Here is a 60948-nt window from a genome sequence, read left to right as displayed (position 1 = left end):
TTCTGGTTCTGGTAGTTTATCCGGTGCATTCAAATGCACGTTCTTTTGCAAATAGTCTCGGAGCGCCTTCTACTGACTCAGAAGTCGCTACTTCATCAACAAGCTTGATAGCGCCAATATCCGGCCCCTCAGGGTCTAGGACGAGCCGATACGAGTCGTGGATAACATAAACATTGATCCGATCAAATTATGCTGAAATGAGAGTACCATGATCGTAGGTACTAACAGCTAATTTGGCAAATTGAATATAAAATTAAAAAAAAAAATTTATACCTTGGTTTTATTATTAAAATTTATGTTTTGTAAGATAAAAGTGGCATTAAACTTGCCAATCAAGCAATAAGAAAACTGCAATCTTGATTGATAAAATAAAAAATTCTTGGAACAAAGAAATCACCAAAAAATTCGAACCGATGCAGTTTTTATGACCTTTGAATTTATTGCAACCGGAAGTAAACGGACTGGCCAAATACTTTCTTCTTTTTTGTCTATTAAAAAAGTCGGTTCAAGTAACCGAAACTATCAAAGTCCTGCATTTTTTTGATTTTGGGATACGAAATGTAACAAAATCAATTAAAATACAAATTTTTTTTAGTTGTACACGTAGAGCTTTAATTTTAACCTTTTGGTAGCGACATATATAATATTCCATATGTATAATTTGCTTTAATAGTAAGTTTTGTAATTTTTAAATTGATCGATTTAGCTATGTAAATAAATTTGACTTATTATATACTCAAATTGGCCATGTTTGAAATGTGTTTTTGCATAAAAGACAATTTTTTTTTCATGTTCATGAATTTTCAATGTTATCGGGTCTTTAGTATATTGTCAAATTACGTCTATTGCTTTCACTTTGATTCAGCTACATTTATTTTCTTTGTAAATTAGCCATTGGTACCTCATTGATTCAAAGATGACACATCAGTGCTCAGTATTTCTGCATTTGAAGCTTCAACTTTAACTATTATTTTCTTTCCAACGCCAGATTCTGGAAGAGCATCCAATTTTACTGCTAAAACATGAAACATGAACATGGTGTCACTTCAAACGCAGAAAAAACCATCCTTCAGAATCGAGCGCTGAAGTGGCATCTTTCTGCCCGGAGCGCGACATGGCATCTTTTTGCTCTGCTCTGCGAAGCGTCATCTTTCAGAACTGGCACGTCGATATGCACTAAGATTTTTTTTACTTGTATGTGTGCGTTAGTTATCAACATATTTAATGGAATTTTATTTTTAGTAATAACAATTCTTAGTTACACTCAGTTACAATGATACTATAAAGATGAGTTTTTTTGCATTTATTATTTGATGGATAAATATTTAAGTTTTACGAGAGTTTCAGCATCGAAATGCTCAACAACATTTTTTTAGTCAGTTTTTTTTGCAAATAGTTAATTAAAACTGCTCTCTGAGTCTGAATTAGCATGTTGCTAGGCCAAAAAATGTGCCGAAAGTTGTTCAAACAATTTTTTTTTTTATTGAAATAAACAAATTATATGCTTTTCAATCCGGCAATTAAAATCGGACTATTCTGAAGAGAAAAGTTACTTGAAATTTTCCTCTGAATTTTGAAACTACGTGAAAAAAATCAACTTTGACATTAAAAAAATACATCAAATTTTAAAGTAGTCCTCATATTTAAATTGCACACAAACTACTCTCAATTCAACGTGTTTCGATATATAATAAATTAGCCATTTTATTATCTGCATAACTTGAACTGTCTCTAAAATGCTTGCATGTAGTGTTTCACATTTTGCTATTTTTAAGATACTTGACTTATGCTCGTAATATCAATTTTTGAATGCATACGCATATTATTTCCATTAATTTTCTTATATCTAGTAAAACATTTATGCACATTTAATAAATTTAGTAATAGTGGTAAGAGCGTTAGCACCAATGATTCCGACGAAATCTTGAACGATAGTATATTACTGCTCTAGGCCGCGAAAAACAGAAAAGCCCCATACGTGTAATTAGTGGCCAAGGCAAAGCCGAGGCCGATAAACTCGTGCTCTGGGGCTTTTTTTTGCCGCATAGGCCTGTATACTATTTCTCATACACATGGGCCGAAAAATCGCTCTTCCCGCTTTGCACAGCGCCAGGGATGTAGTCACTTTCGGGCCGCTGGTATGAAAAATATATCTACTTACTACAATTCAAGAGACAACGGGTGTAGATGAAATAGTTTTTATAATGATTCAAATAATAAAAATATTATGCTGTAACAACCAGGATAAATATATGTTGTAATGGATTGATGGAAGACATGAGGGTCGAGCTAAATGAACAAATCACAAATCACTTATTATGGCTCAAAGGAGCAAAGATCAAAGAATGTCACTGCTTTTTTTGTCCTACAAAAACTCAACAAATAACTGTGCACTCTGCACATGCGTTATAGTCAAATAGAAAATAATTTGACTTCGATTATTGGGAGAAAACAAAGAGATATACTACAGAGTACAAGAAGATACAAAAAATGATAGCGAGGCGGCATGTTGCGTGATACGCTTATAACGAGCTCGAACGGGAGTGAGTCAGCGTAGAAGAAGTGGAGAAAACTCGTACACCCGGGGTGTCGCCACATCCAAGCCGTCTCTCCTTGCTTCTCGCGCGCACGGCTTGCTGTACTGTCGAGAAAATCGACTGCTCGTCAACGCTCTCTTTCAAGCCAGATGCAGTTGACTCTTCATCAGTACCTACAACAAAAGAAACAAAGAAACACACTCGAAAATAATGTGTCAAATTTAAAATTAGTCTCTGGATGCATGACCTAACCGTATGTGCCACATCATGCCTGTTTCCTCTTTTATAAATTTCAAATTTTTGGGGACATTCCACGAAAATTTTTCGGCTTCATTTTTGATAATTTTTACATTCAGAGTGGAAAATATTTTTCTGGGACTCGTGCATCGATCTATTCTCTCGGTGAATTCTCCTTCCCAAGCTCTGAACTAAACGAATTTTCAGCAGCTTGTTCGAGATCGGTATATGTTAAACGTACTTCAAATAACGATCTAGTTTGGTTGTCGATAAACGCCTCAAATATAAATCTCATAGTTTGATTTATTAAAAATTTTGAGCTCGGTATTGTCCAAGTATTTCCCGTATCCCGCATCTGCAAATTTTCTAAGGTACAGTAAATTTTCAGCAATACTATTGACAGCTAATAAATTCCAGAGTACTATTTCTTTTTTATTCCCCGTAGTAAATGTAAGTTTACCCGAATTAATGTTTGCTGTAATTTCTCCGGAATTTATCTGTTTACTTCTACCATCGCCTCTTTCTGTGCCTATCATAGTGCTACTATTTTGTTTATTATTATTTGATATTTCGTTTGATACTTACTGTTTGTTGGTATTTGGGCATTGTTCCGAAGTTTGCCTAGCCACATTTTCCAAGGGTAGCAAAATGATAAGTCAAAAGCTTTGAGAGGGCTGTCAGAACGGTAGTGGCCCTTCTTTGTGCACCTGTGACGTTTAATCTCGGTTACATCAACCGGTTGAGATGAGTGAGCAGCAGGTGCATTTTTCTCTAAAAATTTCTCGGAAGTTTCCAATCCAGTCGGTTCGATCTGCAATAGTAAATTTTTCATTCTATCTAGCCGATTCGATCTGTAATAGTAAATTTTTCAAATCTTCATACACGAGGGGATTACTCGTGCTTTGTATCGCGTTGTAACTTGCTTTGAATTCTGGACTAGCATTTCTGATATTATGAAAAAATAGTTCTCCTTCATAAATGTTTAAAATTTTCTTAAAGTAGTAAGGGTCAAAGTGATTGGTAACAATGTCACGCATTGTTTGATTACACTCATCAATTTCTTCAGAATTTAAATTTTCAAACCTGCCTATTTCAATGAATTCAAATGGATTATAATCTCTAAGTTCGCTCTTGAGAAGATCTAGACAAATATCCATTTGAGTTTTTGAATTGAGAACGTAATTTCTTTTAGTGAAAATTCTATTTGTTGCATTGGGATCATAAGTATTATTTATTATACTCCGAATCGACTTTTCTAATGCATCGATCTAATGGACTCATTTGACTCGTTTGCCTCGAAATTATAGGTGAAGTTTAATACCTTATTTTTCGGAATTCTAGATGAATCCGGCTCCTCACGACGCTGTCTGTCTTCCAACAGTAAGGTGGTCAGGGTGTTGCTCAAGGCATCAAATTTTCTTTGGGTATCGTATTGTACCTTGATTAAGTCTTTTAAGGAATTGGCTACAGTTATTTGCAATTTTATCAACTCGCTTATTTGAGCACTCAGTTTCTTGATGGCATCGGCCGTCTCTAATTGGATTGCCTCTTTCCTTTCGGAAATGTCCTTCATTTCAGAGTGGCAATTGTCCTCCGACTGATTGTGCTTCGTTACTAAAGTGTGAATAAAGAGAAAGAGAAAAGAAAACAAAACGGGACTCAGTAGATATAACACACACACACACGCACACACAAATACTTCTACAGTTTAATATATGCAGTAAGAATTTTAGGTACCATAATCGGAAATTAAGCAAGGAAAATTACCTTCGGCAGTATCGTCGGCGAAGCGGACTTTTTTCTTTACCAGAGCATTACACTTCTCTGCGTTTTCGAAAGGATTAAAAAGAAAAAAAGAATATGAATATCTTTACACAGCAAAAGCATTAGCACATTGTTTGCATGTGTATAGTAGACTGGATCACTTTGACCTCGTTATTTGAATGTCACCTGGATTCCCGCAGATTCTTAAAGTATAAGTCTTTACAAGAAAACGCTGTACCTACGAAGTCCAAAAAGTGACGGGAACAGGTCTTAATAAACGTTTGAAGTTTAAAAACGTGGTTCTAAAATTTAGCAAAATCCCTCTCAAAATTGCAATCGTATCGTAAATTTCCTACTTTGCAGTTTGCTTTGAGGATAAAATCTATATGGACAATACGTTTTCTAACTTGATTTTTTTGCGAAGAATCGACGCCGTCGTTAGTTATGACCTTGGTCGGTTTTGCTAGTTTTTTTATACAAAAGCAGCTCTATCCAAAACTTTGCAACTTTCAAAATCAGAACACGGCGTTGGAAAGGTGAGACAAAAACCTATCAGATAAATGAATGTAATATTTTTCGTAAGTAATTATATGCGGTCGTTTCTTAAAAGAAACAAATAACCTCTTCGATTTTTCAATTTTTTTACGACGACTGACGATCGTAAAAGTAGTTTTTTTTGTATGCAAATAATTTTCAAGTACTTAATGATATGTATCGTTGGATTTATGATAAAAAATCCTAAATTTTGGCAGTATCAAACAATTTTCTAAACTATTTCTATTCGTTTGCGACGCCCTCGAAAATAAAATTTCCGAAATTTATGGAAAAAATGGAAAAAGTGCATTTTTTCAATGTCATCGCATTCCTAGGTCAAAACTAACGACGGGGATCAATTTCACACAAAAAATTAAGTTAGAAAACGTCTTGTCAACATAGATTTTACCCTCAGAGCAAAGTAGGAAATTTACAATATGACCGCAATATTGAGAAGGATTTTGCTACATATTAGAACCACGTTTTTAAGCTTTAAACGTCTATCAAGACCGGTTCCCGTCACTTTTTGGACTTTGTAGTTACGCTTTTTTCTCGTAAAGAGTTATACTTTAATAATCTACCGGTATCCTGGTGATATTTAAAAATCGAGGTCAAAATAAGTCGGTCTAGTGTATAGTGTGTAGCAGAGTCAAGAGGGACAACGCCGCCCCGAGCATGTACACTCCCTCCGAAACCAATCACACTGCACAGCCTTGTATTGTTACTCATGAGTGGAGTTGGCAAAATGCACATTTCGCTGTGCACCCATTTATGTACTAACCTCTTGTACTTTAATCATGTGAAAAAAATTTAATCTGTAATTGTCAAGAGTTTCAAAAAGTAATTTCTCAGCAAAGGAAATTAACTCTTCGAAGAAAAAAATTTGATTAGCATTTCAGGGACAAGAAATTATTGTGCTTGGTACACTATCACATGCAATAAATTAATATTCATTCTTTATATTTTTAATAACGGCTCGTCCGTGCCATTCTTTATTATCATTTTTCTTTATCTCGGTATAGCGCGCGTCGCAAAAGTAACGAGCTCCGTCGGATAAAGGAACTCAACGGTGCATGCGTGAACAGCGCCTAAGATTCAAATTGTCCGCACAGCAGTACGTTGCAATGTATAAGTATGCACAGCAGCACATCGTGATATATGAGTTCGACATTAGCGCGGCGCCACGAATTGCGAGACTGCACAGCAATCCATCGCGACGCGTCGTAATGCACGAATCTCAAAATGGCGGTGTAGGTCAACGAGCAAGACGGTGAAGAAGAAGGGGCACGCGCGCCGAAAGAGAAAGATGGAAAATACTTTGTTCCCCTTCGCTTGCTCTCTCGTGTAGCCTCTCCTGCCACCGTCCGTATCCATGTGTAGCGATATGTATAGTATAGCACGCCGGAAACGACTTGGCACGACACGACGACGATTTTCGCTGGGCGAGTTTTCAGACCGATGAGGTTTTTGCAAGAAAAAAAATCATGGCCGTCGTAATATACAGCAATTTTCGCGTCGTTATTGTGCACACACGTCGGCTATGCATTTACCCGCGGTCTCCGTAAAACTCTGCAATCACGAGATTTTACTCTGAATGAAAAGAAAAGGGAAAAGGTTATTGCGACTTGGAAATTTTTCTCAGTATATTTTTAGTCTGAAAAATTACTTACTCTTAGACACCTCATTCATTTGCTTTCCATCAATAGGCGTGCTGGAGTACGTGCCCGGTTGCAATGGATTGGTGGAAGACGCAAGGGTCGAGTAAAATGAACAGCTCTCTTCGCTTCTTGAGCACACAGCTTGATGTACTGTCGGGACACTCGACTGCTCGTCGACAATATAAAGATACTTAAAATTTGATTTATAATTATATTTAGATTGAGTTTATATTTTTGTGAGATAAAAAACGAAAAGCAATTATCGTAAAAAAATGTTTTTCATACCAGCGGCCCGAAAGTGACTACTTCCCGGCCGCTGCGCAAAACGGGAAGAGCTATTTTCGGGCCACGGGGTATGAAAAATAGTATACAGGCCTAAGCCGCAAAAAAAGAAAGCCCCAGAGCACGTGTTTATCGGCCTCGGCTTCGCCTCGGCCACTAATTACACGTGCCCTGGGACTTTTCTGTTTTTCGCGGCCTAGGGCAGTAATATACTATTTTTTTGCGACCAATAATTTAATGAGTTAAAAAAGATAATTAAAAAACAAAAAAAAAAAAAGAAACGAAAAACCAAGAACAAAGACAAACGAAAAAAGAAACAAGAGATCATGTGTTTCTACCATAGTAGGTTCATAGATTGACAGTGAGATTTCCGCCCGTGCCTCAATTTTTTCCAAGATATCGGAAAAAAACGGTCTTTTATAGCTGTAGAAGTTGATGCAGTCATGGATCAGTTCACGCAGCATCTGAGGTGTATCTGAATGCAATTTGGTGAGATCAAGGCTTAAGTGTCCTCGACCAACATTGCGCATAATCATTTCCACGTTAATAAAGTTGGAATGAGGCAGCTCTCCGGCCATCAGTTCGAACAGCACGGCGCCAAATGCGTAAACGTCCGACAGGAAGGTGTATGGATTTTGATCCATTCTGGCAATCTCCGGCGCCATCCACCGTTCTGTGCCGCATCGTTGGCTGTGCTGCTCTGATAAATTCTTCAGAGCTAGGCCAAAATTGCCTATTTTCACGGTAAGATTATTAAGCAGAAAAATGCTTAAACTTTTTAAATTGCAGTGAATTATTTTGTGTGAATGAATATAGGACATGCCCCTGGCAATCTGTCGTCCGATGTCGACGCGCTTTGTTATATCGAACTTAAATTTGGAATTGTACAAGTAATCATTGAGGGAAAAGTCGTACATCTCGATCACGATGGCTCTTGTAGGTTTTGTTTCCTGGCCATAGTACAGCAGTATGTTTGGGTGACGAAGCCTTTTCAAAATTTCCATTTCGTTTTGAAATGCACGTTTCTGCGCGTCGGAATCTCTGTCGTCGTTTTTTAGTGCCTTGACGGCAACGGGACCGCACCAGTAAGCTTCATGAACCTTACCAAAGCTGTTTGAGTCGATAATCTTTCCCACTCGAATCCTCCATTGATCATTTTTCACTGCTAGATACATATCACTCATGGCTTCAAGTAGTAAGTGAAAATTTTTTTCTACAGTTGCTGTTCTCCTGAAATTTCTTTTGTTGTTGACTTCTGTAAAAAACAATAAGATTGAATTGAAATATTTGTAGCAATCAGTGTTTCTATGAAAATTATACTTTATAATTTATTTTCAACGTAATTTTTGTAAACATAAGAAATGAATTATGAAATGGAAAATTCACTAAAATTTCATGAACACCAAAGTTTTTACGAAGAATCGTGGGATTTAATGGTTAATCAAAATGAAAGGAGAAATTCCAAATTTATTAATATAACTATGAAATGTCAAAGTACGATCATCATAAAGGTAATCTCTTGAGAGAGGCTAAAATTTAGTCTGACACAGTGCAAAAGTGACCGAGTATCTTTGCGACAATGACTCGCCACTGGGCCATCGCAACTTCGTGTTCTAGCGCGCGAAACTTGCAGAAAAAAGAACCAACACGCATAATGAACTGATTTGATTTTCTCATCCAATTCACGAGCACTGACTAATATAAACATCAGCTACTGCAGCCAAGCAGACGGCGGGGGGGGGGGGNGGAGGGGGGGGGGGGGGGGGGGGGGGGGCAGCAGCAATGCAAGTCTTACGTCGTAGAGATTCGAAGTGCGAACACGAAGTTGTGACGGCCCAGTGGCAAGTCATTGTCGCACAGACTCGCCGTCACTTTTGCACTGTGTCAGGCTAAATTTTAGCCTGTCTCAAGATTTTTTGTACTCCTTGAGACAAGCAATGCCTTTTTCACGATGCTGTAAAGTTATTTTTTTCAATGTAGAAGGATTTCTGAGCACAATGAAGTATACGGTAATTCTGAAAGAGGAACCTTCCAAGTGTGGTGTTATTTACGAGGTATTTTTACACAGATTTGTTTAATATATCTTCAAAACAAAAATTGTTCTTATTTTTAAATGTCTTGAAATGTTAACTTTCAGTACCAGTATGTTGTGATATGTTTAAGGTCAAATTCAAGGTCACCATCGGATTCCTCGTCGAAAAATACGTCGTATATAGGGTCTTTGATTTTTTTTAACGAATATTCTGCGATATTTCCAGGGGTTTCCATACTTTTGTCGCACCCTGTATATCAGACTTCTGATCGCTTGTGGCTTTGAACTGTTGAAACAATAACTCCTGAAAATTATTGACGACTGTGAATAAACTTTTCTACAGAACTGTATCGGCGAGTGTTTTCCAACTTTTGGGATGGATTTTAGTAACAATCATCATCATCATTTGTAAACTCTATATCTATGAGTTTTTTCATAATCACGTAAAATAGCGTTTTTTCGACTAGCTAGCATAGCAATCCCGTTCAAAGTTTCGAATTATGATTGATTATATCAAGGAAATTGTACCTCTGAGGGTTTTAACATTTCTCTCGTATATTAAAAATTGGAAAATTTTTGGAAACTCCAAAATTTTTATTTTGAACTGAGAATAGCTGCTCCTGTTTCCAATACTTTACGTTTTCAATTTTTTTTTCTTTCGCGTTTTGTGGCGAATGGTGTTTTTAGTTACCTGTCGTAACTTTCAGAGGGAACCAATTGAGCATCAGCACCAGGGTCGCGCATACTTTTCCAGAACATCAATGCTTACAAAAACACCTGAGGAAACTTTTTACTTCGACGCACTAGTGGCCTGAAGGTGGTTACCGAATTGCCGAGGTAGGGTTGCAAGCACTATATGAATGATCGAATTAATAGGTCACTCTAAAATAGTAATTTTATGATTCAAATTACGGCAAAAACGAAAAATCAAAAATAAGTATGCTTTAATATACTTGCAAAGCACTCTTTGCGACCTCTGCGAGTTCGATCACTCCAAAAGTTGGGCAATTATTTATTATGCTGAGCGAAGCGAAGTCATTTCTGCATAAACTCCCATGAATTTCCAATGGTTTTTTGTGACGTGGTACCGTGGGTAGTGCTTGATGGATCGTTTTGAAAATTTAGGGAGTTTATAAGGGGAGCTATGTGGAGATCTGAAGACGTACGGTATTTCGATCGCATAACCCCTTATTATGCAGTTTGAATGCGTTTTTTCCCGAAATTGTGAGAGTTCAGTCGAATTAGGCGGAAAATTGTTTATGATCCGTTTGGTAGCCAAAATAAAATTTAGGTCGCATTATTTTTTTAGATTTTGCATCATAATGCGCTGTTATGCAATTTACAAGCATTTTTTTCCAAATCGAGAGAATTCGACCGGAATTTTTTTATACTCCGTCTATAACGCTGCAGATTGAAATATTTAGGGTCGATTGAATTATTGTCTCCAATGAGAATAGTAATAACCGGATAAAATTATTTGATTATGTTAAATTAAATCAATGGAATTATAAATAAAATGAATGATCACCAATTTGATACAGCAGGCCCTCCGTATTCGCGGATTCAGTATACGCGAATTCTACATTCGCGGAATTTTCTGTTGATACCTTCACTCCGTATCCGCGGAAACCAAATTCGATATTCGCGGTGTTTACCTATTGTTATTTGAGTTGCTTTGGATAGAAATCGTAATTTTTCAAATATACTTTACTTTGAACCCATTGATAACTGAGATATGTAAATTTATTTTTACGATACAAAAAGCTTTGACGCAATATAGAAATCTACTACAACATTGAAAGAAAAAATTTCTATCTACTTTGAGGAAAAAATAAAATGTACGTAATAATGCATCATAGTATAAAATTTTATTACAATAAATTAATAAAGATGTAAACATGTTGAAATAAAAATAAATTTATGCCTTAAATAACGGGACACATAATCTCGCAAAACATGCTGCAACCAAAGATGCCGCTAGTAGTATACATTCCATTATCGCATGCTAATTGAAAAGTTTTATTATTCAAATATTCATTTCTATCATCGCATCGAATCCTATTAACAATTTTTCTATTTTTGATTCACATTAATAAATAAATTACGTTATACCATCAAAAACTCCATCTTTACTCTTAATACAATGAATTCGAGCTAATTTACTAAAGTAGTCATTAAATAAAACAAACGATTTATTGTAAAACGGAAAATATTTCGTGAAACTCGAAACATGGTATTAATAAGTGTGGAACTGAATAAATCTACGATTACATAGACAAAATAATAATGTATTTAAGGATGTATAAATGATACATGTCAGTTTGACCGTCGACGAACAAAAAATGAAGAAAATCAGATAACGGTAACTTACAAGGAGAGCTTTTTAGCTCCGCTAACAATTTTCCATGACCTAGTTAGAACGAGATAGTACGAGAAGACCCCCAAGCAAGTTTAGTAAAGATCTGTGACCCAAAGCTGAAAAGCTCTCCTTGTTAGTACTCAGAGGTAGTTGTTAACTCGGAGACGACGTAAACATGTACTGTTCAATCAACTCTACATTCATACACATTAAAAATTTCTTACCATATACATTCATTCATACATGAATTAACCCCATTTTAACATGCTAAGTCCAAGTCAAAAGTCATTTGTAGGTCAAACCGTATCGCTATATAAATACCAGTTAAAATATACTTCGTAAATGGTGTCACCCCATGATCAATGCAACGCCGCGTCATTCTTGATAATAGATTAAGATGCTAAATATATTAAACAGTTACATCGATAATACATAATTACAACATATAACTTGAGGGTGATACTCAAGATCGCATAACACGTGTGAAAAAACACATAAAAATAGTACATAATATTGACGAACCCTTTCATTGTACAATTTGTCAAAAATGATTCAACGATAGAATATGCCTTGATAGGCTGATGATAGTTATACGTATTCGTAAAAAACCCTTTAAATGTGAGATTTATCACAAATAATTTAAAAAATAGTTAATATTACCATTTAGGTAATGGAAAATTGTTACCTTATCGCAGGAATTTATTATGATTTCGGAAATATAAGCGAAGACAACAACTACTTTGAAACATCAAAATGGGTATTATGCCCTCTCGGTCATTAAAAATTAATACATGATCGTAGAAAACCCTTCGAATGTGAGATTTGTCACAAATTATTTAAAAGTTAGTTAATATTATCATCTAGGTAATGAAAAATTGTTACCTTATAGCAGGCATTTATTATGATTTCGGAAACATAAGTGAAGACAATAACTACTTTGAAACATCCAAATGGGTATTATGCCCGCGCGGTCATGAAAAATTAATACATGATCGTAGAAAACCCTTCGAATGTGAGATTTGTCATAAATTATTCAGAAAATGGGTATTATGCCCGCTCGGTCATGAAAAATTAATACATGATCGTAGAAAACCCTTTGAATGTGAGATTTGTCACAAATTATTGAAAAGTAAGTTAATATTACCATCTAGGTAATGGAAAATTGTTACCGAATCGCAGGAATTTATTATGATTTCGGAAATATAAGTGAAGACAACAACTACTTTGAAACATCCAAATGGGTATTATGCCCGCTCGGTCATGAAAAATTGATACATGATCGTAGAAAACCCTTTGAATGTGAGATTTGTCACAAATTATTGAAAAGTAAGTTAATATTACCATCTAGGTAATGGAAAATTGTTACCTCATAGCAGGAATTTATTATGATTTCGGAAACATAAGTGAAGACAATAACTACTTTGAAACATCCAAATGGGTATTATGCCCTCTCGGTCATGAAAAATTAATACATAATCGTAGAAAACCCTTCGAATGTGAGATTTGTCACAAATTATTCAGAAAATGGGTATTATGCCCGCTCGGTCATGAAAAATTAATACATGATCGTAGAAAACCCTTCAAATGTGAGATTTGTCACTAATTATTTAAAAGTTAGTTAATATTACCATCTAGGTAATGGAAAATTGTTACCTAATCGCAGGAATTTATTATGATTTCGGAAACATAAGTGAAGACAACAACTACTTTGAAACATCCAAATGGGTATTATGCCCGCTCGGTCATTAAAAATTAATACATGATCTTAGAAAACCCTTCGAATGTGAGATTTGTCACAAATTATTTAAAAGTTAGTTAACATTACCATCCAGGTAATGGAAAATTGTTACCTAATCGCAGGAATTTATTATGATTTCGGAAATATAAGCGAGGGCAACAACTACTTTAGAACATCAACGATTTGCAAATTAGTTGTATGATTTAAATAATTTTCTATTTTTATGATCGCCCAAAATTTTTACGCAATTTTAATTATAGGATGTCGCCATAACCAACGATGCTAGTGATAAAGATATTGGCGTGTCTGAGGAGCTTTAAACTTGTGGTTTTCACAATGTATAAATTGTTAAATTATAAATCATAGGATAAATTAGAAAAATTGTTTCACGATCGTAGAAATCCCTTCGAATATGAGATTTGTAACAAATTATTTAAAAGTTAGTTAATATTACCATCTAGGTAAAGGAAAATTGTTACCTAATCGCAGGAATTTATTATGATTTCGAAAACAAAATTTTAGTATGTTGCTATTTAAAGATATATTTTGTTTTAAGAGCCCATAATAGCAACAAAATAGGGGCATATGCCTAATGTGTACTTAGCTTATGAACTTTCTTTTTCATGTAGATGATAAATTCTATTAAAATTTTTCCTATCTCATAATTTGTTAACTAATTTTACAGATGTAATTAAAATCAGATCAAAACCAAATTGCTTCAAGATCCTTCTCACACGATTTTGAGTACAATATCTAGTTCTGTACATTTTACTGGAGGTGCTACTGAATGATTCAGTGAAGAAGATTTGCTCCAACTGTTTAAAACTAACTATTGGTCAACTCATACAATTTTATGTAAGGATTTTTAGGATGAAACAGACTGCAAATGAAGCTAATTTGCATAGTTGATATCTTTTTTAATATCAGTATCGTTTTCAACACATGTATTTATGTTTATTTTAAAGTTATTTGAAAATGCTATGTTGTCTCACCAGAATCAATAATTTGAGGCAAAGTTGCATGTTTTAGGTTACAGTGTGAAAAATCGATTTTTTTTACATTTTTTGATAACTATGGTAGAGTGAATACATTTTCAATTTATCTTATTTAAGGGGACCGACCTGTGTTAAAAGCTTAAATTCAGCTTCAGCTAAAAATAGCTATATGAATCGAAATAGTAAAAATTTTTTTTTGTGATAGTAAAATATGTTCATTCTACACCAGATTGACCAAAAACCACTTCTACCCAAGCTCTGAAATACCAATTACATCACTTTTTTCAGAAGACGAAATATTGTGTTATAAATCACTTGCCGCATGATCTTGAAAAGAGTTTTTCATCAATATTGATCTATGGGGTCTCAAAATCTTCAGAAAAGTACTCTCGTCCACCTAAGCGGAGCAGAATTTTGAAAAATTGCGTACAACTTTATATACACGTCAAAATGTGCCAATTTTTGAGAAAATTAGTATTTTATCAACACTAGAAGCCATATTAAAGCTCTTGCAAGAAAAACAAACTTTTTTTTTCAAATTCTGCTCCGCTTAAGTGGGTGAGGGTACTTTTCTGAAGATTTTGAGACCCCATAGATCAATATTGATGAAAAGCTCACGTCAGAATCGCGTGGCAAGTGAATCCTATTATAATATTTTGTATTATGAAAAAATAAGCGTAATTGGCATTTCAGAGCTTGGATAGAATTTTTTTTTTGGTCAATCAGGTGTCTAATAAACATATTTTACGATCACAAAAAAAAATTTCCACTATTTCGATTTATATAGCTATTTTTTGAATTTAAGCTTTTAACACAGGTCGGTCCCCTTAATAATGAATTTCTAATTGAATGGATATGTATGGAGGTTAGAGTTCATTTCCACATCTAGACACAATTGAGGTTATGTTTTACACTTTAATGTAAAATTTTTGCGAACGCAAACGCCATAATTGATTCGACCTAGCTTGGGTTACATAACGTAAGTTTTTATACTCAATTATAAAAAAAACTATAGGAACTACGATTCGGTAACTTATGTTTGCATTTTCCAATATTTTTATCATTTTTAAAATTATCCACCAAATTTTTTCTAATGATTTTTAATATTTTATTTTTGAAGGTTTTGACTTCTGCGCCCAGTGGCTACCTGGTTTGCTGTGACAGTCGTATAAAGGTAAATAATAAGGTAAATAATGTATGAATAATCTCGCAAAATTTTAGCTTCAGGTAAAGCCCAACATTCAAGAGGAACTTTGCCGCAAGAAGATATTCGTAATAGCGATTTGCGTAGAAATTCTATGTGTCTCCGAAATTTTCAAAATATTGATACATTGAAAATTGGGGATTTTTAGGATAAATTATAAAAATTTTTACATGATCGTAAAAAACCCTTCGAATGTGAAATTTGTCACAAATAATTTGAACAAAAAAAAGACGTCAAAAAACACTTTAACAGCGTTTATGATCGAAGCGAACCCTTCGTATACAAATTTTTGAGAATAAATTCGCATGCGAAAATGTATGAATATAATTACAGTAATACTTGCGCAATTACATCATATCACTTGTAGGTTATATTCACAAACACATAATAAATGTGAAAAAACACATAGAGACAGTACATGATAGAGACAAACCCTTTGAGTAAGTAATTTGTCACAAAATGTTCAGAAAATAGGTAATATGACCTGCTAGGTCATGAAAAATTGATACATGATCGTAGGAAACCCTTCGAATGTGAAATTTGTTTCATCATTTGGATGAAAATAAGACATCGAAAATCACTATAATAGATTTTTTGATCGAAGCAAACTCTTCAGATACAAAGTTTATAAGAACAGATTCGGATGCGAAAATATATTAAATAATTACAGGAATAGTGCATAATTGCAACACACCACTTGAAGTTTATATTCAAAAGCACATAACAAATGTGAAAAAAACACATAAACACAGTGCATGATAGTCATAAACCCTTCCGATTCGACGTTCTTAAGAATTCATTCGGTGTCAGAGTCTTATTTTATTATTAGAGGCACGATTTTGCAATCGCAAAATATTGCCATTAGGTGATGATCTTACTTTTCACGTGTATCGACCATCTAAACAAAGCTGCTTTTTATACACCACGCACATCATTGTACACTGATAGAGTCATGTGATAGATGTGAACTTGTTTGTTCGTTTCCCCGAACAGGGACCCTTGCAAGGTTCTAACATCCGGGTCAGATGTTCCTTGGTTTATTAACGAGGTCTGCTCCTCGGAATTGAATATTGCACATCTGTGCGCATTTAAAAACTAATTAACAGTCATATTTTAGGAATATATATGACTACTATAAGTATATCAGAAAGTACACCATGTGAGTTATTTTGCCGAAGAAATTTTAGAAGTAATATTCTTGCACAATTCATTTGATTATAAAATTCATCTCATATAACTACGCGCTAATTGTTGTACAAGATCAAGATATGAGGTTACATTAGATAAACACTTAAATTACTTAACGATCGCACCCTGCAGCTTAATTCCGTGTAGCCAGACGGTCTTCATACTAGATTTGTATAAGAAAACCATATTCTCTACTCTCTAGAGTGAGCGTTTATTTTCCGCCAAGAAGCCAGTATAATCTCGGACAGAGTATGCGTCTTTCGCTTGAAAACTGAAAACGGAATATAACTATCCAAATAGTTATGATTACATTATCTATACACAGTACATGAATTTTATTCTAAAAATGAGTAAAATTGTAAAATTAGTGAAAGTCTGCAAAAAATAACATTCTACGCGTAAAAAAAATTATGTGCAATATTTGTTGGACGTAGTAACGGTGAGCACATTTTATGCAAAATTTTAATTTGCCTTGTGGAAGAAGGCACATAAAAATGTAAAAAAATCGTTTTAAACGTATAAATTGATAAAGTAAATTTATTGCACAGACATCTTCACACGATCGTTTTTTATCGTTTTTATTAGTACTGAGTCCTAATAATGGAGTAAAATGAATCTCGTGTATAAAATATTTGTTGACAATTATTGGAAATGAAAATATAAGTATATTGTGCAATTAAGCTATGCACAGTTATATCGAATAACCGTAAAATTTTGAGGCTAAGGTTTCAACACTAAAATGGGATACTCGTGTATAAAAATTGATATTTTTGATTACAACAAAATAATTGTATGGCCTAGTAATCGAGCACCATTGATAAACAACTTGGTTGGTGCTGACCACACATTGACAAACCGATGCAGAAAGATTAATTTTTAAATTGGCAATAAGTAGAGTCAAAATTACACACCTTAAAGTCAAATACGTATACTTTTAGTGAAAAAGATCATTTAATTGTTAATAATTGGCTAAAAGATACATAACATTTTCAAAAAATTAATTTTTTTTCGATAGTTGATACTAATTCTTTGCGATGAGTGCTCTTTAAGCATCTAAATTCTAAGGTGGAATCTAGGGTGCTTATTGCGCAAAAGCTTGGTTGGCCATCAAATGGGGTGGGAGCCAGGATTCGATGTCCTTCCTGCAGAGAGGGCATATTTTTTTTTTTAATCGTGGGATGCAATGGACGCACATCCTGTGTTTACAGGGCCATAATTTCTGCACTTTTTCATGTTCATAGCAAACGATGCAACCTGAAAATAAGTAATTCATGTAATAATTGTCGATGAAAATCACTTTTTAATCATACAACGGCCGAATTTTTGCCATAAAAACTTACAAATCGAAAATAAAGAAGCCATTTAACGACGTAGGAGAGAATTACAATGGAACGTTAATTAAGTAATCGAAATTATAATTGGGAAAGGGGCGAGCATTTGGCCGTTAATAATAAAAATTAGCATACGTACAACGGCTAAAAAAATACCAATAAGACTATAAATTCAAGAGGCTTTAGCAATGCAAATTGGTTCAGTATTAAAACGCCGTATGCGCAAGGCTGCAAATGAGTTAGGCAGTGCACAGCGTTAGCATTGCAGATCATAGGTGAAATGTGTTGGACTCTTAATATCTTTTGAAAATGAGATTTTCTATAAACATAAATTAATTTCATTAACTTGTAAAGGGATTTGAGCTCACGGTACACGAAAAACTGCCATTTCCCCTACAATTCAATGTTAAATGGCCAAAACTTTGAATCTCGCTATTTCCCAAGCTTGCATGGAAAACTCACATTATTTTTACCAAAAATCCTATAATTTCATAAATTCTCATCGATTAAAATTTCACGAGAGTATATTTTAACCCCGAAACAAGAATTAAAACATTCTAGGCATACATAATTTCATGTTTGAGGGAGAAATTATATACTATTTAGCATGGTGTATATGATTGCATATTTTTCAACGGGTGTAGTTAAAGATTCGTTTAAAAACTATAACTACACCAGTTTATGATTTTTTTTCCTACAGAAGTCTAAAAGTAGGGAAAATATTTTACAGCAGTTTAGAAGTTGTATATTTGAATTGAAAAAAAATTCATTATTTAAGGGACAGCGAAGTAAAATTGGTCTGAATTGAACAGTTTATTGAAGATTTATCCAAATGACTCAATTGTACCGTAAGATTCACAGCGCTATATTTTGGAAGAGTAAGAAAAGCTAGCCGTATCAAATTCGAGAGTATTTCATAAGTTCAAGTTCGGGTAATCATGAGCTGCATGTTCACCGGGCTCCAATGATAATGGTAGGTGGTGCAATTTTTATGAATAATTATCATCAGTAAGCATAAGTTTATATTATCAAATTTGTACTTACGTCCTGTGATACCTCCTCTTGGACGTCTTCGCCTTTTACCTTGAGCTGCAACGTAAAAAATAAAGTGCACTCAGAATTAAAATACCCTGTAAGTTGAATGGAAAAAGCTTGTGAAATAATAAACTTGCGTGCTAACCATTGTTACGTCTTCTTTTTACTCCTCCAGCAGCTGGTGCATTTTCTGCAGATTCGGGTACGATATCATGATTCTCGTCTTCAGTCTCATCGTCAATGATGATCACGTCGTTGTCACCGCCAGTCCTAACACGATTCTCGCCTCCGAACATAGCGCCAACGATGATAACATCGTTGTCACTGTCAGCCTCATCCTGAATCGCCCTAACAATGTTCTGGCCTCTCACAACTCCAATTACCGTAACCTCATCGTCGGCTGCTTCTGCTTGATTTCTCTGTGGCAGTGGAACTATTAGTGCTCTACCTCGCATTCCCTGGCCAGGTGCAAGAGCAGGTGCAGGGTCCAGAGCAGGAGCAGGATCCAATTGATCATCGAGGACTGTAATAAGAAAGATTATAATTTCAAATGATAAGTTTTTAGAAAAATTTTTACATAAATTTTAGCCAAGTAGCTTAAAATCACACCCAAAACTAAAAGTAAATCGTGCAAGCGACAAAAGTTAACTGATCAAGTTACATCTTTCGATTGCAGAATTTTATTTTTCAAGGTTAGACGTAGTTGTAAAAAGATAAGAGCACATAAAAAGCTTATTTAGGAGCGGTTTTATTGCAATTATCAATGAGAATAATATTTGACGTAATGAAATAGTTAATATCTTTTCCATTCGATCTAGATTAACTTAAAAAAAAAGTTGTCAACGCCATTGAAAAATTTTTTTCGCAAATGATCATATTTGTTAAAATATGGGTAAAAAATAAAACATTTCAAATTGTATGCAATACGGAAAAGGTATTCCTAACGATGTCAAAACAATGAATGAATAACTCACAAATATTAGATAAACATGTTTACCTGGACCAGCATCATTATCGAGAGCCGCTACCCTACATTGAACTGGCTCCTGGACCATTGTACGCAGCCTAGAGGCACGAACACTTCTCATTTCTCCCTTCTGCAAAGTATATTGCCTTTCATTAAACATATTCGCTCAATAAAATAACAAAAAAAAGTTTATTAAATATAATCTTGTTCTCGGTGAAAATATAAAAACTATTTCAAAAATATTTTAAAAATTTATAAAAAAAAGAACAAATTTTCTTGTTTGTAAATGAACCAAAATATAATATACAGCAATCAAAGTATTATTATCTGCGTCTTTTGGATCAAGTCTAGCATTTTTTATCCAAGACAAGCTTATTACGTAGGGATATTTTTAACATACGTCATGATTCAAGGTTGCAGATGTACAACATTCGAGAAATCAAACTGATTATATTCATTTTTAATGAGCTCCGATGATCATGATAAAGAGAGTTTTAAAACATCTCATAATAGATAATTTTTCAAACTTTTTGACACATATATTAATATTAGGTCAATTGACTTTAAAAGCGTGTACTTTTATAATGACGCTTTTCCAACACTTTGAATTCGTACATATCAACGTAATAATCATTTCTAATCATAAATTCACGACCTTTGTGCAGAAAAAATGTCGAAACAAATTTTTATATGAGTTTTAAATCAGAAAACCAGATATCCATAATTTGGAACACTGGCGCAGGCATGTGTCCGGATTATTTCATTTTGTCATTTTGATTTTGGTACATACATAAGTTGTACAAGAACGATTTGAAATTTAGTACATTTTCTTATCGGAACATTTTTAATGATGAAATGATAAATTTTAAAACAGATTTGTAATTAAAAGGTAATAGATTTTTTTGAATTCTCTAAAAAATGAACATTTAAAAAATTAGTTCTGAAAACATTAATACTTAAAACAATAGTACTTGAACATCAGTGCTGAACCATTAGTACTTGAACATTAGTATTTATAGAATATATACTTTGAAAATTTAGTTTTCAATATTATCTTTTTTCATAATTTTGCTAATAGAATATATTTTTGCTTGAATACACTTAATCCCATCTTCTATCATTTCTGTTTTATTTTCTTGCTGTAGTTTAAGTTTTCTTCTAGATTTTTTTTTGATTAGCCATGGATATGTTTATTATATATTCGTAAAAAGATTCAGTAGTCATCAATCCGTTTTCCGACAATCCAATGGTCCATACCTTTCGGGAGTTTTTTACTACTGCTAGAAGTACTGATTCTTTGTAATTATATACATGATCATCGGAGGTGCTTGTACACCTCCTGCACTGTACATAAATAATACAGTAACATAGGCTTTATCTGCGTCACAAATTGAATAAACTGTACGAGCACTTTTGGCTGTGATGATGTCCTCAGCTTTTGGGCACATAGCTACAGTCATCTCATCGCGGTTGAAGACTCTACTTGGTTCCACATATTTAATGCCTTTATTTTCTAAATATTTTGTCTTTGATGAGAACCAATCTTCAATGTCTTTTCTAGCAACGCCACCTCTGGCACGATTCAATCGTTGAGCTTTTCGAATGGACAAATCTCGATTACGTCTACGAAAACAAGCAAACCAATGTCTGCCAGGTTTGTCATCAGTAAATGGAGTCTCCAGTTTTTGTGCTTTTACATAAGCAGCTACTGTGTCGAGCAGATGGGTCGAATTTACAGAAAACCCGATTTCGCCTCTGTATATGATCCACTACCTTATTTTAGCTTCTATTTCCAATGGAAAAACTGGAGCTGGAGAGTTAAAGAGAACAACAATTTATGTACATACAAATAATAACATACATTTGTGTATATAAATACATGTATAAAAAGGATATACCTCCACCAGCCTTTACAGCTAACTTGTTTGAATTGTTTTTTCTTCTTGACAATGTAGCAATTGGAATTCCTGATGCAGCCGACAGTGTTGTCAGTAAAATGTGGTCACAAGCTCTCAGATGATATTTCAGTGTTCCCTTCGTATACTTTTTCCTTTTTGGCCTTGGCTTTTTGACAGCTTTAACCACGCTTTTTCCGCGAGATGTTACTTTCGCCAGCTTTTTCTTTTTATCGTTATGTTTCTTCATAACACCCAAATTTGCTTGATTCAAAATTTAAATCCAAAACAATTAATCAAGAACAGATTTATCGTGATTATCAATGCACGTGTTTATATTATAAGGTGAAAATACAAATTAGCAAGACTCGCGGTAAATTACCGATGGTACAAGGCCGCAGATCGCAGATAGAAATATCTGCGCGTATAATAATTTCAATGAAGTACGAGTTAAATTTTCCTTTTCGTCTCTATTCTCTATTCAAAAGAAATTTTCGGACAATTAAGATGATAAGATTCACAAGTAATAACACAATAAGAGTACTTTATTGTTGACAAACACGTTTTAGGAAATTGTCCGACCGAATACGAATGTTTCTTTATGTGGTCGAGTGATTGAAATTCACGAGTACCCATAATTTGAAAGACTGTTGTGAGCGTTCCATAATACGACCCTTACATTTCAACGTGTTCATTAGACTGACAGTAAGAATAACAATTTTTTACTTTCGGCCCACCCCGGACGGAAAAGTGTTGTTTAATAAAAAAGTTATGGCTTAAAATGTATGAAATTATGATGGCCTCCCATAAGAGCGGGAGCACGTGATAATGCATCGACGTGTTGCATGTTTACCCCTTTACGATGCCTAATCTCATATTCAAAGTCTGCGATCTCACCGAGCCAACGAACGATTTGAGGTTTCTTCGTTTTCAACCAAATTTATAACTTTCCTTTATTTGAGTGGAGTTTTGGACATTTTCGACCGTCTTGAACCGCGTATAACGTGAACTTATCCGCGAATAACGAGACATCGTCGCATTTGGCAATCCGAGTATAAGGGTAAACCGCGTATACCGAAGCCGCGTATAAGGAGGTATGCCTGTACTAAAACAATTTAGACGATAATATTGACACACTGTAAGTAATGGATTTTTCTTATTATCCATAAAAAGTATCAACAAAAGCCAGTACGTTATTTCTATTTCGTGCGTAGACTTTAGTGAAATATCAATCTTTTCACTTTTAAATTTTAAACGAAGCGATTTTTTCATCACCATTCGCATTTCTAATACTTAAAAATCAATAAATCGTACTTAGCTAGAATAAGCAAATAAACTTCTTGAAAAAATTTTGCATTCGTTTGAAAACATCATAGAAAAATTCTAACTGTGAGTATAATTTAGAGTGAAAAATAGTTTTCGCGGGATGCGAAAAACTCAATCGCGATGTATACGAGGAAGCTTACGCCGCTGCTCTCTCTGCCATACTTGCCAGAGGATGCGCGAAGCGCGCTCCTCAATTTTGAACTAAATGTTTCTGAATGTTTTATGACACACTCTTACATGCTTGTTACGATTACATGATAATCCAAATGTTTTTTGACATATTTCACATCTATAAGGCTTTAATTTTTTATGCACTGCGTTGATGTGCTTCTTGACCACTTTTTTGTCTCCAAATGGCTTGTGACATATATCACATTTGTAAGGTTTCAACTTTTCATGCACTACACCGATATGTGTCTTAAGGTAACTCTTATATCCAAATGATTTGTTACATATATAACATTCATGAGGTTTCATCTTCTTATGCACCATATTGACATGAGTCCTGAGACACTTTATTCTTGCAAATGATCTGTGACATATATAACATTCATAAGGTTTAAGTTTCATATGCACTGCGTTGACATGTTCTTCAAGGTATAATTTTTGTCGGAATGTTTTGTGACATAAATCACATTCATGAATGGTCAAATTTTTACGCTTGATATCTTTATTTTTTTTAAGTTGTTCCTTTCCATAACAATTGATAAACGGATCGCTACTCTTAATTTGTCCTCCGTTATTGTCATCAAACTCTTTCCCATTGGCCTCTTTCCCATTTTTCAAAGACTTCAGCGGTCTCGGTATTTGTAAATTTATTTTCTGATGCTACATCAAACATTTCGGGGTTCAAAAATATTACCTCATGAACGCATACGATATCTTGGTCATCCATTTTGTCATTTGAAAATTATTCTTAATCTCTGAAAATTTTCACTTCGTGCCTCTCAAATTCACATATTATTTGCTCGTCAGGGGACTGTGTATTCTCTGAAAGGTCATCATAGTGATTCACCTGTAAATCAAAACGTAACATTCAGTACTTCGAAATAATTGTTGATTATAATATATTCTTACACAACCACGTCAACTCATGGTATGATTATATCCAATGGAGTTATTATGGAAATCTATAGTATAAGCGTTTGTAGTAAAGTCATTTGAAATGAAATAATTCCTTTCATCGGTTGATGATTGATGATACTCTGGCTTATCCTGTAAAAGTATGACACAAATAACAATTAATTTTTCAATTTTAATATGTGATACAAAATAGAACAGAACAGTATTTTTTATTGTCGATACAGATACATAAGGTTAGTTAAGTTTGCACGAAAAGTAGTATAAAATAGTCTTGTAAAGGGTTTTATGAGTAATTTTCAATGGTGGTTTCAGGAAATTTGCTCAAGAATAAAATTTCTCATGCTTACAAAATAAAAATTGGGTTACATTCTAAAAGGGGGAGGTATGACACAATTAACAATTAAAATTTTAAGTTTAATAAGATGAATAAATGAGATAAAATATTAGTAAAATCATATGTAATAGACTTGTATTTTTCATTGGGTGGCCTCAGGAAATTCACTCAGGAATAAAATTTTTCATGCTTACAAAGTGAAAAGTGAGTTACATTCTTAAAAAGGAGATAAAAATTATCTTTTGTAGTAAAATAAAATTATATATTAGTACTATAGAGGGCGATGGCGGGCATTTATGAAAAATAACATAAACGACGTAGCATTTACATGAATGTACATAATGAAAATGCATATGGCGGCGGCAGGCAAAGAGGTTCTCTTATCCCAATATATACATCGTAGAGATATATTATATTAAACTGATTATACTTAATGTAGAAATTTAAATAATTTGAATAATTAAAGTGAACAAAAAAAGTAACTTCAACGTCCAATAATTTTCAATAGGCTTATTTATCCAACCTATAACGTTTAAAAATTTTTAGCTTCCTCTAACTCTTCAGTTATGGCTATCCCACACTTGGGATTTAACAACTGTTGCTGCCGACTTTTGACGAATATAAATCGACAGTGTTTACGAAGACAGTAGCAAGTAAGTTCTTGTAGCAAGTAACTTTTCTTTTGCTCAAAATCATTATTTGCATGCAGAGAATTTTTACAGTGGGAATTAAAGAGGCGAAAATGAGAAAAAAATGAATAATCTTGACTGGAAAATTTGTCCTTTATTATTTTATTTGAAAAAAAGGAAAGTTAAAAATATTTTTATTAACTCGGTAGTTTTCAATTTCAAAAATAAAAGCATTCACAATAGTTACATTTTTCTAAATCTTTTACGATATGAATGTATTCAAAAAATAAATACTACTTAAAATTTTTACTAGATAAAATAGGTAAATCTATTCATAATTATGATTAGATTATTAGCATAATTAGCCAAGCAAGGTATTTTTTTCTCCTAGCCCTTGAATATGGTGCTTAATAAAAAATATTTATTATGTATGGGTTTAATTCAATATCGAATCACCAAAAATGTTTGAGCACAACACTAAAAATTACTGAAAAAAATTGATTGCTTAAACGTGTCCATGGACTACTGTAATAAGTTAATCGAAATCTCACATACACCATAGCAAAGAACTCTTTTCCATAAATAATTTTAAAAAAATAGAGCTCTCTACGACTATTTCTGCAACCTGTAAGTTGTTTCAAAAGTACCATTTGTGTACGTAAAATGCTTAGGAATTGTTGAAAATATTACTTTGCGATGGCGTATCTTAGATTTCGATCAACTAATTACTGTAGTCCATTTTTCAGTAAATTTTAGTGTTGCGCTCAAACACTACTAGTAACTCGATATTGACTTGAACTCATACATAATACATACATATGGATTTAAAGAAGACAAAATTTCCAAGAAATCGAAAAAAATTCGTCTTGGTACAATCAAAATAGACATAGATAGAAGCATTTTCACATTTGCGTGGCGACATAGACATTCAACAATATCAGACGCTATATGAACGGTTTGTCGAAAGAAAACACTAAAATACAACTTTGCCGTATGTTTAGGATGCAAAAGAAATATTTCTCTCATTCTTTACTTACTTTTTACAGCGTGACGATATAAGACATTTATTTACACAAAAGTCGTTTTAGTTCGTTTTTACGCTGTAAAAATCGGTTCATGATCCTAACGAAGTTCAGACAACCGCGCGAAAAAGTGTCAACATACCATAGTTTGAAAATATACACTTTAGACAGCTGACGAGTTGCGCACGTGCATGTGAATATTGGGTTTCAAGATCGAAAATTTTTCATGGACATTATTTAAAGAGACTGCAGCGACCTAAGGTATGCTTAGCGTCTATTAAACTAAATGAAACAGTTTATTGATGAAAAATGTAATATTATGGGTGGAGAAAAAAAACTTGTAATCTTGCGTCTCAAAGCAAAGTGAGCAGTGCTCGGTCGCTAACGCAGTACCGGAATACTGTGCGTGGACTAATTTTGTCCACTGAATTACGGAACGTCGTATGCTTATACAAGTCCCATACCGTTCGAAAAGGACAAAATTAGTACACGGACAGTGTACAAAAGGCTCTAATCTAACACACTAAGCGCGAAAATTTGACTGCGGTCGAATCTTACAATTTTGAACATCCTTCCACCTTGAGAAAATGAGAATTTTCCAACATAGATTACAAAATTAGTAAGATAGATTACACAAAGTAAACAAAGTAAACAAAGTAACAAAGTAAACAAAGTAAATTAGTAACATAGATTACACAATTTCTGTGTCTGAGTCACCTCTAAAAACATAAGATAATACATACCATTTTAGAATAAAAAATCAATCAAACAACAGAAACATCAATAAAAATTCATATTGTTCGCGGCCTTTAATCTAGCTACTGTATTCTTAAACATATTCGGCTATGATACTAACATACGTAGATAAAATCAATGCAAATGCTCAATAAGTGTTGCGTCATTGGAGATAAAAAAAATAGAATACAAGTTATAAGTAATCACCAATGCTCGCGACGCGTCAGTTCGAGGCTTCTGTAAGTAAATGTATAAATTGTCACATAAAGTACCACTACGAATTTGAGGCGTGGAAAACTGCTGCTCTGATATTTGCACTGAAATGTGTTTAACGGCTAACAGGGGGCTTAATTATTTATCATTTTTCAATTACAGTACTAGGCTATAAAAGTGAAAAAAAATGTTTTTTTTCAATAACACAAATGATAACCCTTTTCAATAGCCTATTTAAAAGTATTTTGTCAAGTTTGATACTTAGAAACAATTGAGTACAATTATAATGAGGGTATTGGTCCTCGACGCAAGCTATACGCATATCTAAGCTACCTGTCCTAGAAATCCAAGATCAAGCATTCAGCTAAAGGAGCCTATGTAGTTTCATTTTGTTCGATAGCCAATTGGCCATAGTCGCAACCAAAAGCTAGCCATAAGATGAACTGTAGCTACTCCCGTGTACAATTTTCTTGAATTTAGTATTCATTTTTTATCATTTTCCATAAATTAATTTCACTTTGTTATATGTACAAGTAGCTGCAGTTCATCTTATGGCTAGCTTTTGATTGCGACCATGGCCAATTGGCTATCGAACAAAATGAAACCAATTGGGGTACCATCGATTAATGCTTACTCTTGGATTTCTACGACAGGTAGCTTAGATATGCGTATAGATTGCGTTGAGGACCAATACCCTCATTATTATTGTACTCAATTGTTTCTAAGTATCAAACTTGACAAAATACTTTCAAATAGGCGATTGAAAAGGGTTATCATTTGTGTTATTGAAAAAAAACATTTTTTTTCACTTTTATAGCCTAGGACTGTAATTGAAAAATGATAAATAATTAAACTCCCTGTTAGCCCTTAATTAACCTGCATATTCAGGTACAAACGGTTCAAATTTTACTACTGCGTTATTTCATATTTCATTAATAATTGTAACGAGTTACCAAACAGGGGGCTATTTTATGCGTCAAAGAGAATAAAGACCAGAACGCCTTTTTAGAATAAGTTGACACTGTGTTAGTACTCTCTAATGTTCATAATTTTTAAAATATTAAGATCAAACGATTAACTTACATCATTACAAATCTGGGTCAGTTGAATTGGGTGCACAACTCTTGTCTTTGCCATAGAGAAATTGGTTAGAATCAGTATCACTAATACTGTCACGTCACGATTACTCATTGAATTTTTCGGAAGTTCTTCAAAAATTATGTTTGCCTTTTCCTCTTCGAAAACAAACGCGTTTTCAATGTACAACATAGAGATTCGTGAATCCATAGTTATGTTAGTAACTTCCATAATTATATTAGTAACAAGTCTAACTTCCTGAGTAAAAAAACTAATTTGAGTTATACTGTACTCTTTGAGACATCAAGCGGTACTTACGCCTTACAATCTGACCACCTGCCAGTTTGATTTTTCTCCAGTCCTCGCGAACATCCACTAATATTTTCTAATAGTTCGTAGGAGAGAGGCAGCTGTGTAAGAGACTATCTCCACTTCTTATATCTCTCCACGTGGACTTAAAATGTGGTTTTGAGTGTCCAATCAGTAAACGGGAAACAGAAATATCAAAGAATTTTTAGAACTGAGCATAAAGTTTCATTATATGCTGAGCAAAGCGAAGTCATTCCCTTTCGAACTCCTATGATTTTCCAATACTTTTTCTTGACGTGGTATTTTGAGTACTGCTTTATCGATCGTGTTTCAAAAATTGAGCAATTTTTATAATAACTTTACAAAAACCTCAATATGAATAATTATCAGCGCTTGTACGAAAGTCTATGTTACCAGAATACGCTTGACAAAAAGCATTATGATATAAAGCGCAAGATAATAAAGAGAGAATGGCAAGTATGGCAGGCGAGAGCAGCGTCACTCCACGCTCCTCATCATCATTATCATCATCATTCATTCATTCATTCATTATTTTCATCGCCATCATCATCATCTCATCTCATATATGTCAAGAATCGCTATTTTCAGAACCCACGAAAACAGCCTAACGTTATTATTTAAAATCTAGGAAAGATACGATAATTCTGATTTGGTAAATCGATTCCTCGTAAAAAGTGACCAACCAAATAGTGCATTCATAGTCCCCGAAAAACGCAGTATTAACTAACTACGAATGATAAAAGAAAAAATTCCCGACGAAAAAACGCTCTTACGCAAAACGCGGTCTCACGCGGTCTCACGTAGTCTCACGGCCAACTTCATATCATTGATTTAATTGATTAATAGGGCTAGGCTAAATGTATCTATGTATAGACGCTGCGCATCGATTTGATATGTATGAGTTTTATTTAAACGATAAATGTAGATTTTTCTCTCGACATCAAGATTCTCGCAATTATCCTGGGTAGCCCGGTCGGGGCATCAGGTCGAAGTTGAAACTCGAAGATGACTTTCTCTACAAAATTACTTGTTTTACACGAGAATATTACCCTAGAATGACCACTCGGAGCATCGCAGGTTGATATAAGAAATCGACAATGGCTTTCTCCAGAAAGCCGTGATTTTGCCGCGGAAATATCACCCCGAGTAACCTGCTCGGCGCACTAGGTCAAAATCCGGACTTGGCGATGACTTTCTCCAGGTAGTAACTAAGAATTTACGTCAGCGAAGAGGAGGAAGAAAAGAAAAAGATGCGTTGGAGGAAGAAAATTAAACCTTATTCTTAAATTTCTGTGTTAAGTAATAAGTTATGTTCCTTTTTTTATATATTTAAGTGTATTTACTTCGTGAGAAGTATTTACACTATCTGTTTTATTTCAAGAAATTTCTATTGCATACAAACAAATTTTTTCAAAACTTACATCGTTTTCAAGTTTAAATTATGCTCCTAAACTATTCAATTGGTAATCTTAAATCGTAAATGATAATCAATTTCTTGGCTATGATATTATTGAAATCAAATAAGTCACGTCAAGTATTGAACAAACTAACAATTTTTTGTTTCAAACCAATAGCCTACTGAAATGTTTACAATAGAATAATTCCAAACCGTGGTAATACTTTTTTCAAAAGTTTAAATAAGGGCAAGTATGACAGTCTGATTCTTTTGAGTCTAAATTTAAAATACTTTTGTATTTAAAATTTTTGAAACTCTCAATCTCAATCCACCATTTATTAATTACTTAGCTATAATAGTAATGAAATCAAACATATTAAGACAAGTACTCACGCAAAAGTAATATTTTTATTTTACTTTAATAATATTACTAAACGATAACGACAATGCAGAGTTTGTAGAGGCGTCCATCCCTACACGTTAGCCGCGTTCGGATCATCACCTCACCTCAGCAGCAGATCGATCAAGTCTCTGTTGCCGGAGCTCACGGCCAGTTGCATCGGCGTGTCGCCTTTCTCGTCCTGGACATCGACTCGCACCCTATCTCCAGCAAACTTGAACATTGTACTCGCCCACCACAGGTTGTATTTGTTATCTCCGCAGATGTAGTGCAGAGGTGTCCACCCCCATTCGTTGGGCTGATTTGGATCCGCACCTCGTTTCAGCAGCGCCGCAAACATCTTCGAGTTCTTCCAGAGCAGGGCCGTGAACAGCGGTGTCAGCCCCTCGCTATCTCGAGCGTCGATCCGCAGGGGCCGATCCTCGGCATCGCAAAAATTCAGCAACACCTTCGTCACGTGATGATTACATTTTTTCCTGGCGAGAAGGTGCAGAGGCGTACATTCATCCATGTTAGCCGCGTTCGGATCGGCGCCTACCGTCAGCAAGAGCTTGGTCAACTCTCCGTTGCCGGAATTCGCGGCCAGGTGCAACGGCGTGTCGCCTTTCTCGTCCTGGACATCGACTCGCACCCTATCTCCAGCAAACTTGAACATCGTATTCGCCCACCACTGGTCGTATTCGTTACCTCCGCAGATGTGGTGTAGAGATGTCCACCTCCTTTTGGTGGGTTGATTCGGATCGGCGCCGTGTCTTAGTAGCGCTTCAAACATCTTTCCGTTCTTATGGAGCAGGGCCGTGTACAACGGTGTCAGCCCTTCATTATCACGAGCGTCGATGCGCAGGGGCCGATCCTCGGCATCGCAAAAATTCAGCAACACCTTCGTCACGTTATGATTGCATTCTTTCCAGGCGAGAACGTGCAGAGGCGTACATCCTTCCATGTTAGCCGCGTTTGGGTCGGCGCCTCGTCTCAGTAGCAGCTCAGCTATCTCCCAATTGTTGTTCTTCAGAGCCATGTGTAGTGGTGTATCACCGTTCTTGTGTCGGGCATCTATGTGCACAACAATATTGTTGCCTTCGCACAAGTTGAAGAATAGCTCCGCCAGATCGTAAGCGTTCTCCGTCACGCCAATAACATGCATAGGAGTCGTTCCGTCTTTGCAGGACAGATTCGGATTAGCGCCTTTTTCCAGCAGAAGCTTGACTAACTGCGGCTCGTACAAGGCCTTCTCTATGACCAAGAACAGCGGTGGATCGATCGATTTCGATTGCCCGAGGTAATTCGGATCCTGGCCCAACTTGAGGAACGCCTCCATGACCTCGTACAGTCCCAACTCACAAGCCACGTGGAAATGCGTTTTTCCCGACTTTTTATCCTCGTAGTTCACGTCGAATTTGTTGTATATTCGGAACAGATCGTGGAAGACCCGTGTAGGGAAACTGTGCTGGGCCGCGTAGAGAAGCGCCGTGGCACGAAACAGTGATGGTTTTTTGTTTTCGTCGTGGCAGAGCTCGTCCTGGTAGCCACTGCGCACGACGAATTCGATGAGCGAGACTTTTTTACCGGGGACTTCTCCACTTTTGTTGAGGTTCGAATTTTGGAGCCTCAAATCCTCCGTGAGAAGAAAATCGATTTCTGTGGGCCAAAAAAAGTTCCGGAGATCCGGGAGTTCGCCCTCCCAATGTTCTATCAAACTGTATAATGCTGTTTGTAATCTGGCTATTTCTCGTAATCTGGTTGTTTTTACTAATCTACGCAGTTTTCGTGTATAGACTTGGCTATCCATTTTTCCGGAATTAGGAGCAGTAGTAGTAGTAGCAGTAGTATTGCAGATCTCTTTCGTCTGTAAAACATTTATATTTAATTATTTTACTATATTTTATAAAGATCGTAATAGTTGTTTGTGCAATAAGTACCTAAAATAAGCAGTTTAGGGTTGCTAGGAAATCATCACCAAGGCCACTTAATTATTTAATTAGATCCCTTCATGATAATTCGACTGACTACAAAGTTACAAATGAATGTTTAGCTGAAGTACTTAAACTTATTGACTCCTCAACCGAACCACTGCGTGAAAACTCTTGATAAATATCAAAAATACTTTGATAAACAAATTGCCTAAAGAGCAATTGTATTACTGTTAAAGTTGTCTTAAAAATTTCCAAAACAAAAACAGAAGAAAATCTAAAAAAAATTTTGACACTTCCAAAGTTTAGGATTGTTTCTGACAAATTGAAAGGATATACATTTTATTGTATTACTTTAAATTTATTTTCTTACAAAAAAAACGACTTTATCGATCCTCAGTATATGGCTGATTACTGTCAACTCAACCGGTCAAATTTTTTTTCTATATCTAACATGATGAACACATTGTTTGCCATGTCAGAAATTTATAGGAAAATTGATAAAACGATTGGGGCCTTCTACCCTTTTTCAGAATTCCAAAGTTGGCATTTTTCGCATTTTTCCGTATAATTTATAAAATAATCGCAAAATATTTCATTAAGCTCGAGCTCAATGTAGAGAGACTCAATAGGAAAAGCGAGACGAAGATTTTATTTTATTGGAAATTGTCAACATTTTCAGAATAAATGGGTTCCAAAGCGACATGATCACTCTGGAGGCGTCTACAATAGAAATAATCAAGAAAAAACAAAATTCGGTTCTAAAAGACTTTAAATTTTAGGTAATTTTGTACTCTTTAAGGCTATATAATTACTTTTCGGGCTAAACTTTGTCTAGTATGCGTAAAATTTGGCAAAATGAAAAACAAAAACAATTTTGGTTTAAGAGGATATAGAAGCTAATAAAATATCAAAATTTCAATCCAGCTTTTTGAAATTTCTACTGAATAATTTGCCAAAAAGCTCTATGGCGACCTAAAAACATCAAAATGAAGGTTGCCATAAAGCATTTTCGAGAGATATTCAGTAAATGTTTTAGAAAACTGGATTGAAATTTTCATATTTTGGCTGGCTTCTATATCTATTTAATACGCGATTAAAGAACTTGCACGTTTTATATTGTAGCTTAAGTAAAAATGTATTCCGTCGGGACTATATGTAACTGCCCCAAAATCTTAGATACACGTTTAAGGTTTGATACAAGACTTTTATTGTAGAGTTTGCACATACAAAATGGATATTATATTTTCGATACACTTTTAGTTATAATGTAGGTACCACGCAATTGATTCAATGATAGCTCAGTTACAAAAATATAATATACTTTATATTGGGATGGTTTCAATAATAGTTATTGATAATTAACAAGTGTCATCATTGCTACAGACCACACCCATGCACTCATTCGAGCAGAAGTACATCGTTGGGCAATACTTTTTGTTGAACAACTATGAACTTTTAATCACATTTTTGAGAGATTCAAAATCTGAGCGTCCACAGTAACGAATGGCGAATGACTGTACGTCATATAAAAGATCAGAAATTACAGAGCTTGCGCATAATTGATCGATCGCCCCTCACAAAATTGGAGGAACCACAGAGCTAACGATCCTCATTTACCGGAGGTTTTATATACCTTAACTTCATCCCCGCTTAGGTGGTTGCTGCATACATCGCGAGGTTGATATTGGTCAATAATTGACACAGGTCTAGCACGCGCGCGTAACTAACGGGCCTCATGTCGCTCTTTTTCAAAAATCGAGAAAATCGCAAAAAGAGCGCAAAATCATGCGAAACATTGTATCACATCAATAATATTCTTCTCTGATTGATACGAATTTATTATTATAGGTAAAGGATAATTTGGTTACTGTCTAAGGTATTCAGACAAGAGCTAAGAAATATTATTTTGCAAAGCCATGCGTAGCGAATCAAAAGGCGCAAAATCATGCGAAACTTTGTATCGCATCAATAATATTCTTCTCTGCTCGATATGAATTTATTATTATGGGTAAAGGATAATTTGGTTACTGTCTAAGGTATTCAGACAAGAGCTAAGAAATATTATTTTGCAAAGCCATGCATAGCGAATCAAAAGGCGCAAAATCATGCGAAACTTTGTATCGCATCAATAATATTCTTCTCTGCTTGATATGAATTTATAATTATGGGTAAAGGATAATTTGGTTACTGTCTAAGGTATTCAGACAAGAGCTAAGAAATATTATTTTGCAAAGCCATGCATAGCGAATCAAAAGGCGCAAAATCATGCGAAACTTTGTATCGCATCAATAATATTCTTCTCTGCTTGATACGAATTTATTATTATAGGTAAAGGATAATTTGGTTATTGTTTGAAGTTTTCTAACAAGAACTTGGAAATATCAATTCGTTTTTTTGTTTTTGTGCGAGTAATTTAGTACACTATCAAAGCGAGGAGTGTCGTAGCCCGCTGAAACTCTCGAAATCAGCTGACCAAGTGCCTTTTTTTCTGCTTGTGGAAGTTGATCATGTCCGCTTTTTAGTAAAATGAGATTTTATGATATAGTGAGATGAAAATTGAATAACGTGGCCGGTTTTGGCCAATTCTGCGCGACGTTGAGTCATTATTCATATTTTGACCCATCTACTCACAATAGATGTACAGAAATAGAAAATTAATTTTTGACACTTCTAATAATTGTCTTACAGCAGCTTTTCACGGTTAATTACCTATAGAGGCTCAGTATAAGTTATGAAATCTATGTTATCAATTTTTATATCTAAAGCTTTTACTTGACCATAATGGAAATTTTGCGATAGTGTCTTAACGAAATTTTTTACCAGTGATCATAGGTCAATTTCTTTTTCGTACGATTGAACAGTAAATATGTGTCTTATTCTCTCCATCCTGTAAAAGTGGTGAGGTTTTTAGAGTGAACAGTTTACAAGCGCTGTGATTGGTCGTTTAGTAGCTTGCAATTGTTTTATAGTGGCGCGCAAATACGAGTGTTGTTGAAAGTTAAGAAAGTGTAATATTAACCTATTGATGGCTTAACATTAATTTTGATTGGTTTCCTCGAGGGAAAGCTGAGGCTAAAAGTTTACCCATCGCATATTTTTACAGTTTATAACATAATCTTCTTTTTTTTATTTTTCTACTTTAAGTATTGAAAAATGTCAAAATAAGATAAGAAAGAAAAGAGCGCGCGCAGTACTACATTAATACACAATTCTCCAAATACCTGCATTTTATATTCCATATTAATTTTAATCTTATTTTGAAAGTGGATTACCTAAGAAAAATTCGGGTTCAATCGTTGAAAAAAAGTGTTATTTTTCTGTATTCATCTAAATTTATAAAACTGTATGCAAAGTTATTTATGAATATTTTTTCAATAGTTCATTATCATATATTTGATACATAGTTTCTTATACTTACGTCAATGTATAATTCTTTATATACAGTTGAGTAATAATTTTTTTCCATGTTTTAACCGTTATTTATCTTTTAATATTCTGTATTTTATAATATTCAACTCACTTTTATCGTATTGTGCACTAAACCCATACTCGTACTTGATTACATTTTCAGGAACTGAAAGTCACTATGCGTTTATTTGGAATTTTAATCAAGTCACATTTTTAAAAAAAGTAGTTCAGATAAATTTTGTAAAATAACCGATTAACTATTCATTAAGCAATTGCTTTTTCAAGAGATGATTTCCTTGTAGTGTAATCCACGTTTAGAAAAAGCATCCGTTTAAAGGGGTTTAAGCGGTTTATAAGCGTTTTGACGAGAGTGGCGCTGTGGCAGTGGCTCTTTAAAAGCGATGAATGTTTCACCTTTGGTTAGTTCATAGAAGTATATGAGATGACACTTACCAAGATGTTCATCGTAAGATCATTTTGTTGTATTCAAAAATATCAATTACACTAGTATCGCATTTTAGTATAGAAACCTTATCCACGATATTTTAGAGTTATTCAAGATTAATGTGCATAACATATGCGCACCATATATTTATATTTTTATTCTTGACAATTCATACAAGAGATTCATTTTACATCCGAAGTAGAATGCAGTGCTAAAAAAACTTTTAAAAATGATCGTGTAAAGATGTCTGGATATTATACGTACATTATCAAATTATATGGATAAAATTAATTTTTTTTGTCATTTTTGTTCACCACAAAAATAAAAATTTTGCATAAAATACGTCTACCATAGCTATGTCCACAGATAGTGACAGATTATATTGTTATATACCGATAACCTAGTATAAAGTATTGAACAATTAAAATATAATAATTAAAAATAATGAAAATTATACCGGCAAACGGACGCATGACGCTTGATATTGCGAGCGAGAAGACAGTACAGCCGAGATGTGCACTATGTTTCTCGAGGCCGGTGTTGGGCATACGTCAGCGCACATAGGCCCAATTGTCGCTTGAGTGTATGTGTGGGTGTGTGTGGCCAACATGCGCCCGAGCGTTGGATCGGACCCGCACATATATGTGTCTCGCACATGTGTACCTGCGTGTGTGTGCGAGCCGAATACAGAGAAAGAAAGATACACGCACAGTGGGGAAAACCCGTGGCCTACTTCAAAGTGATACAAAGAAAGAAACATAGTCGCACACGCGCTCGCAGGTTCCCTTTTCACCGGGAGCTTGACCCCTGGCCACGGGTCAAAAAGCGACAAAAAACATGTAGTTTATCTATTGAGGGAAAAACGTCCAAGATATGCTCTCGCCGAGAAGATGCATGAATGAGTTAGTATATTACCGGCGTAAAAATTTGGCCTCGGGGCAGATCATTCTATACCGTTGAGTAGAACAAAGACTGATCGATTTAATTTCGCAGTAAAGCGAACTTCTGTTAAATAAAACTCCGGTTTATTCTTCACATTGTACAAAGAACATTAATTAACATTACTGAGAGCAAGTGCAATTAATACTCCACGACAAGTCGAGTCTGTGCGTGCAACGAGTTATTGGTATAAATTGTAAAACTCGAGGTAGCAGCCAAGCAGCCGGGTACCAGCAGCCCCAGCCACTCATCAACTCGATAGACCGTCATTATCAAGATCTTCTGCCGCAATAGTTTGTAAGCTTTGTTCAAATAATATCAAGTTTTTATGTTTATAATAAAGTCTTGTGTGTGAACCTCACTCAAGCATTTTATACTTATTCCATGTTCCTCCCCTCAGACAGCAACGTTAACAATTAAATCAAAATAATAAAGTTATTACCTACAGCAAAGGATATATAACAATACGTAATGTGGAGCCATGTTCACATTTCGGAATGATAAATATTAGGAATTATGAATATTCGGAATGTGTAAAATTCGGAATGTTTGAAAATCGGAATATTGAAAACGGAACGTAAAAAATTCGGAAAAACAAAATTTCGGAATAAAAAAATTTCGGAATTAAAAAACTTCGGAAAAAATTAAAATTCGGAATCCACAAAATTTTGAGTGGAAAATGTAGGCTATAAAATTCCCCACTAAAAATTTTGTGGATTCCGAATTTTAATTTTTCCGAAGTTTTTTAATTCCGAAATTTTGTTTTTCCGAATTTTTTACGTTCCGTTTTCAATATTCCGATTTTCAAACATTCCGAATTTTACACATTCCGAATATTCATAATTCCTAATATTTATCATTCCGAAATGTGAACATGGCTCGTAATGTGCAGATCTTTTAATTTATTCCCTAAAAATTAGTGAAAGATCACCGTCAATCAACCGTCACTGTCCAGATTTTTAAAAGAGGATTAGATTGCGTTCGTGACACTTTCCACAAAATTAATCTGCGCGTAATACTCTTTTGAGTGAAATATAGTACGATCTAATAAGAGTAATCTGAATAAATTCCTTTATTCTCGACTCAGTATTTTCGGTCCGCGTACAAATCGGAACAATTGGCAATATACATCTGTTGGTCTGGTGGTGGGAAGTCGAGGCGAGTTAGCGCAAGCGAGAAGACACCGTAAAGTGTACAGTTTTTGCAAAAAGTTTTGGTATTGCCTGGGCTCAAGGCTGAACTTAAAGTTTAGGGTTTGACATGAAAAAAGCCGTGCCCAGGAAGTCCAAAAAGTAACGGGAACCGGTCTCGATATATTTTCAAAGTTTAAAATTGTGAGGCAAAATTAAGTGAAGATCGTAAACTCGACGATAGCTTGCCAGTTATAGTTGTATCACTATAATTAATTTAGACAATACATTTTCTTATGTATTTTTGCCTGTAAAATTGACTGGTCAAGTCAGCTGAGCGATTTGATTACATCTAAGCACAAAAAATCGACTTTTCCTCGCTTTTTTTCGTCAAATTTTCGTAAAATCTCTATAAAACCGATAATAAAACGGGTTTAAAAAATGTTAGAGATATGCGGGTTACTTTAAACTTTCTAATCTAATTTTCTCAAGAAAAAATCGAAAATAATCCAAAAAGTACATTTTTTCTGTATTGAATTTCTCGACATATTTAGACCACAATGTTTGATGGCGATTTTCGCGGTGAAAATTGGATATTTCGAAAAATTGAATAATACCATCGGAAAGCTGAGGAAATTTCCTATCAAATACAGTAGTCAGTTAAATTTTTCAGATACTTTTGATACTTTTCAGATATCATTGCATACGTAAAATTTAATGTAATTTTCGAATCTACGGTCAGAATTTTCAAAAATTTATTTAATAAAAAGTTTTAACCAAATTTGTAAAAAAAAACATAAAATTTCGAGAAAAAAGATCGTTTAACTCAAATTTCAACGCGGAAAGAAGGTTCGCTCGTGCGTCTCACGCATGTAGAATTGGTCAATGGCATGTATACTTCATTGTAAAATAGTTATAATTATGAAATTCAATGTGGCGATTATAAATTTGATTCTCAAAGACCTGTATATCATAAAATGATTTTGACAATTTTTAACTCAATGATTTTACGTATGAAATGATATCCTAAAAGTTTTTTAAACATTTTTTAGTCGGTGTAATTCATCGCTATAAATGTAGTCCAAAAATAGCCATTTCAGGCGTTAAAAAGTTATAATCGAATTAACAAATTTTTCACTTCGAAAAAAAACGATTTAAAAAAAATACAAACATCAAAAGAGTCTGAAAGTTAACTAGATAATAGCTATGAAGATATGACTGCTTAAAGATTGAAAAACTCTATCAAAAAAATGATAGCTGGTCTTAAAAACTCAAATGTGAGAATTACTTTACTAAGTTTAATTGTGTAAAAGTTTGAAAATATTTTTCTTGACATAGTTAAAATAAATGTAATGATAAAATTTAATTTCATTTGTAAACTGTAAGTTTGATCATAATTTTTTTTTAAAGGCTTATGGACAATTATCGTACCTGGATGATAATTAAAAAACTACACTGGGTTCAATTCTATTCTCCTTTTTTTTCACCACAAAGTCAAAAGGTCACCTTAGTCAATATCGAAGGTCACTAGCAAACTCACACAATATCCAAAAAATGTTCACCAATATTAACTCACTCGCGTGAATATTGCTTATTACTTGATAGAACTCTTTAAACATGTGAATCTCTCGGCAGCTCGTAAGCAACTGAACGAAACATTCGCACTGGAGGTGATGCTGTGCGATTGAACTATTTGGCGCATGCGTCACTGAGGCATCTATCATAACTCTCCTCATGCGCCTCCCCACTTTCGTGACTCCCTACCTGCTAGTGCGAGAAGATATAGCAGCCGTGTTCAAGGGAAGGCTTCCGAAAAACAGGGGATTCGACGCGTTCGCTATGACGCCCCTCTCTGATTGGCCAGTTGTGGACGGCAAGCGCGTGAGGAGAGTGCAGGCAAGCCAATCCAAATAAACTGAAACCTAAGTTAGGAGGGGGGAGGGGAGAGAGGGGGCGTCTCCTTTTTACGACTTTAATTCTATCACTGCTCGTCGTGGCACAGCGCTAATATTACGCCGAGGCGAAATCGTCGGCTAAAAAAATAGTCTAATGGATCATTTTTACGTCATTCCCTCGGTAATGACACCCTGAATGTAAAAACCAATCTTACCCCTAAGTTTTCCAGCACCAATTTGTTAAAACTAATTTTTTTAAACAAACGAAGAAATTTTGAAAATTTTCCATTGGAACAATAATTTTTGTTGCGATAATTTTGATGCGCAAAATGGTAGTAACAAAATAAAACTCATTTGCACCGATATTTAGCGAGTCGATAAAATCTGGGCGCAAGAAGCCTTTCAAAAATTCGTTTTTTTCACACTTAGATACAGTTTTCAATTTGTACCTTATAATTTTTGTTTACAACATTTTTAGACGCTCTCACGAGGCGAATGCAAAAGACCGCATCTCGACCTGTCTTACTGTTTAAAAAACGAAAGGTCTATTGATTCATTCTCTAGACTATAAACAATTGAGTTGCCATAAAAACTATATTACATAATTATTAAGTCCATATCTTACCGTTAAAATGAGACGTCGATGAGCTCGATTGCTGCAATACGAGCCAAGTTACAGAAGTTGATAGACAAAAACAGGAGGTATTCCTATAAATTTCACAATAATTATTGCATAACTATTTTTAGTGAACTGATTTTCCATTTATATATAATAATATCTTTGTTTTTTTTTATGAATTTGCTTATAACTTTATAAGGATAATTTTTTGAAAAAATTAAATGTGCATTAGAAAAAACGGATTGAGAAAACACTTTTGATGCCCATAACTTTGCAATGGAACGTTAGTATACCTTGAAAAAAGAGAAAGCCGCGAGGTAGGTGCATGAAAATGATATTTTCAGTTAAAACATGAAGTTTGAATTATGTAAAGAAAATATTATTATGCTTCAAAAAGAATTTATCGCAAAATTTCTCCATACGATATTGATCGTTTTAGGTGAAAATTGTCAAGGCTTGTACATATTAATAGGAGGTTTGCAATAAAATTTTAGCTCTATAGGTGGCTTTGTAGGATGAAAAACGACTTTTTGTTTTTTAAGTTACACGTTTTTGTTTTTTAAGCTACACGTTGCGTAATTTTGCAGCTATTAAGACACGCGAGGAACTAAATTTTTCATTTTTTTGAGAACTTTTCAATGATATAACGTTGTATTGCGTTTTTATCTGAATCTGAAGTTGTAGCTGTTAAAAGTTTTGAAGAAATATTTTATGATGCAATCAATTCATTTAATTTGTTTGCTATTAATTTAATCATACTATCTTTACTTAAAATCTAATAATTTTTCCATAATCTATTATTAATAATTTTAACTATATTATATAATTATTTTACCTCGAATACAATTCAAATAAACTCAACTGGACTTGTATTCTTTAAAAACTCTTCACACAATACTCGGAAAAATGTTAACTAATTCCCACTCACAGAACCTCAAAATGATATAAACTTTTTGCGTAATGCTCAATAGATTTTCGATCTACACTCTTCAATCGTTTAAGACCTAATGAGGCTTTCAACTGCTGATCAGAGCAAAAGAACGACCGAGATATATTCAGAGAGGGGGACTCTAGCACGTCGCTTAGCTAACTAAAATCCCCTCTTCGATCTGCTCGCTGTAAAAAAAAGGTTAACCATTCCTCTCCTTTTTTTGGATATAGTTGTGCGCGTGAAGCACGTTCAGGACAATATATGCAAATCCCCGTTTGAGAGAGAGGATGATGTTTTTTTAGTTTGGAACCAGTTTCATGCACGAATGCACAAGTCGATGAGAGCACCTTCCTTTTTCATATAAAAAAGGCTATAAACAGGCAATACAGCTTTATTATCGGCCGACACAGCTCACGTATAAACAAGCATCCGACATTCGAAACGCGCGATAAGTCATATAATAACAGTCAATTGGATGATTTGGTATCGGCCGTCGAGCAAACTCAAAGCAGAATCATAATTAAAATGACAAGATGAGCCACCTTAACTATTACAGTTCTTTTTCTTTTATTATGTTTTTTAATTCACCTTCGTTAAAGTTCAAAATACATTACCCAAACAATAAACTCTTACTCTCAGAGTTGTATATGCCAAAAGAAATATTTAAGATTGATTAGAGGTAAAAACAAGCAGCAAAATATAAAATTAATAAAGGGTTGCAAACAGTGACAGCGATCAATTCAACTTTGAGCGAATCGGCGGTGCAGATAAGAGAACAAACGCAAAATAAACTCGTACTTTGAACCCACAATATCAATACGACAAGTATTTTGATTAATTTTATATATATACGTATGAATTATTAAATTATGATTGATCAAAAATACAAATAATATAATACTATTTATTTCATGTGTCTATAGGTAGACGATATAAGTGGACGAGTTGGCCTGCAAAAAATTTTTGTTTTTGATGATTGGTTTAGATAAAAAATAATTAATCAAATTAATTTTTAAAATTTATAATTGAATTTAAAAATGTGTAAATAATAGTAACTATCTAGAGATCTTTTTCTTAAAAAAATATGTATGTAGCAAACTCGTTCGAGCAGAATTATGCAGGTCATCTATAAGCCTTTGCTAAACGCGGTTCCATCATCTACAATAATTCTCCACAGTCCTGAGCTGTCATATACATTTTACGCACATTTACAGATAGGGAAAAATGTTGAAATTGCAAAAATTTTGAAACCCCATCATAAACTGGTAATAACATTTATTAATGATGACTCAAAGCTATATTAATTTTAGTTATTTAATATTTTGATTGAACTTGCATGTCCCGCGTACACGGCGAGGAAAATTAAACTTAGTATGATTATAAATATTATTTTATAATTGAATATTTATAATTATGTATGACCTATAATGTAATATTAAAAGTATGATTATATCGGCAGTCACGTCGAGTCTTTTACTCTTAACTTTTGTTTTAAATTAAATTCATATATTATTATTTTATTCTCGCCCTTTCTCCTACAGTGACGACTTACCTATACATCAATAATAATAACAGAAAATAAATAGTTACGAAAAGGTCGCATGACGGTGCTTCATCGATGTCGTTTTACCTAGTCCAGTATAAGCGTGGTTGGTAGCTGCTTCTTATCAGCACTAGCATCCCTGGTAAAAATGCTACATTTTTCCATTATTTTCGTGACGCCTTTTTTTAATAATAATGTCATTTGATGGGCCTTCACTATTTAATGACCGTTATTAATAAAAAAAGCGTTACAAAAATGTCGGGGGAAAATGGCGAAAAAATGAAGCGCTTCTCGAAGTGATTCGAACATTCGAAAAGAGGGGTGTTATACTTCCACATATACTGCGTCTTATTATAACATGGCTGCTAATTTGTTATAAAAACACCGGGGGAAAAGATGAAATACATCGATGTCTGCTCTCTCTCTCTACCCCTATGTCAATAAACAGAGTCGATGCGCCAACGGTTACCCAAAAATAATTCATTGTCAGTCGACGTCGACGTGAGACGTGCAAAATTTTATCTCCTCGAGATTTACGCATACCCGTCCTACCTGTTAAAATGAATTCGCGTCTGATGTTTTCTTAATAAAAGTTGCTGCGTTGAATAGAAAAAGAACAACTGCTCTCACGAAGATTTGTAGGTACTTGAGTAGCCGATGAATTGCGAAGGGCTTTTGAAAAGGGGGAAAAATTTTGACCATAGACGTTATTTGGCATTATGAAATTACACAGTGCAATCAGAGTACTAACTCGGATAATTTTTAACTGATGAAGTATAAGTTTTATGATGAAGTATTTCAAACAAAAGCTGTAGGCATTTTTGAGACCTTTATTCTGGTATTTTTTTTTATTTTTTTTTTTCGTCCATTTGTTTATTCTCCAGGTCGAAAAATCCTAAAAATTGCCGTTTTTACAATTTTTTACAATTATTTATTAAAACGTGCTACGGCAATGAAATCTCTTACAAATTTAGCCCTCGTTACGCAGAATCCAATGCATTTTTCAAAATCTCGCTAAGTGCATTATTAATCGAGATATTGCATTTGTTTATTAAAAAACACTCCCCTAAAGAATGTTAATTAATTTTGTGTTGGCTCAACGTACGAAGAACAGACAGGTCGCAAATGAAAGATAGAGACCTACCAGTTAATTTGCGATAGTAAAATTGCGATAGTAAAAGTTTTATAATTTGATACGATTCGAACGCGTATGTGCGATTACTCATTCACCTCCAACCATCATTCTACTCTTTCGTTTCTTAGCTTCAATTATTATTTATTAATTATATAAAATTATTATAGTAATAATTACTGTTATATTCCATTTTGTAGACAAATCGTACCATTCACTAACACTTTGTTGCATTGCGTCTCAATCGTACGATCATTAAGAAAATATATTAATAATATTTACATAAAATATCGGCTTATTCATGGCGATATCACAATTGATTGGACTAGAGCCCAAAACAGTAAATCGCTCCATACGCTAGCTTTATCTGTAGCCAGGTTAACAATAAATGAAAAAACTGTTGTTGATTACGCAAAAAAAAAAAAAAACAATGAATCTTAGTAATTATCTTCAACTCCTCTTCTCTTTACCTTAAGGTGCAGGAAAATATGAGTATCATACCGCAGAGCGTAAAGCGAAGCACGATCGCACACGCACTTCCATTAATTTATTCACCTTGGATTTTGGATTTGCTGACTTTTTTTTTATCATTGAGTGAGATCTGGCTTTCTTTTCATTTTAATTTCTTGGTGAAGAAGAGAGAGGAAGAAGCTTCCACTCGATTCGCTACATTGAGTTTGGTTTTTTGTTGCTTGCTCGACCCACCCTTTATTGACACTTCAGGGAAGACTGTGAACCCTTTAGTGACGATTACCGGATTTTTCTATCTGTAGGGGAGACCGAGGCATGGTGGACACCCTAATTTGCCATGGCGCGGCACGACATAGCATGGCCGGGGCAACATTAGCGCATGAAAACTCGTTTTGATGAATCGTCTAGATGCATACAATGCATACAAAACTTTTTTAGAAAAAGTTATCTTATTATTTATATTAAATTTTAAATACAAAAATGAATTATAATTATTTGTCGGCGATTGTAGGCTTTTATTTTGATTACAATTTTTGATTGCGATTTTCAAAATGCTTTGTTTTGATATAATACACTCGGCAACAAAATTATCGCAACAAAAAAATTCATCGAAATTTTGTCGATTTTCAAATGCTTCTATCTTGGGCTAGATTTATCGTATTGACACGGTTTTTTCAATTTCCATATATGGATTTAAAGAGGACAAAATTTCCGTGAAATTGAAAAAACCGGCGTCGGCGTGCTGGGCGACGTCAGTGGTTGTAGGTGAGCGGTCTCGCACTTTTGAACAAGTGAGAGCGGCGGCGTCGGTGGTTGCAGCTGTACGGGCTCGCGCACTTTTCGAATAACTGACTAGCACACTGATTCTATCTGGTCGGAGCCAAGCAACAGATTGGCTGAGGGTAAGTCGCGAAATGAACAAGCCTTGGATGATCGAGCTTTAAGTGAACGCGCCGTGACTGCCGTGAAAAGAAGAAGCAGAATAAGCCCTGAGTGAATGCGCCATGACTGAACTATGAAAGGCAAGAGCTGTGGACTCCCTCACGTCCCGGTATATATACCGGCTGTTTCTCGGCATCCCCCTTGTTCGGGCGGAGATCGTTGTTGACTTATGTGTCCTCTTGAGCTTGCGGTCTGCGCATTTTCGCATCCGGTCGTTTTTGCGGGGATTATAAACAAATATTCTAGCGGATGCTCGGGTCGTTTTCCTAATTACTTGGCCCGCTTGCCCGAGCATCGGCGTAAGTCGGGACACGACCTTCGCCGGCATCCGGGATTTAGCTATTGCCCGGGCTGATCATTAAGGTAGTTCCCTCAAAAAAATGACTATCGATAAAGGGTCTTGAAATTTTAACCACATGTTATTGACAGTACTTTTCATATGTGTGAGAAATTTCAGTAAATTTAACCGAACCATTTCCGAAATATAATTAATCAAAGTTCGGTACTTTAACATGGGATCCCTATGCTAGCGTGTCGAAAAGACGCTATTTTGTGTGATTATAAAAAAACGCATCGATAAAATCTTTTCAAAAACTAGGAGATGATTGTTCAGTATGTTCTAAAACATAGCTCAAAAACTGGAAAAATTTGAACAAACAGTTTTTGGGAAAGTTAATGTAAAAACATTGCAAAAATAAAAATTTTTATTTTTTGACCTGAAACCCACTTTTTAAGGTTTTTAGGGTCATTTTAAACAAAAAAGTGCTCTTGTAAATTTTCTCTAAAATCTATTTTTCACGAGCTATAAACGATTCAAATTTAAACAATTTTAAGCAATGAATCTTTGCGATTTTTTATCTCAATAACTATCAACTCTACGAAAACTTTTAAAAGAACAAAAGAGTCTTAGAATTTGTCAAGGAAAGCGTATGAATTTTTTCAGATTTTTTTTAGATATATGCCCAAAGTTGTCGGTCAGGTCTGAGGGAACATCCTTAAATCGCGTGCTTATGAAAGAAGCATCGCGATTTTGATGCGTAGTCGCAAGCGTGAGTCATTCTCCATGCGTGCGCGCCGCAATGTACGTGTGCGGTCGCACACCAACGTTCGTTGCTCTCATCTGTGTGCGCACACACACACAAGTGCGCGTCGCGGCATACGTGTGCAGTCGCACACTAACGTTCGTTGCTTTTATCCGTGTGCGCACACACACAATTGCGTGCCGCGGTGTACATGTGCGGCCAGCATGCCCGCTCGGGACTTGGTGTTGCACCGGGCTGATTTGCCGCCCCGGTATTTTACCTGCTTGTGGCCGCAAGGATGCTATGACCCTTGTGACTGGGTCATTACAGGTCTTTAATCCAATAATGATCCTACGAATGAGACGCGATGCAACAAAGTGTTAGTGAATGGTACAATTTGTTTATAAAATGGAAAATAACAGTAATTATTACTATTATAATTGTATATAATTAATAAATAATAATTGAAGCTAAGAAACGTAAGAGTAGAATGACAATCGGAAGTGAATGACTAATCGCACATACGCCTTCGAATCGGATCAAATTATAAAACACCAGTAGCTTCCTCCACTAACGTAGAGCCTTTGTGTAAGCAGTCTTGCAAATGTACATGAATAATTAGCTTCAGTCTCATTACAACCTGCTACCGATCGACAAGTGCGTGATTGTCCATAATAGCATATTATAACAAACGATTTCTATAATAGCATATTATAACAAACGAAATCATTATCAAGTCACTGCCACAATGCAATGAACAGTATTCTGTTTTGCATCTGTGAAAGTGATAATTTAAAAACATACAAAAAGAGGTAAAGTCAGTAAAAATATACATAATAAGCACACGTAAACGATTGCCAGTGCTATGGGCTACTTGGACTCGGCACAAACTCATGCAAGGCCAGTGCAACTCCCGTTGCATAATAACTATTCCTAATATTATTTCAAACTTTTATTATATTTGACACTTAAAATGCTCATGTCGCCCCCACAACGTGGCATTATCAAACGCAAGTATTTATTTTCATAAGAAATCAAAATTTTTCAAGCATAACAAATATAACGAATAATGAAGCAACCGAAATTGTTGCGTTGCTTGTTTTAATGTGAAAAAACTAAGCATAAATAGCATATTTAAATTCCATTTTTTTAGAGAAAGTACTTGGATGCTTAGTAAAACATATTATTTTAACAGATGATGTAAAAAAAATTGTTTATTCAATAAATTGCGCGTGCCAAACGTAGCCGGGGTGCCCGCTTTATCCCGACAATCCTTATGCAGCTGCAGCTTCAGAAATGCGCTGGTAAACGAGGGGCTTGTGACTCGTTTTTCAACTACGCTCATACTTCGCTGCATAAACAAACGAGCAAAGTATTCTTGAGAGCCTCTTATGACTTATCTAGGATCAAATCTAAAAATAATATGAAGTTTCGCTAACAAAAAATGCGTGAACGACAATTCACTCAATTTTCAAGGAGCTTAAAAAATATCAAAACTCACATAAAGAAGTAACCAACTTCGCTTTATATATATATAGATGACCGGGTAAGGGGCGAGCGCGCGCTCGCGCGAAATGGCGAAAAACGAAAAAAATTCTGAACTCAAAAATAAAGAAGTAAATAATGGTTTTAATATGATAGAAACCTGCGCAGTGATATATTAAATGCATGGTAAAAATTTCAAGCTGATAGGACAAATAGTTTTTGAGATCATAAAAGACAAACAGACACCAACTTCGCTTTATATATATTCGCTTTATATATAGATAGATAGAAGATAAATAGTTAGATAGATTAAACACAGTAGTCAGTTACATTTTTGAGATGAGTTTTGATACTTTTCAAGTCACTTGAAAATTGAGTGAATAGTAGTATTCATGTAAAAACGTGAGTTTTCGCCGTCTAAAACACGAAAGTGATAAAAAAAATACCTCTCTTCAAAATTCACGTTCGCGCGTTTTTTCTCGTCCCTGGCCTTCTAGCAACAATAAGCGAGGGTCTGGGGTTGTACATTACGCGCCTGCGCAGGCACGTTGCAAGTTTGCCCGATACGTTATATGAAAAGTCAATATAAAGACGGTTTCTGGATCCGCCTCTGAGTTATTATGCTATTCAAGCATCCATTTATACGCTGCGTAACGTTCGATTCGATAGAATATTATTATTTCATCAAGGCAAGTGGCAAGAAAGTTAGCATACCAATTTTCAAGCTGACGCTACACCCATCGAGTTTCGCAAAGGTTTATCTCAACCACAGGATTGTTCGATGGATAATTAAAAATAGATAATTCATAGAGCTTGAAAAACAATATTTCACCACATTCAACTTTTTGGAATTTCTTTTCGATAATTAATTTACTGTCACGAATTGACACTGCGCATGTATGATTCAGTTATAACTAATATTTCGAATAATTATTCATTTCGAATTCATTTTATTGTTACCATAACGATTGGCCTTATGGAGGCACGCGTTATGTGTCCGAGTGCTAGACTGTTTTGTACCGCGGAGGTAGCGTAGATACTTGTCCCTAATATTATATATTAAAATATAAGATTATGTGAGTTAAAAATTAGATTGAATGATGATCATAATAATTAACAACGAGTATTTATCCCGACCGCCAGTCGCGTAGCAGCAGCAGCAGAGAAAGAGCCAAGCAAAGGAACCTGACAGAGAGTAACCAAGCGAAAGACAGATTTCGTCGAACCGCTTTACAATATATTCAACTCGCAAGCATACTAGGAGAGAAAAATGTTGGATTGATGCCGAAGCGCTATGCATGGACTTATTTCGTACTACGCTTCGTGTAATATTTCCATGCGTACCCCTGGAATTTGCACGGCACAAGATCTTGCTGACCGCGTGCGTTGCCGCCGCCGCCGCTGCTGCCGCCGAAAAACGTATAGCGACACAATCGTGTAGTCACATGCACAAGCATGTAGTTGCTACGCTTTTCGGCGGCAGCAGCGGCGACGGCGGCGGCAACGCACGCGGTCAGCAAGATCTTGTGCCGAGCAAATTCCAGGGGTACGCATGGAAATATTACACGAAGCGTAGTACAGAATAAGTCTATGCGCAGCGCTTCGGAATAAATCCCACTTTTTCTCTCCGAGTAGCGGGGCGTCGAAAATCTCCCGAATCGGCCTCCTTGTTAAACGGGAGTGTCGCTGCGTGATGCTAATTCCGCGATAGCCAAAACAGATCTGAACTCGCGAAAGCAGTACGTGAGTTCACAGGGGACAATTTCTCTGCAATACATCCTCGCGTGCTGCACGATCGTGACAATTGAATACTTTTATTTAGGATATGACGCGATGCAATTCACATTATCTCAACGTCCGGAGATAGTCCAGTGAAAACTTACATGAAATTGCATTTTTTTGGGGAGAGATGAAACCTAGTCTACTTTATGTTTTTGGGTGCGCTGAATTCATTGCCGATGTTATTTTTTACCTAAAACATCAGCGTCAGGGTGAAAATCGAGGGTGAAAGAGTTTTTCGCTGATATCTCGCGAACGAAACAAGATACAGAAAAACTAATTGCACCAATCGATTCCTCGTGAAATTTTACATCGAAATACACTTTAAACTTTTCAAGTGTCAGTGCAAAATTGTTCACAATATTGAAAAATTAGTGTACGGCGGTCGGCGGCAGCGAAGGGAAAGCGACATATATAGATATACTAGCGCGGCGCCGCCAGCCCCCACTACCGCCGACCGCCGTAAACTAATTTTTCAATATTGTGAACAATTTTGCACAGACACTTGAAAAGTTTAAAGTGTATTTCGATGTAAAATTTCACGAGGAATCGATTGGTGCAATTAGTTTTTCTGTATCTTGCTTCGTGCGCGAGATATCAGCGAAAAACTCTTTCACCCTCGATTTTCACCCTGACGCTGATGTTTTAGGTAAAAAATAACATCGGCAATGGATTCAGCGCACCCAAAAACATAAAGTAGACTAGGTTTCATCTCTCCCCAAAAAAATACAATTTCATGTAAGTTTTCACTGGACTAGAGAGTCGCAACGAGCTACGCGTCGTTGCTGTTACAGTATATACGTAACGCTTACAAAATAGATTACAAGATGCTGTTGCGTTCGCAAAAATTTTCAACAACAAGAATTAATAATAAAAGATTCGAAATACTTCTCCTGAGCGAAATAAAAATATTTTTTCAGGCTAGAGTAGTATAAAAAAAACTACTTATTTACCAAACACTCTGTAGTAGGGTCAATTGGATTATTTTTGGGGGGCTATTGCCCGGGCACAGCAAGAGATTACTATACCCCCCTCTCTACTGTCTCGCATTTGCCCAGACCCGAGGACCTGTGGGTATACGAAGTGCATATGCACTACACCCTCCTCCTCCATCCTCCGGGAAAAACCCCGCCCCGAAGCAGGCGGAGCACATGAGTTCTCACCCCGCCGGCGAAAACCGGGAAAAATCCGATTGCCCTCATTAGGATTTGAACCCAAGGCTTCTCGAATCTATATTTTTTTCTAAAATGTAAATAATATTTATCTGGTTCATTTTAGAGAGAAATAATTCATTTCAGAATATCATGCAGTTATGAAAACATTAAGTTAGTATAAAAGTTTTAGAACATTTTTCAAACACAATTCACTTTGAAATCCATTATAATGGATCTACTCTATAGAGTAATGGAATAACGTTGATACGTGAAAAAATTCCATTCCCGTTTGAAACACACCTTAGTTTGAAACTTATATGATGAAGTTGAAGAGACCCAAGTGTAAAACATTGTAAAAATAATCCAATCAAATTTAATCAAAAGACTGTCAATAAATAAATAATCAAATGTACAGATGACCGATACGATATACGTTATAACAGGATTTTTTTTTCTTGGGAAAGAGCAGCGAATGATAGTCGTGTGTTCAACTAGAGTCGCTACATAGCGATACGAGTTGTAAGTGCGAGAGAGACAGCGCAGTCTGCGCAGCTAGTGATGCGTCGATTTCGTCCGAGTGAGCGATAAGAGCATTCATTTCGCGAGTGAGTGCAGATGCAGCATTCCAGTCTCTGGTGTCAGCGGAATAGTATCTCCGATTTAAGCGTTATCGAGTGCGACGCAATCAGACAAATAAAGTAAGGGTTCGGTACAGTATTTTGTACGTGTGTGTTTGTGTGTGTGTGTGTGTGTGTGTGTGTGTGTGTTTGCGCTTAAGATTACTCGCGAGAGTATTTTTATGTAAAAGAGAATTAAGGGCTGAGTCGAGAATTTTCGAGTTAAAGAAAAAATTAGTCGTGAGTTACCTTTTCATGACTTCGGATAAATTTCTGTGCGAAAGTAGATTCACAGATGTAAATTTCTGCATGTATTTATTAAGTCAAGTCTTACAGATATTCGCTATAAAATTGCATTTTTCGATATTTCTTCATCGGATTATTTTTTGGCAGACTAGAAAATCGGTAAATAAATTTTGTCAGACAATTTCGAATAATCTTTTTGAATGTTATTCTGAACATTCTCTGAAAAAATTAAATTGATGTTAATTAATTTTTTGGAGTCATTACTTCGACATTAATTCTAAACAAAGAGACACGTGGTTTTTGTCGAAGGCGCCAAAGAAATTAAGGCAACCGTATCCGAGTATTGCAGACGAGGGCCACGACAAGCAGTTTGAGTGGTGTTTTGTATCGGAAAGTGCATGTGTTATCGAATACGTATTGAACCGGAGTGAATGCAATTGTAAACGTGAGACTAAGGTGCACGTATCAGAGATTCAACGGTACGAAGCGCCGAAAGATAAATGAATTGCTAATATGTGTTTCATGTTTTAGATGGAAAAAATAGACGATCAGCAAGATGCGCCTATACTCGCCTATTCGCGAGAGCAAGTAATTACAACGGCCGAAAATGGTAAAGAAGTGAAGCAAGTCGGGGCGGCGGCTGAGTTCATCGAACCGCAGCAGGCAATGGCTCCGCTGCCGCTGTCCGTCAGACAATCGACGCCTCGAAACGAAGAGTCGAGCAAGCCGTCGGACGAGCAGCCGCAAGAGCAGCCGAACGAGCCCGAGCAAGTGTCCACGGACGTTAACCCAGAAGCCGCTCGGAGAAAGGAAAAATGTGGCTCTCAAGACGGTAAGAAAAAGAAGGCTTCGATCAGCAGGCAGCTCGCGGTTGACGACGTAGAGCCGTCCGTTGACCTTCCACCTCAGGACGATGAAGGGGCTGGGCCTCGGAATCGCCGTCAGGCAAGCGGAATAAACACGCTGCGGAATCGCGCGGTCAGCGAACAGCGCAGCTACGATCTCGAATTCAAGTCGAGGCGGCAGCAGCAGCGCCAGGATGAACAGACTCGCGGGTCTCCACCCGACTTCAAGCTGGCGGATCGCCGTGTGACCTCCCTCGAGATACTTGAGCGTCTGGATGCGTTGACTGACGATGTGCGTCGTATATGCCAGTAGGCGCGTGAGTTAAAGGATAGTAAAAGCCATTTATACATTAATGCTATATACTATACTTATTAAGATTATTCATTCCTTAAAAAAATCATGCAAGTTCGTCCCGTCGTCGGTCGACGAGTAAAATCGCTTCATAACTGGTCGAAATATTTAGTCGGGACGAATGAATTCAGCCATTTTCAAAGAAATATAAACATATGCTTAACAAAATGTCAATTGAATTATAGTATAATATATTCGTAGTGTAATCAATGTATTGAAATTTTGTCAAAGTTATTTGAAAAAATACTATTATAAAAAAAACCCTTCTATGGAGAAACATATTTTAAAAAATTTTTTGAGGCCAAGCAGGGGATTACGCCGTAGCTACGGAAAAAATTGGAATAAAAAAGTAATGAATGTATGAATTCAAATCTTAAGCATTTAGGACTGTAGAAAGCACGTTTATGGATTATAAGAAGAATAAAATTATCACTTTATATGGTTACTTTAATAGTTATAACAAATTTAGAAACTTGGTTCAAAAGTGGCGTTTTAATATAGCAAAATATAGCAAAAAAACGATGTAGCAAAGTGGCATCTTCCCCGAGCTAGCATTTTCCCCCACTCAGCCTTATAAAAAATAAATTATAAAAATTTTTCAAAAAAAATGTCTCCCTGACAATTTGTCAATCGTTCATATAATATTTTGTGAAAGAAACAAATGTGGCGTTCGCTTAAATTTCAATTCTCAATTAGTTATTATTTATTTCAATTTCCTAAATTTCTTTATTGTCATTTTGTCTCTTTCATCTAATAAAAAAAAAATCAGCAAACTTTCAAACTTTGTCAGAAAAACACGTTAGTTTCTCTATATTCATCATAGGTGTGTGTATTTACCAATACTCGTACATATAACGTAGTAGTGAAGCGTAGTATGAGTAGTCGCACAGATTAGCTAGACGACAGCTGCCTTCAGGCCTTCGGCCCAGTTAACGACTCGCTCAAAAACACATTGCGTATTGACAAAAAGTAAGATAATAACTGTTGTAAATTATGCAATAACAAAGATGATTAATAAATCGGAGAGTATACTTAAAAAGTGTGAATCTCATTTATTTAATGTAAACCTCTCCCTTCACACTAAGCCTAGATATATAAGACAACGGTAAGCTGAATATATTTTTCGTAAAGTACTTGTGTTAAGAAAGTGGGTAAGTGGAAGTAGTATATATGAGTAAATCTCGTGAAATTTTAATATTTTGCACTACTATTGGTGACTCTTAGCTCGCCAATAAATACAAGAGAGTGCATGGATGTAGTATGGATGTCATGGAGACGAAGCGAGTCGAGGAGCGCAAGCAATTCAGGCGTGGATGTTCCGTGCGTATGTATGAACGAGCTGCAAAAATTGTGTGTAAGTGTGAACAGTACGTGACAATTTAACGCATGTACCCAATAATTAGAGTGTTCACACATTTTATTTACCAAACCTCGTTAAACCCCGTTATCCGCGGGGGTTCGGTTCCGAAAAAGTACCGCGTATACCGAAACTGCGGATACCGAAGCATTGTTCTTATGGGAAAAGGGGGGTTCGGTTCCTCGTCCAGCTGAAATGTCAATGTACGAAAGAGTAAAACACCTTTTTTTTATGAAAAATCAAAGTATTTATTTATTTTCGAGTAAAATACTTAGTCAAACTTTTTTGCTGCGCTCTGTGCATCAAATCTTTGTATAAACTTTCATAACACTGCAATGATTTTGTTATATCTTGCTTGAATTGAAGGCTGCGAGTCATTATTGGATCATGATTCATGGCTCGTTCAATGAGTTGTTCTGCATCAGCTAAAATTTTACTTATGACTTATCTTGCATTGTTCTGCATGTTACCCTAAAGAATTTGCACTCTCTCGAGTTTTTTTCTCGTTGTCGGGGATTGTTGTGATCGAAGACTCGTTGACGTTGAATCTTCTTGCGATTGTAGCAACTTTTTCACCAGCTGCCAACGCGTCGAGAATTTTGATCTATTCAACCAAATTAAGAACTTTTCTATCGCGCTTTTTTTCGATTGAAACTTTTTTTTTTGGTGTTGGTCGAGACTTAATTAAATAAAAAATAATAAAAAAATTTTTAAATTTGATGCGCACAAAATGTTAACCTCCAGAAAAAAACCGCGGATACGAAAACAAAAAACCGCGGATACTGAAGTTGGGTCACAAATAGGGGTACCGCGGATACGAAGAATCGCGGATAACGAATCCGCGGATAACGGGGTTTGCCTGTATTCTCTTCAGCCAGGATAAGATCTGCAATAATATATATTTATTTATGTAACAAACCCCCCGTTACACATTTATACATGGCACATACAGACATTTGCTGAGAATTCTATGTAGTTAGCGAATATCAAAAACCAAATTATCGTACAATTTATGGTTCAAAAGCTCATTTTAATTTTTTCAAAATTTGAAATTGCTAAATAGAAAGATCTATAATCTTTTATTATCTTTCATATCATGAAATAATTTTTATCAACAAATTATAACTTTTTATAAAGATGGACATTATTGTAACTAGAAAATGAAAAAAACTTTAAAATGTTGTTAACCCCTATATGATTTTATAAACTTCTTTAAACTTTTAATAACTTTTATCATAGTCTGAAATCCGAATCTTCATGTCAATTAATAAAAGCTTATAGTATGTCGTATATAAGTATTACGTGGATACAAGCTTTTTTTCTGTTTTTGGTTCCTCATAGAGGAAACTCTGTGATAGGCTCGAAAACGAGATTTTGAACCAGACCTTGCCGGACAATTTGGTTTACATATTTGTAAACTAGATTGAATTCTCAACAAATGTCCGTATGTATGTATGTTTTTATTTTTATTCATTTTTTTTTTTTATGTATAAATATATTTTATTTAGTAGAAAGAGAAAATAGTAGTTTACATTAAGTAGCAATGTAGCATATTGTTTTAGGCTGTACATGAGTTATGTAGATACATCCACATCAATTTTCCTTTGTTCTATCCCCGCGGAAACCGCCGTTAGGCATTACTTCACGGGGGTGGAGGGATTGGCGTTTTGCGCTTCATGAAGGCTGGGACGGGGTGGCGTCTTCTTCCAGCCACATCGTCCGGTCATCCCCTTCTGTCCATTTCTTCGTCTCTCCATACAGGAGTATGGAGTCAACGACGTGGGCATACAGCTTACGTCGGCTACTTCTGGGCCCGCCAGAGTTGGGCATGATCTTCGTAAGGGCACCGATCACATCGGCTGCCTTCGCGCTGACAGTTCGGAGGTGGTGGTCGAACTTCAGCTTTACGTTGATGTGCAGGCCCAGGTAGGTGTGTGTGTATGTGCGAAGGTCCGAGGCAAAATCTTCAAAATGTTACGGTGGATTGTATATATTTTAATTGCATTTATTGCCGTTTGTTGTAATAATGAGGCCAGAAAAAGTTTTTTGACAATACACAGGAAAAAAAATTTTTGTTTTCGATTTTTTGAATTTTTTTCGTAAATTAAAAAAAAAATTTTTTTCATTTTTTCAGGTATAAATGCCGGAATTTTAACCATTTTTTTGTTTTCATCGTGAAAGCAGAGCAGCCAAGCTTTAATTAAAGACCAATAGATAGAGATAGAGATAGATAGAGATTCACCGAATATTATGAAAATCAACGACTCGAAATGAAAAGTTGTACTTTTGCTTCTTCATAGAGGTTCGGTAGCAAGGTAATCTAACACGAAATTCTAGAAATCTTTAAGTTTTTTAGGAGTTTTGTATGCATTGAAGAAAACGGAATTTGAAATTCAAAAATAAAATACGAATTTTCCCGTTAATAACCAAACCCTTTCATTAATATAATTTTTTATGAGGAAGCACTTTGGCAATGAATTGGCAGCGGTTTTGTACTGTTAAGTGAGCTTTTTTACTTATTTTCATGCTAGAGGCGAAAAAAAGTAAACGTGTCCGTTAGGATTATTTTCGTCATTTTATATCCACTTATTCAAGTGGGTTTAGGTGTGGATAGACACAGCGTTAAAATTACTTAAAAATTGTAAAAATTACCATTATTAAAGTTGTTATTTCCAATATTTTTGGTTCCTGAAATTTGCATTTCTTCTACAATGATTGCACTCACATATGGTATGAACTGCTTGATTGTACCAAGCAAGGGCAAGTGATCATTTGTTATTACTTCAGGTATGTTTTTCCTATATTTATTGCATTTCGACGTTACGTGAGCCGATGCACCGCAGTGCGCACATTTTTCCAACTGTTAATTACGTCTTTCAACTTCATCTCTGCTCTTAATTCATTTTTTATCCCTATGGACGCTTCGTAAGCATTTTCTGAATCATTAACCGCTGGCATACGTGATTTTATTTGACACTATTTGAATTACCACCCCTGGTAGAAATCATAACATTTATCATGGCCTGGAGAGCAGTTAATGCCCGGCATAAATGTTAAAAAAATGTACTCATAGAACTGTCAAATAACTAGTGCTGTATTGGCTAGAAAATGAATTGCTTTTTTGTTGCAGCATCCAAAAAGAGAGATGTCTCCTTATAAGAATCAAGTCCATTAATGGTCAAAAAATGTGCATTAAATGTCAGTACTGACCAAAAAATGCTAAAAAACTGCTTTGTTGCTGGTCATGATAATCGTTACTTAACCTAATCACCTAATGATCATAATAATAAATCCAGGGTATTTTGATGCGCAACATTTTTTGGACATTTTTTGGACATTTCTACTAAAATATTTTTCCTGGCGGTAAACTGGTGCAAAAATTGTTTCATTTAGGGATTAATAATCGCCAATTCGCTTGCCCAGTTTTTGGTCAGGTTACATTTTAATTGTTTGGTAAATGGCAAAAAAAAAGTTACGATTTCTACCAGGGACCTAGCAGTCTCAAAGTCTTGTTGTAAATTCAATGCGGCCGTCCCATAAGAACCTTCGAGTCGCCTGAAAATTGTTTTAGTCGATCGAGTTTCGGGTGGCTCTAAGGTTCTTATGGGACGGCCGCATTGAATTTACAGAGGGCGCTAATTATCGTTCAATCTCCAATTTATGGGCCATTAAATGACCCGTACGGCGAGTTGGCCAATATGTGGTCAAAAAAACATTTCATTAACCCGTCTCATACTAAGAGATCCTATTTTCGACTTATATTTCCATCGCTCTTTTAAAATCTGGCGTCAGATTTACGATATATGGAACCGTTTTAAAAATAAATTTGTTTAAATAATAAAAACGTGGTTTTTGAACCGTTTTGCTCAAAATTATCGTTTTTATTCACCACGATTACGCATTCAGATCGGCTCTAAACTCTTGTATCAAGTTCGAGTTTCGCAGTACAATGATTGTCCATGGGATATAAATAAAAATAATTGATTCTGATCTTGTTTTGATGAATAAAGATATCAAATTATATTATATTAATTTCATATTAGATCAATTTTGTATTAATGCAGGCATATAAATATAAAATTTATATCTTTATTTATCAAAACAAGATCTGAATCAATTATTTTTATTTATATCTCACAGACAATCCTGGTACTGCGAAAGTCTAACGAAACAAAGAGATTCTTTCCACGAGTCCTTTCTTCTCGTCCAAAGTCGTCTCGAATTGTTCGCAGCAATATACTCAGGTCTATGGTAATGAAAATAATTGATTGTGATCTTGTTTTGATAAATGAAGATATGTATCATAAATCAAGTGTAAAAATGGACTGAAATCATTCATCATCATCATCACCTATATTGAAGGTTTTTAAATAAATTATTAGAAAACGAATAATGGTGTAATTATGTCATATTAGTAAAGTTAGTTCATTAACTTAAATGTTGAAGAAAATGTATTTATATCGTTTATTAGAAGATATAAAAAGGGACCCAGTAATGGATTAGTTCAATTATAACAATAATTTGTCAAGTTCAACAAAATATTGTTAAGATAACAGAACTATGTGAATGATGAACTGAAAAGAGATTAGACTACTGAGTATGTATTATAAGTTTATTGACATTCAACAAGTTTGTACAATTACATGTATATCAGATATTTATTTCTCAGAGATACCAATTTAAATATTGAAAAATATTTATCAGTTTTCAAGAAATTCTCGTGTATCCTGTTCAAGAACAGATCATTGAATGACCCAGATTTGGTAATATTTTCCTTTTTTTTTTTATTATATAATGTAAGTAAAAATTTACTTCTCATTATAGACTATCTATATTTGATATTATTATTAAATTTGTTTTATTACAGTTTGAAAATATACAACATTTTAGAGAAAAATTACTTCCCCGATGCATAAAAAAATTGTTTACCTCAAGAAAAAAGGCTGTAAGTAAACTAATAATAATAAAATGAAAGGCACATTCATTCAATGCAGTGTCTTCAAATAAACAGACTCATTATACTCAGGTGAAAATAGAATGTAAGATCTGACTCCAGATCTGGCATCTTAATAACTCTGTTTAAGGAGATGCTACTCTTGAAAGTGTCATTTTAATTATCTATTTTTGAATTTTCCTTCTTTTTAAGGGGAGGCTCTCATGAGACTCGATCAAAAAATCGTTTTTGTTTTTTTGCTTACTTAGAAAAATTTCTTCGATATTTACTCAACTTACATTTTTTTATTACAGAAATCGACTTGTATACTTGTTTTAAGAAAGTGAAAGAAACATTTGTTACGAAATGAAAAAGGAGATCAATAAGTTATCAATCAATCTTTCTAGTAATCCTGCAGGTCTAATGATGTAACTCTTCAAAATATGCAGTCGCTATTTCCATTTAATGCTGTTCGCCATTTTCAAGCAATGTGGAAATATTCATCTGCTTTCTACAGTAATTTTTAATTATTTCCTTATGACAAAGTTAAAGAGTATTGTAATCTCATTATTGTAAATCGTCGATTCTCAGTTGAGTCAAATGTCCAAAAAAAGTAACTTTGTGCAAATATAAAAAACTTGATTTTCCAATTTCGGAAATAAACTAAAGAAACTTAAAAATTTGACTTCACTGAAAATGAGCCAAATATGTCAAGGACATTTATTCAAGTAGAGAGAGAGGTATGTCGGTATGTAGGATGAGTTGGCATAAAAAAATATTTTTTCTTATCAATGGCTTAAACCGAAATGGTGGTTTGCATGTAAACACTAAATATTATGACTGATACTATCATCTCCATACGAGTTATTGATGAGGGGGAAACATGTCATTTTACCAACTTACCCCACATGCCAACACACCTCGTTCTTCCTTACACTTCATATATTGTACTAGGAATACCCGTCGTGGCTTCGCTCACATTCAATTTGCACGGAGTAGAATTCAGGAATGTATTTAAAAAAGTGCTTGAAGGTATGATTCGTAATTAGGAATGACAGAAGATATGAAGTCAGCAACGTACATCATAGAAACCTTCCCAGTGGTATAATGAATGTATGGTAACAATTTCAAAGGAATCGGAAGGGAAGTTTTTAAGAACATAAAATACACACAGACGTCGTTTCTGCTTTATATATATAGATAGATGTATGAGCGATGAGTGAAGTGAAGGGAGTGAGTATGTGCGAAGTGTTGAAAAGCGAACAATATTCGAAAGTCGAAAGAAAATAAGGAGAAATGTATGCAAAGATCATAGGAACCTTTTCAGTGATATAATGAATACATGGTAAAAATTTCTAATCGAACGGAAGGGTAGTTTTTAATAACATAAAATACAAACAGACGTCGTTTCTGCTTTATATAGATAGATACATGTATGAGCGATGAGTGAAGTGAAGGGAGTGAGTGTGTGCGAAGTGTTGAAAAGCGA

General features: G+C 35.0%; 3 protein-coding genes and 1 long non-coding RNA gene across 4 annotated transcripts; 1 reads left to right on the top strand and 3 right to left on the bottom strand.

Annotated features, from left to right (window-relative positions):
* Positions 1-902: 902 nt before the first annotated feature.
* Positions 903-8862, bottom strand: LOC106652672 (serine/threonine-protein kinase B-raf-like). The gene is made up of 7 exons (XM_023458025.1): positions 8808-8862; positions 7351-8267; positions 6743-6920; positions 4542-4598; positions 4096-4388; positions 3360-3585; positions 903-1015 (listed from the first exon to the last, which is right to left on the bottom strand). Exons 1-7 carry the CDS (start codon positions 8860-8862, stop codon positions 903-905), a joined length of 1839 nt encoding a protein of 612 aa, XP_023313793.1.
* An 8667-nt stretch (positions 8863-17529) lies between these two features.
* LOC106652673 lies at positions 17530-19545 on the bottom strand. The gene is made up of 4 exons (XM_014371767.2): positions 19504-19545; positions 19040-19417; positions 18904-18948; positions 17530-17782 (listed from the first exon to the last, which is right to left on the bottom strand). The coding sequence occupies exons 2-4, from the start codon at positions 19347-19349 to the stop codon at positions 17610-17612; spliced, it is 528 nt and encodes a 175-aa protein (XP_014227253.1). The 5' UTR covers positions 19350-19417; positions 19504-19545; the 3' UTR covers positions 17530-17609.
* A 10859-nt stretch (positions 19546-30404) lies between these two features.
* On the bottom strand, positions 30405-36087 carry LOC106652674 (tankyrase-2-like). The gene is made up of 2 exons (XM_014371768.2): positions 36076-36087; positions 30405-32147 (listed from the first exon to the last, which is right to left on the bottom strand). The coding sequence occupies exons 1-2, from the start codon at positions 36085-36087 to the stop codon at positions 30405-30407; spliced, it is 1755 nt and encodes a 584-aa protein (XP_014227254.2).
* A 22734-nt stretch (positions 36088-58821) lies between these two features.
* On the top strand, positions 58822-59431 carry LOC106652730. Its single transcript, XR_001339389.1, has 3 exons — positions 58822-59123; positions 59196-59322; positions 59394-59431. It is a non-coding gene; the product is annotated as an uncharacterized LOC106652730 (long non-coding RNA).
* Positions 59432-60948: the final 1517 nt, after the last annotated feature.

The sequence above is a fragment of the Trichogramma pretiosum genome, unplaced genomic scaffold (assembly GCF_000599845.2).
Source record: "Trichogramma pretiosum strain Unisexual culture from Peru unplaced genomic scaffold, Tpre_2.0 scaffold112, whole genome shotgun sequence".
NCBI classification, from domain to species: domain Eukaryota; kingdom Metazoa; phylum Arthropoda; class Insecta; order Hymenoptera; family Trichogrammatidae; genus Trichogramma; species Trichogramma pretiosum.
This window is presented reverse-complemented; position numbering and strand designations above follow the sequence as displayed.

Bases quoted from the DNA above. Each gene is read 5' to 3' on its own strand.
- LOC106652672 (XM_023458025.1), bottom strand. From the start codon at position 8,862: ATGACTTGCCACTGGGCCGTCACAACTTCGTGTTCGCACTTCGAATCT. The intron at 6,921-7,350 runs GTAGAAACACAT...TCAAATTTTAAG, and splicing joins CAATCTATGAACCTACTATG to TATCTTTATATTGTCGACGA. The intron at 1,016-3,359 runs GTAAGTATCAAA...TTCATGTTTTAG, and splicing joins TGCCCAAATACCAACAAACA to CAGTAAAATTGGATGCTCTT.
- LOC106652673 (XM_014371767.2), bottom strand. From the start codon at position 19,349: ATGCGAGGTAGAGCACTAATAGTTCCACTGCCACAGAGAAATCAAGCA. The intron at 18,949-19,039 runs GTTAGCACGCAA...TTTACGTTGCAG, and splicing joins AAAAAGAAGACGTAACAATG to CTCAAGGTAAAAGGCGAAGA. The intron at 17,783-18,903 runs GTAAGTACAAAT...ACTTATTTTCAG, and splicing joins AAGAGGAGGTATCACAGGAC to GTTGCATCGTTTGCTATGAA.